Consider the following 71,610-nt stretch of genomic DNA (forward strand, 5'->3'; position numbering starts at 1 on the left):
GTGAATTGAAGTGTTGGAACAGACTTCTTCTCTTTCAGAGAAATGCATGTGAGTTTCTGTTGAATCCTTGAAAGTAGCTTAAGGCACTTTCAAAGGAAAGTGATTTTCTCTGAACAGACAACATTTAGAAAGTGAAGCAACACTCCATTCACTTCGCACAGTGAATTGAAGTGTTGGAACAGACTGCTTCTGTTTCAGAGAAACGCATGTGAGTTTCTGTTGAATGCTTGTAAGTAGCTTAAGGCACTTTCAAAAGAAAGTGATTTTCTGTGAAAGGACAGCATTTAGAAAGTGAAGCAACACTCCATTCACTTCACACAGTGAATTGAAGTGTTGGAACAGACTGCTTCTGTTTCAGAGAAACGCATGTGAGTTTCTGTTGAATGCTTGTAAGTAGCTTAAGGCACTTTCAAAGGAAAGTGATTTTCTCTGAAAGGACAGCATTTAGAATGTGAAGCAACACTCCATTCACTTCACACAGTGAATTGAAGTGTTGGAACAGACTGCTTCTCTTTCAGAGAAACGCATGTGAGCTTCTTCCTAGCAAGTAGCTTAAGGCACTTTCAAAGGAAAGTGATTTTCTCTGAAAGGACAGCATTTAGAAAGTGAAGCAACACTCCATTCACTTCGCACAGTGAATTGAAGTGTTGGAACAGACTGCTTCTTTTTCAGAGAAATGCATGTGAGTTTCTGTTGAATGCTTGTAATTAGCTCAAGGCTCTTTCAAAGGAAAGTGATTTTCTCTGAAAGGACAACATTTAGAAAGTAAAGCAACACTCCATTCCCTTCGTGCAATGAATTGAAGTGTTGGAACAGACTGCTTTTCTTTAAGAGAAACGCATTAGTGTTTCTTGTGAATGCTTGCAAGTAGCTTAAGGCACATTCAAAGGAAAGTGATTTTCTCTGAAAGGACAGCATTTAGAAAGTGAAGCAACACTCCTTTCACTTCGCAAAGAGAATTGAAGTGTTGGAACAGATTGCTTCTCTTTCAGAGAAATGCATGTGAGTTTCTGTTGAATTCTTGTAAGTAGCTTAAGGCACATTCAAAGGAAAGGGATTTTCTCTGAAATGACAGCATTTAGAAAGTGAAGTAACACTCCATTCACTTCGCACAGTGAATTGAAGTGTTGGAACAGACTGCTTCTCTTTCAGAGAAACGCATGTGAGTTTTTTGTTAATGCTTGAAAGTAGTTTAAGGCACTTTCAATGGGAAGTGATTTTCTCTGAAAGGACAGCATTTAGAAAGTGAGGCAACACTCCATTCACTTCACACAGTGAATTGAAGTGTTGGAACAGACTGCTTTTCTTTCAGATAAACGCATGTGAGTTTCTGGTGAATGCTTGTAAGTAGCTTAAGGCACTTTCAAAGGAAAGTGGTTTTCTCTGAAAGGACAGCATTTAGAAAGTGAAGAAACACTCCATTCCCTTCGTGCAGTGAATTGAAGTGTTGGAACAGAGTGCTTCTCTTTCATATAAACGCATTAGTGTTTCTTGTGAATGCTTGCAAGTTGCTTAAGGCACTTTCAATGGAAAGTGATTTTCTCTGAAAGGACAGAATTTAGAAAGTGAAGCAACACTCCATTCACTAAGCACAGTGAATTGAAGTGTTGGAACAGACTGCTTCTCTTTCAGAGAAACGCATGTGAGTTTCTTCCTAATGCTTGCAAGTAGCTTAAGGCACTATCAAAGGAGAGTGATTTTCTCTGAAAGGACAGCATTTAGAAAGTGAAGCAACACTCCATTCACTTCGCACAGTGAATTGATGTGTTGGAAAAGACTGCTTCTCTTTCAGAGAAACGCATGTGAGTTTTTTATGAATGCTTGAAAGTAGTTTAAGGCACTTTCAATGGAAAGTGATTTTCTCTGAAAGGACAGCATTTAGAAAGTGAGGCAACACTCCATTCACTTCGCACAGTGAATTGAAGTGTTGGAACAGACTGCTTCTCTTTCAGAGAAACACATGTGAGTTTCTTCCTAATGCTTGCAAGTAGCTTAAGGCACTTTCAAAGGAAAGTGATTTTCTCTGAAAGGACAGCATTTAGAAAGTGAAGCAACACTCCATTCACTTCGCACAGTGAATTGAAGTGTTGGAACAGACTGCTTCTCTTTCAGAGAAACGCATGTGAGTTTCTTCCTAATGCTTGCAAGTAGCTTAAGGCACTTTCAAAGGAAAGTGATTTTCTCTGAAAGGACAGAATTTGAAAGTGAAGCAACACTCCATTCCCTTCGTGCAGTGAATTGAAGTGTTGGAACAGAGTGCTTCCCTTTCATATAAACGCATAAGTGTTTCTTGTGAATGCTTGCAATTTGCTTAAGGCACTTTCAAAGGAAAGTGATTTTCTCTGAAAGGACAGCATTTAGAAAGTGAAGCAACACTCCATTCACTTTGCACAGTGAATTGAAGTGTTGGAACAGACTGCTTCCCTTTCAGAGATACGCATGTGAGTTTTTTGTGAATGCTTGAAAGTAGTTTAAGGCACTTTCAAAAGAAAGTGATTTTCTCTGAAAGGACAGAATTTAGAAAGTGAAGCAACACTCCATTCACTTCGCACAGTGAATTGAAGTGTTGGAACAGACTTCTTCTCTTTCAGAGAAATGCATGTGAGTTTCTGTTGAATGCTTGTAAGTAGCTTAAGGCACTTTCAAAGGAAAGTGATTTTCTCTGAACGGACAGCATTTAGAAAGTGAAGCAACACTCCATTCACTTCGCACAGTGAATTGAAGTGTTGGAACAGACTGCTTCTCTTTCAGAGAAACGCATGTGAGTTTCTTCCTAATGCTTGCAAGTAGCTTAAGGCACATTCAAAGGAAAGGGATTTTCTCTGAAAGGACAGCATTTAGAAAGTGAAGTAACACTCCATTCACTTCGCACAGAGAATTGAAGTGTTGGAACAGATTGCTTCTCTTTCTGAGAAATGCATGTGAGTTTCTGTTGAATGCTTGCAAGTAGCTTAAGGCACATTCAAAGGAAAGGGATTTTCTCTGAAAGGACAGCATTTAGAAAGTGAAGCAACACTCCATTCACTTCGCACAATGAATTGAAGTGTTGGAACAGACTGCTTCTCTTTCAGAGAAACGCATGTGAGTTTTTTGTTAACGCTTAAAAGTAGTTTAAGGCACTTTCAATGGGAAGTGATTTTCTCTGAAAAAACAGCATTTAGAAAGTGAGGCAACACTCCATTCACTTCGCACAGTGAATTGAAGTGTTGGAACAGACTGCTTCTGTTTCAGAGAAACGCATGTGAGTTTCTGTTGAATGCTTGTAAGTAGCTTAAGGCACTTTCAAAAGAAAGTGATTTTCTGTGAAAGGACAGCATTTAGAAAGTGAAGCAACACTCCATTCACTTCACACAGTGAATTGAAGTGTTGGAACAGACTGCTTCTGTTTCAGAGAAACGCATGTGAGTTTCTGTTGAATGCTTGTAAGTAGCTTAAGGCACTTTCAAAGGAAAGTGATTTTCTCTGAAAGGACAGCATTTAGAATGTGAAGCAACACTCCATTCACTTCACACAGTGAATTGAAGTGTTGGAACAGACTGCTTCTCTTTCAGAGAAACGCATGTGAGCTTCTTCCTAGCAAGTAGCTTAAGGCACTTTCAAAGGAAAGTGATTTTCTCTGAAAGGACAGCATTTAGAAAGTGAAGCAACACTCCATTCACTTCGCACAGTGAATTGAAGTGTTGGAACAGACTGCTTCTTTTTCAGAGAAATGCATGTGAGTTTCTGTTGAATGCTTGTAATTAGCTCAAGGCTCTTTCAAAGGAAAGTGATTTTCTCTGAAAGGACAACATTTAGAAAGTAAAGCAACACTCCATTCCCTTCGTGCAATGAATTGAAGTGTTGGAACAGACTGCTTTTCTTTAAGAGAAACGCATTAGTGTTTCTTGTGAATGCTTGCAAGTAGCTTAAGGCACATTCAAAGGAAAGTGATTTTCTCTGAAAGGACAGCATTTAGAAAGTGAAGCAACACTCCTTTCACTTCGCAAAGAGAATTGAAGTGTTGGAACAGATTGCTTCTCTTTCAGAGAAATGCATGTGAGTTTCTGTTGAATGCTTGTAAGTAGCTTAAGGCACATTCAAAGAAAGGGATTTTCTCTGAAAGGACAGCATTTAGAAAGTGAAGCAACACTCCATTCACTTCGCACAGTGAATTGAAGTGTTGGAACAGACTGCTTCTCTTTCAGAGAAACGCATGTGAGTTTTTTGTTAACGCTTAAAAGTAGTTTAAGGCACTTTCAATTGGAAGTGATTTTCTCTGAAAAAACAGCATTAGAAAGTGAGGCAACACTCCATTCACTTCACACAGTGAATTGAAGTGTTGGAACAGACTGCTTTTCTTTCAGAGAAACGCATGTGAGTTTCTGGTGAATGCTTGTAAGTAGCTTAAGGCACTTTCAAAGGAAAGTGGTTTTCTCTGAAAGGACAGCATTTATAAAGTGAAGAAACACTCCATTCCCTTCGTGCAGTGAATTGAAGTGTTGGAACAGAGTGCTTCTCTTTCATATAAACGCATTAGTGTTTCTTGTGAATGCTTGCAAGTTGCTTAAGGCACTTTCAAAGGTAAGTGATTTTCTCTGAAAGGACAGAATTTAGAAAGTGAAGCAACACTCCATTCCCTAAGCACAGTGAATTGAAGTGTTGAAACTGACTGCTTCTCTTTCAGAGAAACGCATGTGAGTTTCTTCCTAATGCTTGCAAGTAGCTTAAGGCACTATCAAAGGAAAGTGATTTTCTCTGAAAGGACAGCATTTAGAAAGTGAAGCAACACTCCATTCACTTCGCACAGTGAATTGAAGTGTTGGAACAGACTGCTTCTCTTTCAGAGAAACGCATGTGAGTTTTTTATGAATGCTTGAAAGTAGTTTAAGGCACTTTCAATGGAAAGTGATTTTCTCTGAAAGGACAGCATTTAGAAAGTGAGGCAACACTCCATTCACTTCGCACAGTGAATTGAAGTGTTGGAACAGACTGCTTCTCTTTCAGAGAAACACATGTGATTTTCTTCCTAATGCTTGCAAGTAGCTTAAGGCACTTTCAAAGGAAAGTGATTTTCTCTGAAAGGACAGCATTTAGAAAGTGAAGCAACACTCCATTCACTTCGCACAGTGAATTGAAGTGTTGGAACAGACTGCTTCTCTTTCAGAGAAACGCATTAGTGTTTCTTGTGAATGCTTGCAAGTTGCTTAAGGCACTTTCAATGGAAAGTGATTTTCTCTGAAAGGACAGAATTTAGAAAGTGAAGCAACACTCCATTCACTAAGCACAGTGAATTGAAGTGTTGGAACAGACTGCTTCTCTTTCAGAGAAACGCATGTGAGTTTCTTCCTAATGCTTGCAAGTAGCTTAAGGCACTATCAAAGGAAAGTGATTTTCTCTGAAAGGACAGCATTTAGAAAGTGAAGCAACACTCCATTCACTTCGCACAGTGAATTGAAGTGTTGGAACAGACTGCTTCCCTTTCAGAGATACGCATGTGAGTTTTTTATGAATGCTTGAAAGTAGTTTAAGGCACTTTCAATGGAAAGTGATTTTCTCTGAAAGGACAGCATTTAGAAAGTGAGGCAACACTCCATTCACTTCGCACAGTGAATTGAAGTGTTGGAACAGACTGCTTCTTTTTCAGAGAAACACATGTGAGTTTCTTCCTAATGCTTGCAAGTAGCTTAAGGCACTTTCAAAGGAAAGTGATTTTCTCTGAAAGGACAGCATTTAGAAAGTGAAGCAACACTCCATTCACTTCGCACAGTGAATTGAAGTGTTGGAACAGACTGCTTCTCTTTCAGAGAAACGCATGTGAGTTTCTTCCTAATGCTTGCAAGTAGCTTAAGGCACTTTCAAAGGAAAGTGATTTTCTCTGAAAGGACAGAATTTGAAAGTGAAGCAACACTCCATTCCCTTCGTGCAGTGAATTGAAGTGTTGGAAAAGAGTGCTTCTCTTTCATATAAACGCATAAGAGTTTCTTGTGAATGCTTGCAATTTGCTTAAGGCACTTTCAAAGGAAAGTGATTTTCTCTGAAAGGACAGCATTTAGAAAGTGAAGCAACACTCCATTCACTTTGTACAGTGAATTGAAGTGTTGGAACAGACTGCTTCCCTTTCAGAGATACGCATGTGAGTTTTTTGTGAATGCTTGAAAGTAGTTTAAGGCACTTTCAAAAGAAAGTGATTTTCTCTGAAAGGACAGAATTTAGAAAGTGAAGCAACACTCCATTCACTTCGCACAATGAATTGAAGTGTTGGAACAGACTTCTTCTCTTTCAGAGAAATGCATGTGAGTTTCTGTTGAATGCTTGTAAGTAGCTTAAGGCACTTTCAAAGGAAAGTGATTTTCTCTGAACGGACAGCATTTAGAAAGTGAAGTAACACTCCATTCACTTCGCACAGTGAATTGAAGTGTTGGAACAGACTGCTTCTGTTTAAGAGAAACGCAAGTGAGTTTCTGTTGAATGCTTGTAAGTAGCTTAAGGCACTTTCAAAGGAAAGTGATTTTCTCTGAAAGGACAGCATTTAGAAAGTGAAGCAACACTCCATTCACTTCGCACAGTGAATTGAAGTGTTGGAACAGACTGCTTCTCTTTCAGAGAAACGCATGTGAGTTTTTTGTTAACGCTTAAAAGTAGTTTAAGGCACTTTCAATGGGAAGTGATTTTCTCTGAAAAAACAGCATTTAGAAAGTGAGGCAACACTCCATTCACTTCACACAGTGAATTGAAGTGTTGGAACAGACTGCTTTTATTTCAGAGAAACGCATGTGAGTTTCTGGTGAATGCTTGTAAGTAGCTTAAGGCACTTTCAAAGGAAAGTGGTTTTCTCTGAAAGGACAGCATTTAGAAAGTGAAGAAACACTCCATTCCCTTCGTGCAGTGAATTGAAGTGTTGGAACAGAGTGCTTCTCTTTCATATAAACGCATTAGTATTTCTTGTGAATGCTTGCAAGTTGCTTAAGGCACTTTCAAAGGTAAGTGATTTTCTCTGAAAGGACAGAATTTAGAAAGTGAAGCAACACTCCATTCCCTAAGCACAGTGAATTGAAGTGTTGGAACAGACTGCTTCTCTTTCAGAGAAACGCATGTGAGTTTCTTCCTAATGCTTGCAAGTAGCTTAAGGCACTATCAAAGGAAAGTGATTTTCTCTGAAAGGACAGCATTTAGAAAGTGAAGCAACACTCCATTCACTTCGCACAGTGAATTGAAGTGTTGGAACAGACTGCTTCTCTTTCAGAGAAACGCATGTGAGTTTTTTATGAATGCTTGAAAGTAGTTTAAGGCACTTTCAATGGAAAGTGATTTTCTCTGAAAGGACAGCATTTAGAAAGTGAGGCAACACTCCATTCACTTCGCACAGTGAATTGAAGTGTTGGAACAGACTGCTTCTCTTTCAGAGAAACACATGTGATTTTCTTCCTAATGCTTGCAAGTAGCTTAAGGCACTTTCCAAGGAAAGTGATTTTCTCTGAAAGGACAGCATTTAGAAAGTGAAGCAACACTCCATTCACTTCGCACAGTGAATTGAAGTGTTGGAACAGACTGCTTCTCTTTCAGAGAAACGCATGTGAGTTTCTTCCTAATGCTTGCAAGTAGCTTAAGGCACTTTCAAAGGAAAGTGATTTTCTCTGAAAGGACAGAATTTGAAAGTGAAGCAACACTCCATTCCCTTCGTGCAGTGAATTGAAGTGATGGAAAAGAGTGCTTCTCTTTCATATAAATGCATAAGTGTTTCTTGTGAATGCTTGCAATTTGCTTAAGGCACTTTCAAAGGAAAGTGATTTTCTCTGAAAGGACAGCATTTAGAAAGTGAAGCAACACTCCATTCACTTCGCACAGGGAATTGAAGTGTTGGAACAGAATGCTTCTTTTTCAGAGAAATGCATGTGAGTTTCTGATGAATGCTTGTAATTAGCTCAAGACTCTTTCAAAGGAAAGTGATTTTCTCTGAAAGGACAGCATTTAGAAAGTAAAGCAACCCTCCATTCCCTTCGTGCAATGAATTGAAGTGTTGGAACAGACTGCTTCTCTTTCATAGAAACGAATTAGTGTTTCTTGAGAATGCTTGCAAGTAGCTTAAGGCACTTTCAAAGGAAAGTGATTTTCTCTGAAAGGACAGCATTTAGAAAGTGAAGCAACACTCCATTCACTTTGCACAGTGAATTGAAGTGTTGGAACAGACTGCTTCTCTTTTAGAGATACGCATGTGAGTTTTTTGTGAATGCTTGAAAGTAGTTTAAGGCACTTTCAAAAGAAAGTGATTTTCCCTGAAAGGACAGAATTTAGAAAGTGAAGCAACACTCCATTCACTTCGCACAGTGAATTGAAGTGTTGGAACAGACTTCTTATCTTTCAGAGAAATGCATGTGAGTTTCTGTTGAATGCTTGTAATTAGCTTAAGGCACTTTCAAAGGAAAGTGATTTTCTCTGAACGGACAGCAATTAGAAAGTGAAGCAACACTCCATTCACTTCGCACAGTGAATTGAAGTGTTGGAACAGACTGCTTCTCTTTCAGAGAAACGCATGTGAGTTTCTTCCTAATGCTTGCAAGTAGCTTAAGGCACTTTCAAAGGAAAGTGATTTTCTCTGAAAGGACTGCATATAGAAAGTGAAGCAACACTCCATTCACTTCACACAGTGAATTGAAGTGTTGGAACAGACTGCTTCTCTTTCAGAGAAATGCATGTGAGTTTCTGTTCAATGCTTGTAATTAGCTCAAGACTCTTTCAAAGCAAAGTGATTTTCTCTGAAAGGACAGCATTTAGAAAGTAAAGCAACACTCCATTCCCTTCGTGCAATGAATTGAAGTGTTGGAACAGACTGCTTCTCTTTCATAGAAACGAATTAGTGTTTCTTGCGAATGCTTGCAAGTAGCTTAAGGCACTTTCAAAGGAAAGTGATTTTCTCTGAAAGGACAGAATTTGAAAGTGAAGCAACACTCCATTCCCTTCGTGCAGTGAATTGAAGTGTTGGAACAGAGTGCTTCTCTTTCATATAAACGCATTAGTGTTTCTTGTGAATGCTTGCAATTTGCTTAAGGCACTTTCAAAGGAAAATGATTTTCTCTGAAAGGACAGCATTTAGAAAGTGAAGCAACACTCCATTCACTTTGCACAGTGAATTGAAGTGTTGGAACAGACTGCTTCTCTTTCAGAGATACGCATGTGAGTTTTTTGTGAATGCTTGAAAGTAGTTTAAGTCACTTTCAAAAGAAAGTGATTTTCTCTGAAAGGACAGAATTTAGAAAGTGAAGCAACACTCCATTCACTTCGCACAGTGAATTGAAGTGTTGGAACAGACTTCTTCTCTTTCAGAGAAACGCATGTGAGTTTCTTCCTAATGCTTGCAAGTAGCTTAAGGCACTTTCAAAGGAAAGTGATTTTCTCTGAAAGGACAGCATTTAGAAAGTGAAGCAACACTCCATTCACTTCGCACAGTGAATTGAAGTGTTGGAACAGACTGCTTCTCTTTCAGAGAAACGCATGTGAGTTTCTTCCTAATGCTTGCAAGTAGCTGAAGGCACTTTCAACGGAAAGTGATTTTCTCTGAAAGGACAGCATTTAGAAAGTGAAGCAACACTCCATTCACTTCGCACAATGAATTGAAGTGTTGGAACAGACTGCTTCTATTTCAGAGAAACGCATGTGTGTTTCCTGTGAATGCTTCAAAGTAGCTTCAGGCACTTTCAAAGGAAAGTGATTTTCTCTGAAAGGAGAGCATTTAGAAAGTGACGCAACACTCCATTCACTTCGCACAGTGAATTGAAGTGTTGGAACAGACTGCTTCTCTTTCAGAGAAACGCATGTGAGTTTCTTCCTAATGCTTGCAAGTAGCTTAAGGCACTTTCAAACGAAAGTGATTTTCTCTGAAAGGACAGCATTTAGAAAGTGAAGCACCACTCCATTCACTTCGCACAGTGAATTGAAGTGTTGGAACAGACTGCTTCTCTTTCAGAGAAACGCATGTGAGTTTCTTGTGAATGCTTGCATGTAGCTCAAGGCACTTTCAAAGGAAAGTGATTTTCTCTGAAAGGACAGCATTTAGAAAGTGAAGCAACACTCCATTCACTTCGCACAGTGAATCGAAGTGTTGGAACAGACTGCTTCTCTTTCAGAGAAACGCATGTGAGTTTCTGGTGAATGCTTGTGAGTAGCTTAAGGCACTTTCAAAGGAAAGTGATTTTCTCTGAAAGGACAGCATTTAGAAAGTGAAGCAACACTCCATTCACTTCGCACAGTGAATTGATGTATTGGAACAGACTGCTTCTCTTTCAGAGAAACGCATGTGAGTTTCTTGTGAATGCTTGCAAGTTGCTAAAGGCACTTTCAAAGGAAAGTGATTTTCTCTGAAAGGACAGGATTTAGAAAGTGAAGCAACACTCCATTCACTTCGCACAGTGAATTGAAGTATTGGAACAGACTGCTTCTCTTTCAGAGAAACGCATGTGAGTTTCTTGTGAATGCTTGTAAGTAGCTTAAGGCACTTTCAAAGGAAAGTGATTTTCTCTGAAAGGACAGCATTTAGAAAGTGAAGCAACACTCCATTCACTTCGCACAGTGAATTGAAGTATTGGAATAGACTGCTTCTCTTTCAGAGAAACGCGTGTGAGTTTCTTGTGAATGCTTGTAAGTAGCTTAAGGCACTTTCAAAGGAAAGTGATTTTCTCTGAAAGGACAGCATTTAGAAAGTGAAGCAACACTCCATTCACTTCGCACAGTGAATTGAAGTGTTTGAACAGACTGCTTCTCTTTCAGAGAAATGCATGTGAGTTTCTGTTGAATTCTTGTAAGTAGCTTAAGGCACTTTCAAAGGAAAGTGATTTTCTCTGAAAGGACAGCATTTAGAAAGTGAAGCAACACTCCATTCACTTCGCACATTGAATTGAAGTGTTGGAACAGACTGCATCTCTTTCAGAGAAACGCATGTGAGTTTCTGTTGAATGCTTGTAAGTAGCTTAAGGCACTTTAAAGGAAAGTGATTTTCTCTGAAAGGACAGCATTTAGAAAGTGAGGCAATACTCCATTCACTTCACACAGTGAATTGAAGTGTTGGAACAGACTGTTTCTCTTTCAGAGAAACGCATGTGAGTTTCTTCCTAATGCTTGCAAGTAGCTTAAGGCACTTTCAAAGGAAAGTGATTTTCTCTGAAAGGACAGCATTTAGAAAGTGAAGCAACACTCTATTCACTTCGCACAGTGAATTGAAGTGTTGGAACAGACTGCTTCTCTTTCAGAGAAACGCATGTGAGTTTCTTCCAGATGCTTGCAAGTAGCTTAAGGCACTTTCAAAGGAAAGTGATTTTCTCTGAAAGGACAGCATTTAGAAAGTGAAGCAAAACTCCATTCCCTTCGTGCAGTGAATTGAAGTGTTGGAACAGAGTGCTTCTCTTTCATATAAACGCATTAGTGTTTCTTGTGAATGCTTGCAATTTGCTTAAGGCACTTTCAAAGGAAAGTGATTTTCTCTGAAAGGACAGCATTTAGAAAGTGAAGCAACACTCCATTCACTTTGTACAGTGAATTGAAGTGTTGGAACAGACTGCTTCTCTTTCAGAGATACGCATGTGAGTTTTTTGTGAATGCTTGAAAGTAGTTTAAGGCACTTTCAAAAGAAAGTGATTTTCTCTGAAAGGACAGAATTTAGAAAGTGAAGCAACACTCCATTCACTTCGCACAGTGAATTGAAGTGTTGGAACAGACTTCTTCTCTTTCAGAGAAATGCATGTGAGTTTCTGTTGAATGCTTGTAATTAGCTCAAGACTCTTTCAAAGGAAAGTGATTTTCTCTGAAAGGACAGCATTTAGAAAGTAAAGCAACACTCCATTCCCTTCGTGCAATGAATTGAAGTGTTGGAACAGACTGCTTCTCTTTCATAGAAACGAATTAGTGTTTCTTGAGAATGCTTGCAAGTAGCTTAAAGCACTTTCAAAGGAAAGTGATTTTCTCTGAAAGGACAGCATTTAGAAAGTGAAGCAACACTCCATTCACTTCGCACAGAGAATTGAAGCGTTGGAATAGATTGCTTCTCTTTCAGAGAAATGCATGTGAGTTTCTGTTGAATTCTTGTAAGTAGCTTAAGGCACATTCAAAGGAAAGGGATTTTCTCTGAAAGGACAGCATTTAGAAAGTGAAGTAACACTCCATTCACTTCGCACAGAGAATTGAAGTGTTGGAACAGATTGCTTCTCTTTCAGAGAAGTGCATGTGAGTTTCTGTTGAATGCTTGTAAGTAGCTTAAGGCACATTCAAAGGAAAGGGATTTTCTCTGAAAGGACAGCATTTAGAAAGTGAAGCAACACTCCATTCACTTCGCACAGTGAATTGAAGTGTTGGAACAGACTGCTTCTCTTTCAGAGAAACGCATGTGAGTTTTTTGTTAACGATTGAAAGTAGTTTAAGGCACTTTCAATGGAAAGTGATTTTCTCTGAAAGGACAGCATTTAGAAAGTGAGGCAACACTCCATTCACTTCACACAGTGAATTGAAGTGTTGGAACAGACTGCTTTTCTTTCAGAGAAACGCATGTGAGTTTCTTCCTAGTGCTTGCAAGTAGCTTAAGGCACTTTCAAAGGAAAGTGATTTTCTCTGAAAGGACAGCATTTAGAAAGTGAAGCAACACTCCATTCACTTCGCACAGTGAATTGAAGTGTTGGAACAGACTGCTTCTCTTTCAGAGAAACGCATGTGAGTTTCTTCCTAATGCTTGCAAGTAGCTGAAGGCACTTTCAACGGAAAGTGATTTTCTCTGAAAGGACAGCATTTAGAAAGTGAAGCAACACTCCATTCACTTCGCACAATGAATTGAAGTGTTGGAACAGACTGCTTCTATTTCAGAGAAACGCATGTGTGTTTCCTGTGAATGTTTCAAAGTAGCTTCAGGCACTTTCAAAGGAAAGTGATTTTCTCTGAAAGGAGAGCATTTAGAAAGTGAAGCAACACTCCATTCACTTCGCACAGTGAATTGAAGTGTTGGAACAGACTGCTTCTCTTTCAGAGAAACGCATGTGAGTTTCTTCCTAATGCTTGCAAGTAGCTTAAGGCACTTTCAAAGGAAAGTGATTTTCTCTGAAAGGACAGCATTTAGAAAGTGAAGCACCACTCCATTCACTTCGCACAGTGAATTGAAGTGTTGGAACAGACTGCTTCTCTTTCAGAGAAACGCATGTGAGTTTCTTGTGAATGCTTGCAAGTAGCTCAAGGCACTTTCAAAGGAAAGTGATTTTCTCTGAAAGGACAGCATTTAGAAAGTGAAGCAACACTCCATTCACTTCGCACAGTGAATTGAAGTGTTGGAACAGACTGCTTCTCTTTCAGAGAAACGCATGTGAGTTTCTGGTGAATGCTTGTGAGTAGCTTAAGGCACTTTCAAAGGAAAGTGATTTTCTCTGAAAGGACAGCATTTAGAAAGTGAAGCAACACTCCATTCACTTCGCACAGTGAATTAAAGTATTGGAACAGACTGCTTCTCTTTCAGAGAAACGCATGTGAGTTTCTTGTGAATGCTTGCAAGTTGCTAAAGGCACTTTCAAAGGAAAGTGATTTTCTCTGAAAGGACAGGATTTAGAAAGTGAAGCAACACTCCATTCACTTCGCACAGTGAATTGAAGTATTGGAACAGACTGCTTCTCTTTCAGAGAAACGCATGTGAGTTTCTTGTGAATGCTTGTAAGTAGCTTAAGGCACTTTCAAAGGAAAGTGATTTTCTCTGAAAGGACAGCATTTAGAAAGTGAAGCAACACTCCATTCACTTCGCACAGTGAATTGAAGTATTGGAACAGACTGCTTCTCTTTCAGAGAAACGCATGTGAGTTTCTTGTGAATGCTTGTAAGTAGCTTAAGGCACTTTCAAAGGAAAGTGATTTTCTCTGAAAGGACAGCATTTAGAAAGTGAAGCAACACTCCATTCACTTCGCACAGTGAATTGAAGTGTTTGAACAGACTGCTTCTCTTTCAGAGAAATGCATGTGAGTTTCTGTTGAATTCTTGTAAGTAGCTTAAGGCACTTTCAAAGGAAATTGATTTTCTCTGAAAGGACAGAATTTAGAAAGTGAAGCAACACTCCATTCACTTCGCACAGTGAATTGAAGTGTTGGAACAGACTGCATCTCTTTCAGAGAAACGCATGTGAGTTTCTGTTGAATGCTTGTAAGTAGCTTAAGGCACTTTCAAAGGAAAGTGATTTTCACTGAAAGGACAGCATTTAGAAAGTGAGGCAATACTCCATTCACTTCACACAGTGAATTGAAGTGTTGGAACAGACTGTTTCTCTTTCAGAGAAACGCATGTGAGTTTCTTCATAATGCTTGCAAGTAGCTTAAGGCACTTTCAAAGGAAAGTGATTTTCTCTGAAAGGACAGCATTTAGAAAGTGAAGCAACACTCCATTCACTTCGCACAGTGAATTGAAGTGTTGGAACAGACTGCTTCTCTTTCAGAGAAACGCATGTGAGTTTCTTCCTAATGCTTGCAAGTAGCTTAAGGCACTTTCAAAGGAAAGTGATTTTCTCTGAAAGGACAGCATTTAGAAAGTGAAGCACCACTCCATTCACTTCGCACAGTGAATTGAAGTGTTGGAACAGACTGCTTCTCTTTCAGAGAAACGCATGTGAGTTTCTTGTGAATGCTTGCAAGTAGCTCAAGGCACTTTCAAAGGAAAGTGATTTTCTCTGAAAGGACAGCATTTAGAAAGTGAAGCAACACTCCATTCACTTCGCACAGTGAATCGAAGTGTTGGAACAGACTGCTTCTCTTTCAGAGAAACGCATGTGAGTTTCTGGTGAATGCTTGTGAGTAGCTTAAGGCACTTTCAAAGGAAAGTGATTTTCTCTGAAAGGACAGCATTTAGAAAGTGAAGCAACACTCCATTCACTTCGCACAGTGAATTAAAGTATTGGAACAGACTGCTTCTCTTTCAGAGAAATGCATGTGAGTTTCTTGTGAATGCTTGCAAGTTGCTAAAGGCACTTTCAAAGGAAAGTGATTTTCTCTGAAAGGACAGGATTTAGAAAGTGAAGCAACACTCCATTCACTTCGCACAGTGAATTGAAGTATTGGAACAGACTGCTTCTCTTTCAGAGAAACGCATGTGAGTTTCTTGTGAATGCTTGTAAGTAGCTTAAGGCACTTTCAAAGGAAAGTGATTTTCTCTGAAAGGACAGCATTTAGAAAGTTAAGCAACACTCCATTCACTTCGCACAGTGAATTGAAGTATTGGAACAGACTGCTTCTCTTTCAGAGAAACGCATGTGAGTTTCTTGTGAATGCTTGTAAGTAGCTTAAGGCACTTTCAAAGGAAAGTGATTTTCTCTGAAAGGACAGCATTTAGAAAGTGAAGCAACACTCCATTCACTTCGCACAGTGAATTGAAGTGTTTGAACAGACTGCTTCTCTTTCAGAGAAATGCATGTGAGTTTCTGTTGAATTCTTGTAAGTAGCTTAAGGCACTTTCAAAGGAAAGTGATTTTCTCTGAAAGGACAGCATTTAGAAAGTGAAGCAACACTCCATTTACTTCGCACATTGAATTGAAGTGTTGGAACAGACTGCATCTCTTTCAGAGAAACGCATGTGAGTTTCTGTTGAATGCTTGTAAGTAGCTTAAGGCACTTTCAAAGGAAAGTGATTTTCACTGAAAGGACAGCATTTAGAAAGTGAGGCAATACTCCATTCACTTCACACAGTGAATTGAAGTGTTGGAACAGACTATTTCTCTTTCAGAGAAACGCATGTGAGTTTCTTCATAATGCTTGCAAGTAGCTTAAGGCACTTTCAAAGGAAAGTGATTTTCTCTGAAAGGACAGCATTTAGAAAGTGAAGCAACACTCCATTCACTTCGCACAGTGAATTGAAGTGTTGGAACAGACTGCTTCTCTTTCAGAGAAACGCATGTGAGTTTCTTCCTAATGCTTGCAAGTAGCTTAAGGCACTTTCAAAGGAAAGTGATTTTCTCTGAAAGGACAGCATTTAGAAAGTGAAGCACCACTCCATTCACTTCGCACAGTGAATTGAAGTGTTGGAACAGACTGCTTCTCTTTCAGAGAAACGCATGTGAGTTTCTTGTGAATGCTTGCAAGTAGCTCAAGGCACTTTCAAAGGAAAGTGATTTTCTCTGAAAGGACAGCATTTAGAAAGTGAAGCAACACTCCATTCACTTCGCACAGTGAATCGAAGTGTTGGAACAGACTGCTTCTCTTTCAGAGAAACGCATGTGAGTTTCTGGTGAATGCTTGTGAGTAGCTTAAGGCACTTTCAAAGGAAAGTGATTTTCTCTGAAAGGACAGCATTTAGAAAGTGAAGCAACACTCCATTCACTTCGCACAGTGAATTAAAGTATTGGAACAGACTGCTTCTCTTTCAGAGAAATGCATGTGAGTTTCTTGTGAATGCTTGCAAGTTGCTAAAGGCACTTTCAAAGGAAAGTGATTTTCTCTGAAAGGACAGGATTTAGAAAGTGAAGCAACACTCCATTCACTTCGCACAGTGAATTGAAGTATTGGAACAGACTGCTTCTCTTTCAGAGAAACGCATGTGAGTTTCTTGTGAATGCTTGTAAGTAGCTTAAGGCACTTTCAAAGGAAAGTGATTTTCTCTGAAAGGACAGCATTTAGAAAGTTAAGCAACACTCCATTCACTTCGCACAGTGAATTGAAGTATTGGAACAGACTGCTTCTCTTTCAGAGAAACGCATGTGAGTTTCTTGTGAATGCTTGTAAGTAGCTTAAGGCACTTTCAAAGGAAAGTGATTTTCTCTGAAAGGACAGCATTTAGAAAGTGAAGCAACACTCCATTCACTTCGCACAGTGAATTGAAGTGTTTGAACAGACTGCTTCTCTTTCAGAGAAATGCATGTGAGTTTCTGTTGAATTCTTGTAAGTAGCTTAAGGCACTTTCAAAGGAAAGTGATTTTCTCTGAAAGGACAGCATTTAGAAAGTGAAGCAACTCTCCATTCACTTCGCACAGTGAATTGAAGTGTTGGAACAGACTGCTTCTCTTTCAGAGAAACGCATGTGAGTTTCTTCCAGATGCTTGCAAGTAGCTTAAGGCACTTTCAAAGGAAAGTGATTTTCTCTGAAAGGACAGCATTTAGAAAGTGAAGCAACACTCCATTCACTTCGCACAGTGAATTGAAGTGTTGGAACAGACTGCTTCTCTTTCAGAGAAACGCATGTGAGTTTTTTATGAATGCTTGAAAGTAGTTTAAGGCACTTTCAAAGGAAAGTGATTTTCTCTGAAAGGACAGTATTTAGAAAGTGAAGCAACACTCCATTCACTTCGCACAGTGAATTGAAGTTTTGGAACAGACCGCTTCTCTTTCAGAGAAACGCATGTGAGTTTCTGGTGAATGCTTGTAAGTAGCTTAAGGCACTTTCAAAGGAAAGTGATTTTCTCTGAAAGGACAGCATTTAGAAAGTGAAGCAACACTCCATTCACTTCGCACAGTGAATTGAAGTGTTGGAACAGACTGCTTCTCTTTCAGAGAAACGCATGTGAGTTTTTTATGAATGCTTGAAAGTAGTTTAAGTCACTTTCAAAGGAAAGTGATTTTCTCTGAAAGGACAGAATTTAGAAAGTGAAGCAACACTCCATTCACTTCGCACAGTGAATTAAAGTGTTTGAGCAGACTGCTTCTCTTTCAGAGAAATGCATGTGAGTTTCTGTTGAATGCTTGTAAGTAGCTTAAAGCACTTTCAAAGGAAAGTGATTTTCTCTGAAAGGACAGCATTTAGAAAGTGAAGCAACACTCCATTCACTTCGCACATTGAATTGAAGTGTTGGAACAGACTGCATCTCTTTCAGAGAAACGCATGTGAGTTTCTGTTGAATGCTTGTAAGTAGCTTAAGGCACTTTCAAAGGAAAGTGATTTTCTCTGAAAGGACAGCATTTAGAAAGTGAGGCAATACTCCATTCACTTCACACAGTGAATTGAAGTGTTGGAACAGACTGTTTCTCTTTCAGAGAAGCGCATGTGAGTTTCTTCCTAATGCTTGCAAGTAGCTTAAGGCACTTTCAAAGGAAAGTGATTTTCTCTGAAAGGACAGCATTTAGAAAGTGAAGCAACACTCTATTCACTTCGCACAGTGAATTGAAGTGTTGGAACAGACTGCTTCTCTTTCAGAGAAACGCATGTGAGTTTCTTCCTAATGCTTGCAAGTAGCTTAAGGCACTTTCAAAGGAAAGTGATTTTCTCTGAAAGGACAGCATTTAGAAAGTGAAGCAACACTCCATTCACTTCGCACAGTGAATTGAAGTGTTGGAACAGACTGCTTCTCTTTCAGAGAAACGCATGTGAGTTTCTTCCTGATGCTTGCAAGTAGCTTAAGGCACTTTCAAAGGAAAGTGATTTTCTCTGAAAGGACAGCATTTAGAAAGTGAAGCAACACTCCATTCACTTCGCACAGTGAATTGAAGTGTTGGAACAGAACGCTTCTCTTTCAGAGAAACGCATGTGAGTTTCTGGTGAATGCTTGTAAGTAGCTTAAGGCAATTTCAAAGGAAAGTGATTTTCTCTGAAAGGACAGCATTTAGAAAGTGAAGCAACACTCCATTCACTTCGCACAGTGATTGAAGTATTGGAACAGACTGCTTCTCTTTCAGAGAAACGCATGTGAGTTTCTTGTGAATGCTTGCAAGTTGCTTAAGGCACTTTCAAAGGAAAGTGATTTTCTCTGAAAGGACAGCATTTCGAAAGTGAGGCAACACTCCATTCACTTTGCACAGTGAATTGAAGTGTTGGAACAGATTGCTTCTCTTTCAGAGAAACACATGTGAGTTTCTTCCTAATGCTTGCAAGTAGCTTAAGGCACTATCAAAGGAAAGTGATTTTCTCTGAAAGGACAGAATTTAGAAAGTGAAGCAACACTCCATTCACTTCGCACAATGAATTGAAGTGTTGGAACAGACTGCTTCTCTTTCAGAGAAACGCATGTGAGTTTTTTATGAATGCTTAAAAGTAGTTTAAGGAACTTTCAAAGGAAAGTGATTTTCTCTGAAAGGACAGCATTTAGAAAGTGAAGTAACGTTCCATTCACTTCGCACAGTGAATTGAAGTGTTGGAACAGACTGCTTCTCTTTCAGAGAAAAGCATGTGAGTTTCTGTTGAATGCTTGTAAGTAGCTCAGGGCTCTTTCAAAGGAAAGTTATTTTCTCTGAAAGGAAAACATTTAGAAAGTAAAGCAACACTTCATTCCCTTCGCGCAATGAATTGAAGTGTTGGAACACACTGCTTCTCTTTCATAGAAACGCATTAGTGTTTCTTGTGAATGCTTGCAAGTAGCTTAAGGAACTTTCAAAGGAAAGTGATTTTCTCTGAAAGGACAGCATTTAGAAAGTGAAGCAACACTCCATTCACTTCGCGCAGAGAATTGAAGTGTTGGAACAGATTGCTTCTCTTTCAGAGAAACACATGTGATTTTCTGGTGAATGCTTTAAGTAGCTTAAGGCATTTTCAAGGGAACGTGATTTTCTCGGAAAAGACAGCATTTAGAAAGTGAAGTAACATTCCATTCACTTCGCACAGTGAATTGAAGTGTTGGAACAGACTGCTTCTCTTTCAGAGAAACGCATGTGAGTTTCTGTTTAATGCTTGTAAGTAGCTTAAGGCACTTTCAAAGGAAAGTTATTTTCTCTGAAAGGACAGCATTTAGAAAGTGAAGCAACACTCCATTCACTTCGCACAGTGAATTGAAGTGTTGGAACAGATTGCTTCTCTTTCAGAGAAACGCATGTGAGTTTCTTCCTAATGCTTGCAAGTAGCTTAAGGCACTATCAAAGGAAAGTGATTTTCTCTGAAAGGACAGCATTTAGAAAGTGAAGCACCACTCCATTCACTTCGCAAAGTGAATTGAAGTGTTGGAACAGACTGCTTGTCTTTCAGAGAAACGCATGTGAGTTTCTTGTGAATGCTTGCAAGTTGCTAAAGGCACTTTCAAAGGAAAGTGATTTTCTCTGAAAGGACAGGATTTAGAAAGTGAAGCAACACTCCATTCACTTCGCACAGTGAATTGAAGTGTTGGAACAGACTGCTTCTCTTTCAGAGAAACGCATGTGAGTTTCTGGTGAATGCTTGAAAGTAGTTTAAGGCACTTTCAATGGAAAGTGATTTTCTCTGAAAGGACAGAATTTAGAAAGTGAAGCAACACTCCATTCACTTCGCACAGTGAATTGAAGTGTTGGAACAGACTGCTTCTCTTTCAGAGAAATGCATGTGAGTTTCTGTTGAATGCTTGTAAGTAGCTTAAGGCACTTTCAAAGGAAAGTGATTTTCTCTGAAAGGACAGCATTTAGAAAGTGAGGCAACACTCCATTTACTTGCACAGTGAATTGAAGTGTTGGAACAGATTGCTTCTCTTTCAGAGAAACACATGTGAGTTTCTGGTGAATGCTTGTAAGTAGCTTAAGGCATTTTCAAACGAACGTGATTTTCTCGGAAAAGACAGCATTTAGAAAGTGAAGTAACATTCCACTCACTTCGCACAGTGAATTGAAGTGTTGGAACAGACTGCTTCTCTTTCAGAGAAACGCATGTGAGTTTCTTCCTAATGCTTGCAAGTAGCTTAAGGCACTTTCAAAGGAAAGTGATTTTCTCTGAAAGGACAGCATTTAGAAAGTGAAGCAACACTCCATTCACTTCGCACAGTGAATTGAAGTGTTGGAACAGACTGCTTCTCTTTCAAAGAAACGCATGTGATTTTCTTCCTAATGCTTGCAAGTAGCTTAAGGCACTTTCAAAGGAAAGTGATTTTCTCTGAAAGGACAGCATTTAGAAAGTGAAGCAACACTCCATTCACTTCGCACAGTGAATTGAAGTGTTGGAACAGACTGCTTCTCTTTCAGAGAAACGCATGTGAGTTTCTTCCTGATGCTTGCAAGTAGCTTAAGGCACTTTCAAAGGAAATTGATTTTCTCTGAAAGGACAGCATTTAGAAAGTGAAGCAACACTCCATTCACTTCGCACAGTGAACTGAAGTGTTGGAACAGACCGCTTCTCTTTCAGAGAAACACATGTGAGTTTCTGGTGAATGCTTGTAAGTAGCTTAAGGCACTTTCAAAGGAAAGTGATTTTCTCTGAAAGGACAGCATTTAGAAAGTGAAGCAACACTCCATTCACTTCGCACAGTGAATTGAAGTATTGGAACAGACTGCTTCTCTTTCAGAGAAACGCATGTGAGTTTCTTGTGAATGCTTGCAAGTTGCTTAAGGCACTTTCAAAGGAAAGTGATTTTCTCTGAAAGGACAGCATTTAGAAAGTGAGGCAGCACTCTATTCACTTCAAACAGTGAATTGAAGTGTTGGAACAGACTGCTTCTCTTTAAGAGAAACGCATGTGAGTTTTTTGTGAATGCTTGAAAGTAGTTTAAGGCACTTTCAAAGGAAAGTGATATTCTCTGAAAGGACAGAATTTAGAAAGTGAAGCAACACTCCATTCACTTCGCACAGTGAATTGAAGTGTTGGAACAGACTGCTTCTCTTTCAGAGAAATGCATGTGAGTTTCTTCCTAATGCTTGCAAGTAGCTTAAGGCACTTTCAAAGGAAAGTGATTTTCTCTGAAAGGACAGCATTTCGAAAGTGAGGCAACACTCCATTCACTTTGCAGTGAATTGAAGTGTTGGAACAGATTGCTTCTCTTTCAGAGAAACACATGTGAGTTTCTTCCTAATGCTTGCAAGTAGCTTAAGGCACTATCAAAGGAAAGTGATTTTCTCTGAAAGGACAGAATTTAGAAAGTGAAGCAACACTCCATTCACTTCGCACAGTGAATTGAAGTGTTGGAACAGACTGCTTCTCTTTCAGAGAAACGCATGTGAGTTTTTTATGAATGCTTGAAAGTAGTTTAAGGCACTTTCAAAGGAAAGTGATTTTCTCTGAAAGGACAGTATTTAGAAAGTGAAGCAACACTCCATTCACTTCGCACAGTGAATTGAAGTGTTGGAACAGACCGCTTCTCTTTCAGAGAAACTCATGTGAGTTTCTGGTGAATGCTTGTAAGTAGCTTAAGGCACGTTCAAAGGAAAGTGATTTTCTCTGAGAGGACAGCATTTAGAAAGTGAAGCAACACTTCATTCACTTCGCACAGTGAATTGAAGTATTGGAACAGACTGCTTCTCTTTCAGAGAAACGCATGTGAGTTTCTTGTGAATGATTGCAAGTTGCTTAAGGCACTTTCAAAGGAAAGTGATTTTCTCTGAAAGGACAGCATTTAGAAAGTGAGTCAACACTCTATTCACTTCACACAGTGAATTGAAGTGTTGGAACAGACTGCTTCTCTTTAAGAGAAACGCATGTGAGTTTTTTGTGAATGCTTGAAAGTAGTTTAAGGCACTTTCAAAGGAAAGTGATTTTCTCTGAAAGGACAGAATTTAGAAAGTGAAGCAACACTCCATTCACTTCGCACAGTGAATTGAAGTGTTGGAACAGACTGCTTCTCTTTCAGAGAAACGCATGTGAGTTTCTTCCTAATGCTTGCAAGTAGCTTAAGGCACTTTCAAAGGAAAGTGATTTTCTCTGAAAGGACAGCATTTCGAACGTGAGGCAACACTCCATTCACTTTTCACAGTGAATTGAAGTGTTGTAACAGATTGCTTCTCTTTCAGAGAAACACAAGTGAGTTTCTTCCTAATGCTTGCAAGTAGCTTAAGGCACTATCAAAGGAAAGTGATTTTCTCTGAAAGGACAGCATTTCGAAAGTGAGGCAACACTCCATTCACTTTGCACAGTGAAATGAAGTGTTGGAACAGACTGCTTCTCTTTCAGAGAAACACATGTGAGTTTCTTCCTAATGCTTGCAAGTAGCTTAAGGCACTATCAAAGGAAAGTGATTTTCTCTGAAAGGACAGCCTTTAGAAAGTGAGGCAACACTCCATTCACTTTGCACAGTGAATTGAAGTGTTGGAACAGACTGCTTCTCTTTCAGAGAAACACATGTGAGTTTCTTCCTAATGCTTGCAAGTAGCTTAAGGCACTATCAAAGGAAAGTGATTTTCTATGAAAGGACAGAATTTAGAAAGTGAAGCAACACTCCATTCACTTCGCACAGTGAATTGAAGTGTTGGAACAGACTGCTTCTCTTTCAGAGAAACGCATGTGAGTTTTTTATGAATGCTTGAAAGTAGTTTAAGGCACTTTCAAAGGAAAGTGATTTTCTCTGAAAGGACAGTATTTAGAAAGTGAAGCAACACTCCATTCACTTCGCACAGTGAATTGAAGTGTTGGAACAGACCGCTTCTCTTTCAGAGAAACGCATGTGAGTTTCTGTTGAATGCTTGTAAGTAGCTTAAGGCACGTTCAAAGGAAAGTGATTTTCTCTTAAAGGACAGCATTTAAAAAGTGAAGCAACACACCATTCACTTCGCACAGTGAATTGAAGTATTGGAACAGACTGCTTCTCTTTCAGAGAAACGCATGTGAGTTTCTTGTTAATGCTTGCAAGTTGCTTAAGGCACTTTCAAAGGAAAGTGATTTTCTCTGAAAGGACAACATTTAGAAAGTGAGGCAACACTCTATTCACTTCACACAGTGAATTGAAGTGTTGGAACAGACTGCTTCTCTTTAAGAGAAACGCATGTGAGTTTTTTGTGAATGCTTGAAAGTAGTTTAAGGCACTTTCAAAGGAAAGTGATTTTCTCTGAAAGGACAGAATTTAGAAAGTGAAGCAACACTCCATTCACTTCGCACAGTGAATTGAAGTGTTGGAACAGACTGCTTCTCTTTCAGAGAAACGCATGTGAGTTTCTGTTGAATGCTTATAAGTAGGTTAAGACACTTTCAAAGGAAAGTGATTTTCTCTGAAAGGACAGCATTTCGAAAGTGAGGCAACACTCCATTCACTTTGCACAGTGAATTGAAGTGTTGGAACAGACTGCTTCTCTTTCAGAGAAACACATGTGAGTTTCTTCCTAATGCTTGCAAGTAGCTTAAGGCACTATCAAAGGAAAGTGATTTTCTCTGAAAGGACAGCCTTTAGAAAGTGAAGCAACACTCCATTCACTTCGCACAGTGAATTGAAGTGTTGGAACAGACTGCTTCTCTTTCAGAGAAATGCATGTGAGTTTTTTATGAATGCTTGAAAGTAGTTTAAGGCACTTTCAAAGGAAAGTGATTTTCTCTGAAACGACAGTATTTAGAAAGTGAAGCAACACTCCATTCACATCGCACAGTGAATTGAACTGTTGGAACAGACTGCTTCTCTTTCAGAGAAATGCATGTGAGTTTCTGTTGAATGCTTGTAAGTAGCTCAGGGCTTTTTCAAAGGAAAGTGATTTTCTCTGAAAGGACAGCATTTAGAAAGTAAAGCAACACTCCATTCCCTTCGCGCAATGAATTGAAGTGTTGGAACAGATTGCTTCTCTTTCATAGAAACGCATTAGTGTTTCCTGTGAATGCTTGCAAGTAGAATAAGGAACTTTCAAAGGAAAGTGATTTTCTCTGAAAGGACAGCATTTAGAAAGTGAAGCAACACTCTATTCACTTCGCACAGAGAATTGAAGTGTTGGAACAGATTGCTTCTCTTTCAGAGAAACACATGTGATTTTCTGGTGAATGATTGTAAGTAGCTTAAGGCATTTTCAAAGGAACGTGATTTTCTCGGAAAAGACAGCATTTAGAAGGTGAAGTAACATTCCATTCACTTCGCACAGTGAATTGAAGTGTTGGAACAGACTGCTTCTCTTTCAGAGAAACGCATGTGAGTTTCTGTTGAATGCTTGTAAGTAGCTTAAGGCACTTTCTTAGGAAAGTGATTTTCTCTGAAATGACAGCATTTAGAAAGTGAAGCAACACTCATTCACTTCGCACAGTGAATTGAAGTGTTGGAACAGATTGCTTCTCTTTCAGAGAAACGCATGTGAGTTTCTTCCTAATGCTTGCAAGTAGCTTAAGGCACTTTCAAAGGAAAGTGATTTTCTCTGTAAGGACAGCATTTAGAAAGTGTAGCAACACTCCATTCACTTCGCACAGTGAATTGAAGTGTTGGAACAGACTGCTTCTCTTTCAGAGAAACGCATGTGATTTTCTGGTGAATGCTTGTAAGTAGCTTAAGGCACTTTCAAAGGAAAGTTATTTTCTCTGAAAGGACAGCATTTAGAAAGTGAAGCAACACTCCATTCCCTTCGTGCAGTGAATTGAAGTGTTGGAACAGAGTGCTTCTCTTTCATATAAACGCATTAGTGTTTCTTGTGAATGCTTGCAAGTTGCTTAAGTCACTTTCAAAGGAAAGTAATTTTCTCTGAAAGGACATAATTAGGAAGTTAAGCAACACTCCATTCACTTCGCACAGTGAAATGAAGTGTTGGAACAGACTGCTTCTCTTTCAGAGAAACGCATGTGAGTTTCTTGTGAATGCTTGCAAGTAGCTTAAGGCACTTTCAAAGGAAAGTGATTTTCTCTGAAAGAACAGCATTTAGAAAGTGAAGCAACACTCCATTCACTTCGCACAGTGAATTGAAGTGTTGGAACAGACTGCTTCTCTTTCATAGAAACGGATTAGTGTTTCTTGTGAATGCTTGCAAGTAGCTTAAGGCACTTTCAAAGGAAAGTGATTTTCTCTGAAAGGACAGCATTTAGAAAGTGAGGCAACACTCCATTCACTTCGCACAGTGAATTGAAGTGTTGTAACAGACTGCTTCTATTTCAGAGAAACGCATGTGAGTTTCTTCCTAATGCTTGCAAGAGGCTTAAGGCACTATCAAAGGAAAGTGATTTTCTCTGAAAGGACAGAATTTAGAAAGTGAAGCAACACTCCATTCACTTCGCCCACTGAATTGAAGTGTTGGAACAGACTGCTTCTCTTTCAGAGAAAGGCATGTGAGTTTTTTATGAATGCTTGAAAGTAGTTTAAGGCACTTTCAAAGAAAGTGATTTTCTCTGAAAGGACAGCATTTAGAAAGTGAAGCAACACTCCATTCACTTCGTGCAGTGAATTGAAGTGTTGGAACAGAGTGCTTCTCTTTCATATAAACGCATTAGTGTTTCTTGTGAATGCTTGCAAGTTGCTTAAGGCACTTTCAAAGGAAAGTAACTTTCTCTGAAAGGACATAATTAGGAAGTGAAGCAACACTCCATTCACTTCGCACAGTGAAATGAAGTGTTGGAACAGACCGCTTCTCTTTCAGAGAAATGCATGTGAGTTTCTTCCTAATGCTTCCAAGTAGCTTAAGGGACTTTCAAAGGAAAGTGATTTTCTCTGAAAGGACAGCATTTAGAAAGTGAAGCAACAATCCATTCACTTCGCACATTGAATTGAAGTGTTCAAACAGACTGCATCTCTTTCAGAGAAACGCATGTGAGTTTCTGTTGAATGCTTGCAAGTAGCTTAAGGCACTTTCAAAGGAAAGTGATTTTCTTTGAAAGGACAGCATTTAGAAAGTGAAGCAACACTCCATTCACTTCGCACATTGAATTGAAGTGTTGGAACAGACTGCATCTCTTTCAGAGAAACGCATGTGAGTTTCTGTTGAATGCTTGTAAGTAGCTTAAGGCACTTTCAAAGGAAAGTGATTTTCTCTGAAAGGACAGCATTTAGAAAGTGAGTCAACACTCCATTCACTTCACACTGTGAATTGAAGTGTTGGAACAGACTGCTTCTCTTTCATACAAACGGATTAGTGTTTCTTGTGAATGCTTGCAAGTAGCTTAAAGCACTTTCAAAGGAAAGTGATTTTCTCTGAAAGGACAGCATTTAGAAAGTGAGGCAACACTCCATTCACTTCGCACAGTGAATTGAAGTGTTGTAACAGACTGCTTATCGTTCAGAGAAACGCATGTGAGTTTCTTCCTAATGCTTGCAAGTAGCTTAAGGCACTATCAAAGGAAAGTGATTTTCTCTGAAAGGACAGCCTTTAGAAAGTGAAGCAACACTCCATACACTTCGCACAGTGAATTGAAGTGTTGGAACAGACTGCTTCTCTTTCAGAGAAACGCATGTGAGTTTTTTGTTAATGCTTGAAAGTAGTTTAAGGCACTTTCAAAGGAAAGTGGTTTTCTCTGAAAGCACAGTATTTAGAAAGTGAAGCAACACTCCATTCACTTCGCACAGTGAATTGAAGTGTTGGAACAGACTGCTTCTCTTTCAGAGAAATGCATGTGAGTTTCTGTTGAATGCTTGTAAATAGCTCAGGGCTCTTTCAAAGGAAAGTGATTTTCTCTGAAAGGACAGCATTTAGAAAGTAAAGCAACACTCCATTCCCTTCGCGCAATGAATTGAAGTGTTGGAACAGACTGCTTCTCTTTCATAGAAACGCATTAGTGTTTCTTGTGAATGCTTGCAAGTAGCTTAAGGAACTTTCAAAGGAAAGTGATTTTCTCTGAAAGGACAGCATTTAGAAAGTGAAGCAACACTCCATTCACTTCGCACAGAGAATTGAAGTGTTGGAACAGATTGCTTCTCTTTCAGAGAAATGCATGTGAGTTTCTGTTGAATGCTTGTAAGTAGCTTAAGGCACATTCAAAGGAAAGGGATTTTCTCTGAAAGGACAGCATTTAGAAAGTGAAGCAACACTCCATTCACTTCGAACAGTGAATTGAAGTGTTGGAACAGACTGCTTCTCTTTCAGAGAAACGCATGTGAGTTTTTTGTGAATGCTTGAAATTAGTTTAAGGCACTTTCAAAGGAAAGTGATTTTCTCTGAAAGGACAGAATTTAGAAAGTGAAGCAACACTCCATTCACTTCGCACAGTGAATTGAAGTGTTGGAGCAGAGTGCTTCTCTTTCAGAGAAACGCATGTGAGTTTCTGTTGAATGCTTGTAATTAGCTTAAGGCACATTCAAAGGAAAGTGATTTTCTCTGAAAGGACAGCATTTCCAAAGTGAGGCAACACTCCATTCACTTTGCACAGTGAATTGAAGTGTTGGAACAGACTGCTTCTCTTTCAGAGAAACGCATGTGAGTTTCTGGTGAATGCTTGTAAGTAGCTTAAGGCACTTTCAAAGGAAAGTGATTTTCTCTGAAAGGACAGCATTTAGAAAGTGAAGTAACATTCCATTCACTTCGCACAGTGAATTGAAGTGTTGGAACAGACTGCTTCTCTTTCAGAGAAACGCATGTGAGTTTCTTCCTAATGCTTGCAAGTAGCTTAAGGCACTTTCAAAGGAAAGTGATTTTCTCTGAAAGGACAGCATTTCGAACGTGAGGCAACACTCCATTCACTTTTCACAGTGAATTGAAGTGTTGGAACAGATTGCTTCTCTTTCAGAGAAACACATGTGAGTTTCTTCCTAATGCTTGCAAGTAGCTTAAGGCACTATCAAAGGAAAGTGATTTTCTCTGAAAGGACAGAATTTAGAAAGTGAAGCAACACTCCATTCACTTCGCCCAGTGAATTGAAGTGTTGGAACAGACTGCTTCTCTTTCAGAGAAAGGCATGTGAGTTTTTTATGAATGCTTGAAAGTAGTTTAAGGCACTTTCAAAGGAAAGTGATTTTCTCTGAAAGGACAGTATTTAGAAAGTGAAGCAACACTCCATTCACTTCGCACAGTGAATTGAAGTGTTGGAACAGACCGCTTCTCTTTCAGAGAAACGCATGTGAGTTTCTGTTGAATGCTTTTAAGTAGCTTAAGGCACGTTCAAAGGAAAGTGATTTTCTCTGAAAGGACAGCATTTAGAAAGTGAAGCAACACTCCATTCACTTCGCACAGTGAATTGAAGTATTGGAACAGACTGCTTCTCTTTCAGAGAAACGCATGTGAGTTTCTTGTGAATGCTTGCAAGTTGCTTAAGGCACTTTCAAAGGAAAGTGATTTTCTCTGAAAGGACAGCATTTAGAAAGTGAGGCAACACTCTATTCACTTCACACAGTGAATTGAAGTGTTGGAACAGACTGCTTCTCTTTAAGAGAAACGCATGTGAGTTTTTTGTGAATGCTTGAAAGTAGTTTAAGGCACTTTCAAAGGAAAGTGATTTTCTCTGAAAGGACAGAATTTAGAAAGTGAAGCAACACTCCATTCACTTCGCACAGTGAATTGAAGTGTTGGAACAGACTGCTTCTCTTTCAGAGAAACGCATGTGAGTTTCTGTTGAATGCTTGTAAGTAGCTTAAGACACTTTCAAAGGAAAGGGATTTTCTCTGAAAGGACAGCATTTAGAAAGTGAGGCAACACTCCATTCACTTCACACAGTGAATTGAAGTGTTGGAACAGACTGCTTCTCTTTCAGAGAAACGCATGTGAGTTTCTTCCTAATGCTTGCAAGTAGCTTAAAGCACTTTCTAAGGAAAGTGATTTTCTCTGAAAGGACAGAATTTAGAAAGTGAAGCAACACTCCATTCACTTCGCGCAGTGAATTGAAGTATTGGAACAGACTGCTTCTCTTTCTTAGAAACACATGTGAGTTTCTTCCTAATGCTTGCAAGTAGCTTAAGGCACTTTCAAAGGAAAGTGATTTTCTCTGAAAGGACAGCATTTAGAATGTGAAGCAACACTCCATTCACTACGCACAGTGAATTGAAGTGTTGGAACAGACTGCTTCTCTTTCAGAGAAACGCATGTGAGTTTCTGTTGAATGCTTGTAAGTAGCTTAAGGCACTTCCAAAGGAAAGTGATTTTCTCTGAAAGGACAGCATTTAGAAAGTGAAGCCACACTCCATTCACTTCGCACAGTGAATTGAAGTGTTGGAACAGATTGCTTCTCTTTCAGAGAAACGCATGTGAGTTTCTTCCTAATGCTTGCAAGTAGCTTAAGGCACTTTCAAAGGAAAGTGATTTTCTCTGAAAGGACAGCATTTATAAAGTGTAGCAACACTCCATTCACTTCGCACAGTGAATTGAAGTGTTGGAACAGACTGCTTCTCTTTCAGAGAAACGCATGTGAGTTTCTGGTGAATGCTTGAAAGTAGCTTAAGGCACTTTCAAAGGAAAGTGATTTTCTCTGAAAGGACAGCATTTAGAAAGTGAAGCAACACTCCATTCCCTTCGTGCAGTGAATTGAAGTGTTGGAACAGAGTGCTTCTCTTTCATATAAACGCATTAGTGTTTCTTGTGAATGCTTGCAAGTTGCTTAAGGCACTTTCAAAGGAAAGTGATTTTCTCTGAAAGGATATAATTAGGAAGTGAAGCAACACTCCATTCACTTCGCACAGTGAAATGAAGTGTTGGAACAGACTGCTTCCCTTTCAGAGAAATTCATGTGAGTTTCTTCCTAATGCTTGCAAGTAGATTAAGGGAATTTCAAAGGAAAGTGATTTTCTCTGAAAGGACAGCATTTAGAAAGTGAAGCAACACTCCATTCACTGAGCACATTGAATTGAAGTGTTGGAACAGACTGCTTCTCTTTCAGAGAAACGCATGTGAGTTTCTTGTGAATGCTTGCAAGTAGCTTAAGGCACTTTCAAAGGAAAGTGATTTTCTCTGAAAGGACAGCATTTAGAAAGTGAAGCAACACTCCATTCACTTCGCACAGTGAATTGAAGTGTTGGAACAGACTGCTTCTCTTTCAGAGAAACGCATGTGAGTTTCTTGTGAATGCTTGCAAGTTCCTTAAGGCACTATCAAAGGAAAGTGATTTTCTCCGAAAGGACAGCATTTAGAAACTGAAGCAACACTCCATTCACTTCTCACAGTGAATTGAAGTGTTGGAACAGACTGCTTCTCTTTAAGAGAAACGCATGTGAATTTTTGTGAATGCTGGAAAGAAGTTTAAGGCACTTTCAAAGGAAAGTGATTTTCTCTGAAAGGACAGAATTTAGAAAGTGAAGGAACACTCCATTCACTTCGCACAGTGAATTGAAGTGTTGGTACAGACTGCTTCTCATTCAGAGAAACGCATATGAGTTTCTGGTGAATGCTTGAAAGTAGTTTAAGGCACTTTCAATGGAAAGTGATTTTCTCTGAAAGGACAGAATTTAGAAAGTGAAGCAACACTCCATTCACTTCGCACAGTGAATTGAAGTGTTGGAACAGACTGCTCCTCTTTCAGAGAAATGCATGTGAGTTTCTGTTGAATGCTTGTAAGTAGCTTAAGGCACTTTCAAAGGAAAGGGATTTTCTCTGAAAGGACAGCATTTAGAAAGTGAGGCAACACTCCATTCACTTCACACAGTGAATTGAAGTGTTGGAACAGACTGCTTCTCTTTCAGAGAAACGCATGTGAGTTTCTTCCTAATGCTTGCAAGTAGCTTAAAGCACTTTCTAAGGAAAGTGATTTTCTCTGAAAGGACAGAATTTAGAAAGTCAAGCAACACTCCATTCACTTCGCACAGTGAATTGAAGTATTGGAACAGACTGCTTCTCTTTCTTTGAAACACATGTGAGTTTCTTCCTAATGCTTGCAAGTAGCTTAAGGCACTTTCAAAGGAAAGTGATTTTCTCTGAAAGGACAGCATTTAGAAAGTGAAGCAACACTCCATTCACTACGCACAGTGAATTGAAGTGTTGGAACAGACTGCTTCTCTTTCAGAGAAACGCATGTGAGTTTCTGTTGAATGCTTGTAAGTAGCTTAAGGCACTTCCAAAGGAAAGTGATTTTCTCTGAAAGGACAGCATTTAGAAAGTGAAGCAACACTCCATTCACTTCGCACAGTGAATTGAAGTGTTGGAACAGATTGCTTGTCTTTCGGAGAAACGCATGTGAGTTTCTTCCTAATGCTTGCAAGTAGCTTAAGGCACTTTCAAAGGAAAGTGATTTTCTCTGAAAGGACAGCATTTATAAAGTGTAGCAACACTCCATTCACTTCGCACAGTGAATTGAAGTGTTGGAACAGACTGCTTCTCTTTCAGAGAAACGCATGTGAGTTTCTGGTGAATGCTTGTAAGTACCTTAAGGCACTTTCAAAGGAAAGTGATTTTCTCTGAAAGGACAGCATTTAGAAAGTGAGGCAACACTCCATTCCCTTCGTGCAGTGAATTGAAGTGTTGGAACAGAGTGCTTCTCTTTCATATAAATGCATTAGTGTTTCTTGTGAATGCTTGCAAGTTGCTTAAGGCACTTTCAAAGGAAAGTGATTTTCTCTGAAAGGATATAATTAGGAAGTGAAGCAACACTCCATTCACTTCGCACAGTGAAATGAAGTGTTGGAACAGACTGCTTCTCTTTCAGAGAAATGCATGTGAGTTTCTTCCTAATGCTTGCAAGTAGATTAAGGGACTTTCAAAGGAAAGTGATTTTCTCTGAAAGGACAGCATTTAGAAAGTGAAGCAACACTCCATTCACTGAGCACATTGAATTGAAGTGTTCGAACAGACTGCATCTCTTTCAGAGAAACGCATGTGAGTTTCTGTTGAATGCTTGTAAGTAGCTTAAGGCACTTTCAAAGGAAAGTGATTTTCTCTGAAAGGACAGCATTTAGAAAGTGAGGCAACACTCCATTCACATCACACAGTGAATTGAAGTGTTGGAACAGACTGCTTCTCTTTCAGAGAAACGCATGTGAGTTTCTTGTGAATGCTTGCAAGTAGCTTAAGGCACTTTCAAAGGAAAGTGATTTTCTCTGAAAGGACAGCATTTAGAAAGTGAAGCAACACTCCATTCACTTCGCACAGTGAATTGAAGTGTTGGAACAGACTGCTTCTCTTTCAGAGAAACGCATGTGAGTTTCTTGTGAATGCTTGCAAGTTCCTTAAGGCACTATCAAAGGAAAGTGATTTTCTCTGAAAGGACAGCATTTAGAAACTGAAGCAACACTCCATTCACTTCTCACAGTGAATTGAAGTGTTGGAACAGACTGCTTCTCTTTAAGAGAAACGCATGTGAGTTTTTTGTGAATGCTGGAAAGAAGTTTAAGGCACTTTCAAAGGAAAGTGATTTTCTCTGAAAGGTCAGAATTTAGAAAGAGAGGCAACACTCCATTCACTTCACACAGTGAATTGAAGTGTTGGAACAGACTGCTTCTCTTGCAGAGAAACGCATGTGAGTTTCTTCCTAATGCTTGCAAGTAGCTTAAGGCACTTTCAAAGGAAAGTGATTTTCTCTGAAAGGACAGAATTTAGAAAGTGAAACAACACTCCATTAACTTCGCACAGTGAATTGAAGTTGGAACAGACTGCTTCTCTTTCTTAGAAACGCATGTGAGTTTCTTCCTAATGCTTGCAAGTAGCTTAAGGCACTTTCAAAGGAAAGTGATTTTCTCTGAAAGGACAGCATTTATAAAGTGTAGCAACACTCCATTCACTTCGCACAGTGAATTGAAGTGTTGGAACAGACTGCTTCTCTTTCAGAGAAACGCATGTGAGTTTCTGGTGAATGCTTGAAAGTAGCTTAAGGCACTTTCAAAGGAAAGTGATTTTCTCTGAAAGGACAGCATTTAGAAAGTGAAGCAACACTCCATTCCCTTCGTGCAGTGAATTGAAGTGTTGGAACAGAGTGCTTCTCTTTCATATAAACGCATTAGTGTTTCTTGTGAATGCTTGCAAGTTGCTTAAGGCACTTTCAAAGGAAAGTGATTTTCTCTGAAAGGATATAATTAGGAAGTGAAGCAACACTCCATTCACTTCGCACAGTGAAATGAAGTGTTGGAACAGACTGCTTCCCTTTCAGAGAAATTCATGTGAGTTTCTTCCTAATGCTTGCAAGTAGATTAAGGGACTTTCAAAGGAAAGTGATTTTCTCTGAAAGGACAGCATTTAGAAAGTGAAGCAACACTCCATTCACTGAGCACATTGAATTGAAGTGTTCGAACAGACTGCATCTCTTTCAGAGAAACGCATGTGAGTTTCTGTTGAATGCTTGTAAGTAGCTTAAGGCACTTTCAAAGGAAAGTGATTTTCTCTGAAAGGACAGCATTTAGAAAGTGAGGCAACACTCCATTCACTTCACACAGTGAATTGAAGTGTTGGAACAGACTGCTTCTCTTTCAGAGAAACGCATGTGAGTTTCTTGTGAATGCTTGCAAGTAGCTTAAGGCACTTTCAAAGGAAAGTGATTTTCTCTGAAAGGACAGCATTTAGAAAGTGAAGCAACACTCCATTCACTTCGCACAGTGAATTGAAGTGTTGGAACAGACTGCTTCTCTTTCAGAGAAACGCATGTGAGTTTCTTGTGAATGCTTGCAAGTTCCTTAAGGCACTATCAAAGGAAAGTGATTTTCTCCGAAAGGACAGCATTTAGAAACTGAAGCAACACTCCATTCACTTCTCACAGTGAATTGAAGTGTTGGAACAGACTGCTTCTCTTTAAGAGAAACGCATGTGAATTTTTGTGAATGCTGGAAAGAATTTTAAGGCACTTTCAAAGGAAAGTGATTTTCTCTGAAAGGACAGAATTTAGAAAGTGAAGGAACACTCCATTCACTTCGCACAGTGAATTGAAGTGTTGGTACAGACTGCTTCTCATTCAGAGAAACGCATATGAGTTTCTGGTGAATGCTTGAAAGTAGTTTAAGGCACTTTCAATGGAAAGTGATTTTCTCTGAAAGGACAGAATTTAGAAAGTGAAGCAACACTCCATTCACTTCGCACAGTGAATTGAAGTGTTGGAACAGACTGCTCCTCTTTCAGAGAAATGCATGTGAGTTTCTGTTGAATGCTTGTAAGTAGCTTAAGGCACTTTCAAAGGAAAGGGATTTTCTCTGAAAGGACAGCATTTAGAAAGTGAGGCAACACTCCATTCACTTCACACAGTGAATTGAAGTGTTGGAACAGACTGCTTCTCTTTCAGAGAAACGCATGTGAGTTTCTTCCTAATGCTTGCAAGTAGCTTAAAGCACTTTCTAAGGAAAGTGATTTTCTCTGAAAGGACAGAATTTAGAAAGTGAAGCAACACTCCATTCACTTCGCACAGTGAATTGAAGTATTGGAACAGACTGCTTCTCTTTCTTTGAAACACATGTGAGTTTCTTCCTAATGCTTGCAAGTAGCTTAAGGCACTTTCAAAGGAAAGTGATTTTCTCTGAAAGGACAGCATTTAGAAAGTGAAGCAACACTCCATTCACTACGCACAGTGAATTGAAGTGTTGGAACAGACTGCTTCTCTTTCAGAGAAACGCATGTGAGTTTCTGTTGAATGCTTGTAAGTAGCTTAAGGCACTTCCAAAGGAAAGTGATTTTCTCTGAAAGGACAGCATTTAGAAAGTGAAGCAACACTCCATTCACTTCGCACAGTGAATTGAAGTGTTGGAACAGATTGCTTGTCTTTCGGAGAAACGCATGTGAGTTTCTTCCTAATGCTTGCAAGTAGCTTAAGGCACTTTCAAAGGAAAGTGATTTTCTCTGAAAGGACAGCATTTATAAAGTGTAGCAACACTCCATTCACTTCGCACAGTGAATTGAAGTGTTGGAACAGACTGCTTCTCTTTCAGAGAAACGCATGTGAGTTTCTGGTGAATGCTTGTAAGTACCTTAAGGCACTTTCAAAGGAAAGTGATTTTCTCTGAAAGGACAGCATTTAGAAAGTGAAGCAACACTCCATTCCCTTCGTGCAGTGAATTGAAGTGTTGGAACAGAGTGCTTCTCTTTCATATAAACGCATTAGTGTTTCTTGTGAATGCTTGCAAGTTGCTTAAGGCACTTTCAAAGGAAAGTGATTTTCTCTGAAAGGATATAATTAGGAAGTGAAGCAACACTCCATTCACTTCGCACAGTGAAATGATGTGTTGGAACAGACTGCTTCTCTTTCAGAGAAATGCATGTGAGTTTCTTCCTAATGCTTGCAAGTAGATTAAGAGACTTTCAAAGGAAAGTGATTTTCTCTGAAAGGACAGCATTTAGAAAGTGAAGCAACACTCCATTCACTGAGCACATTGAATTGAAGTGTTCGAACAGACTGCATCTCTTTCAGAGAAACGCATGTGAGTTTCTGTTGAATGCTTGTAAGTAGCTTAAGGCACTTTCAAAGGAAAGTGATTTTCTCTGAAAGGACAGCATTTAGAAAGTGAGGCAACACTCCATTCACATCACACAGTGAATTGAAGTGTTGGAACAGACTGCTTCTCTTTCAGAGAAACGCATGTGAGTTTCTTGTGAATGCTTGCAAGTAGCTTAAGGCACTTTCAAAGGAAAGTGATTTTCTCTGAAAGGACAGCATTTAGAAAGTGAAGCAACACTCCATTCACTTCGCACAGTGAATTGAAGTGTTGGAACAGACTGCTTCTCTTTCAGAGAAACGCATGTGAGTTTCTTGTGAATGCTTGCAAGTTCCTTAAGGCACTATCAAAGGAAAGTGATTTTCTCTGAAAGGACAGCATTTAGAAACTGAAGCAACACTCCATTCACTTCTCACAGTGAATTGAAGTGTTGGAACAGACTGCTTCTCTTTAAGAGAAACGCATGTGAGTTTTTTGTGAATGCTGGAAAGAAGTTTAAGGCACTTTCAAAGGAAAGTGATTTTCTCTGAAAGGTCAGAATTTAGAAAGAGAGGCAACACTCCATTCACTTCACACAGTGAATTGAAGGGTTGGAACAGACTGCTTCTCTTGCAGAGAAACGCATGTGAGTTTCTTCCTAATGCTTGCAAGTAGCTTAAGGCACTTTCAAAGGAAAGTGATTTTCTCTAAAAGGACAGAATTTAGAAAGTGAAACAACACTCCATTAACTTCGCACAGTGAATTGAAGTTGGAACAGACTGCTTCTCTTTCTTAGAAACGCATGTGAGTTTCTTCCTAATGCTTGCAAGTAGCTTAAGGCACTTTCAAAGGAAAGTGATTTTCTCTGAAAGGACAGCATTTAGAAAGTGAAGCAACACTCCATTCACTTCGCACAGTGAATTGAAGTGTTGGAACAGACCGCTTCTCTTTCAGAGAAACGCATGTGAGTTTCTGGTGAATGCTTGTAAGTAGCTTAAGGCACTTTCAAAGGAAAGTGATTTTCTCTGAAAGGACAGCATTTAGAAAGTGAAGCAACACTCCATTCACTTCGCACAGTGAATTGAAGTGTTGGAACAGACTACTTCTCTTTCAGAGAAACGCATGTGAGTTTTTTATGAATGCATGAAAGTAGTTTAAGTCACTTTCAAAGGAAAGTGATTTTCTCTGAAAGGACAGTATTTAGAAAGTGAATCAACACTCCATTCACTTCGCACAGTGAATTGAAGTGTTGGAACAGACCGCTTCTTTTTCAGAGAAACGCATGTGAGTTTCTGGTGAATGCTTGTAAGTAGCTTAAGGCACGTTCAAAGGAAAGTGATTTTCTCTGAAAGGACAGCATTTCGAAAGTGAGGCAACACTCCATTCACTTTGCACAGTGAATTGAAGTGTTGGAACAGATTGCTTCTCTTTCAGAGAAACACATGTGAGTTTCTGGTGAATGCTTGTAAGTAGCTTAAGGCATTTTCAAAGGAACATGATTTTCTCGGAAAAGACAGCATTTAGAAAGTGAAGCAACACTCCATTCACTTCGCACAGTGAATTGACGTGTTGGAACAGACTGCTTCTCTTTCAGAGAAACGCATGTGAGTTTCTGTTGAATGCTTGTAAGTAGCTTAAGGCACTTCCAAAGGAAAGTGATTTTCTCTGAAAGGACAGCATTTAGAAAGTGAAGCAACACTCCATTCACTTCGCACAGTGAATTGAAGTGTTGGAACAGACTGCTTCTCTTTAAGAGAAACGCATGTGAGTTTCTTCCTAATGCTTGCAAGTAGCTTAAGGCACTTTCAAAGGAAAGTGATTTTCTCTGAAAGGACAGCATTTAGAAAGTGTAGCAACACTCCATTCACTTCGCACAGTGAATTGAAGTGTTGGAACAGACTGCTTCTCTTTCAGAGAAATTCATGTGAGTTTCTGGTGAATGCTTGTAAGTAGCTTAAGGCACTTTCAAAGGAAAGTGATTTTCTCTGAAAGGACAGCATTTAGAAAGTGAAGCAACACTCCATTCCCTTCGTGCAGTGAATTGAAGTGTTGGAACAGATTGCTTCTCTTTCATATAAACGCATTAGTGTTTCTTGTGAATGCTTGCAAGTTGCTTAAGGCACTTTCAAAGGAAAGTGATTTTCTCTGAAAGGATATAATTAGGAAGTGAAGCAACACTCCATTCACTTCGCACAGTGAAATGAAGTGTTGGAACAGACTGCTTCTCTTTCAGAGAAATGCATGTGAGTTTCTTCCTAATGCTTGCAAGTAGATTAAGGGACTTTCAAAGGAAAGTGATTTTCTCTGAAAGGACAGCATTTAGAAAGTGAAGCAACACTCCATTCACTGAGCACATTGAATTGAAGTGTTCGAACAGACTGCATCTCTTTCAGAGAAACGCATGTGAGTTTCTGTTGAATGCTTGTAAGTAGCTTAAGGCACTTTCAAAGGAAAGTGATTTTCTCTGAAAGGACAGCATTTAGAAAGTGAGGCAACACTCCATTCACATCACACAGTGAATTGAAGTGTTGGAACAGACTGCTTCTCTTTCAGAGAAACGCATGTGAGTTTCTTGTGAATGCTTGCAAGTAGCTTAAGGCACTTTCAAAGGAAAGTGATTTTCTCTGAAAGGACAGCATTTAGAAAGTGAAGCAACACTCCATTCACTTCGCACAGTGAATTGAAGTGTTGGAACAGACTGCTTCTCTTTCAGAGAAACGCATGTGAGTTTTTTATGAATGCTTGAAAGTAGTTTAAGGCACTTTCAAAGGAAAGTGATTTTCTCTGAAAGGATATAATTAGGAAGTGAAGCAACACTCAATTCACTTCGCACAGTGAAATGAAGTGTTGGAACAGACTGCTTCTCTTTCAGAGAAATGCATGTGAGTTTCTTCCTAATGCTTGCAAGTAGATTAAGGCACTTTCAAAGGAAAGTGATTTTCTCTGAAAGGATATAATTAGAAAGTAAAGCAACACTCCATTCCCTTCTCGCAATGAATTGAAGTGTTGGAACAGACTGCTTCTCTTTCATAGAAACACATTAGTGTTTCTTGTGAATGCTTGCAAGTAGCTTAAGGCACTTTCAAAGGAAAGTGATTTTCTCTGTAAGGACAGCATTTAGAAAGTGAAGCAACACTCCATTCACTTCGCACAGAGAATTGAAGTGTTCGAACAGATTGCTTCTCTTTCAGAGAAACACATGTGAGTTTTTTATGAATGCTTGAAAGTAGTTTAAGGCACTTTCAAAGGAAAGTGATTTTCTCTGAAAGGACAGTATTTAGAAAGTGAAGCAACACTCCATTCACTTCGCACAGTGAATTGAAGTGTTGGAACAGACTGCTTCTCTTTCAGAGAAATGCACGTGAGTTTCTGTTGAATGCTTGTAAGTAGCTTAAGGCACTTTCAAAGGAAAGTGATTTTCTCTGAAAGGACAGCATTTAGAAAGTGAAGCAACACTCCATTCACTTCGCACATTGAATTGAAGTGTTGGAACAGACTGCATCTCTTTCATAGAAACGCATGTGAGTTTCTGTTGAATGCTTGTAAGTAGCTTAAGGCACTTTCAAAGGAAAGTGATTTTCTCTGAAAGGACAGCATTTAGAAAGTGAGGCAATACTCCATTCACTTCACACAGTGAATTGAAGTGTTGGAACAGACAGCTTCTCTTTCAGAGAAACACATGTGAGTTTCTTCCTAATGCTTGCAAGTAGCTTAAGGCACTTTCAAAGGAAAGTGATTTTCTCTGAAAGGACAGCATTTAGAAAGTGAAGCAACACTCCATTCACTTCGCACAGTGAATTGAAGTGTTGGAACAGACTGCTTCTCTTTCATAGAAACGCATTAGTGTTTCTTGTGAATGCTTGCAAGTAGCTTAAGGCACTTTCAAAGGAAAGTGATTTTCTCTGAAAGGACAGCATTTAGAAAGTGAAGCAACACTCCATTCACTTCGCACAGAGAATTGAAGTGTTGGAACAGATTGCTTCTCTTTCAGAGAAACGCATGTGAGTTTCTTCCTAATGCTTGCAAGTAGCTTAAGGCACTTTCAAAGGAAAGTGATTTTCTCTGAAAGGACAGCATTTAGAAAGTGAAGCAACACTCCATTCACTTCGCACAGTGAATTGAAGTGTTGGACAGACTGCTACTCTTTAAGAGAAACGCATGTGAGTTTTTCGTGAATGCTTGAAAGAAGTTTAAGGCACTTTCAAAGGAAAGTGATTTTCTCTGAAAGGACAGAATTTAGAAAGTGAAGCAACACTCCATTCACTTCGCACAGTGAATTGAAGTGTTGGAACAGACTGCTTCTCTTTCAGAGAAATGCATGTGAGTTTCTGTTGAATGCTTGTAAGTAGCTTAAGGCACTTTCAAAGGAAAGTGATTTTCTCTGAAAGGACAGCATTTAGAAAGTGAAGTAACATTCCATTCACTTCGCACAGTGAATTGAAGTGTTGGAACAGACTGCTTCTCTTTCAGAGAAATGCATGTGAGTTTCTTTTGAATGCTTGTAAGTAGCTCATGGCTCCTTCAAAGGAAAGTGATTTTCTCTGAAAGGATAGCATTTAGAAAGTAAAGCAACACTCCATTCCCTTCTCGCAATGAATTGAAGTGTTGGAACAGACTGCTTCTCTTTCATAGAAACACATTAGTGTTTCTTGTGAATGCTTGCAAGTAGCTTAAGACACTTTCAATGGAAAGTGATTTTCTCTGAAAGGACAGCATTTAGAAAGTGAAGCAACACTCCATTCACTTCGCACAGAGAATTGAAGTGTTGGAACAGATTGCTTCTCTTTCAGAGAAATGCATGTGAGTTTCTGTTGAATGCTTGTAAGTAGCTTAAGGCACTTTCAAAGGAAAGGGATTTTCTCTGATAGGACAGCATTTAGAAAGTGAAGCAACACTCCATTCACTTCGCACAGTGAATTGAAGGTTTGGAACAGACTGCTTCTCTTTCAGAGAAACGCATGTGAGTTTTTTGTGAATGCTTGAAAGTAGTTTAATGCACTTTCAATGGAAAATGATTTTCTCTGAAAGGACAGCATTTAGAAAGTGAGGCAACACTCCATTCACTTCGCACAGTGAATTGAAGTGTTGGAACAGACTGCTTCTCTTTCAGAGAAACGCATGTGAGTTTCTTCATAATGCTTGTATTTAGCTTAAGGCACTTTCAAAGGAAATTGATTTTCTCTGAAAGGACAGCATTTAGAAAGTGAAGCAACACACCATTCACTTCGCACAGTGAATTGAAGTGTTGGAACAGACTGCTTCTCTTTCAGAGAAACGCATGTGAGTTTTTTATGAATGCTTGAAAGTAGTTTAAGTCACTTTCAAAGGAAAGTGATTTTCTCTGAAAGGACAGCATTTAGAAAGTGAAGCCACACTCCATTCACTACGCACAGTGAATTGAAGTGTTGGAACAGACTGCTCCTCTTTCAGAGAAATGCATGTGAGTTTCTGTTGAATGCTTGTAAGTAGCTTAAGGCACTTTCAAAGGGAAGGGATTTTCTCTGAAAGGACAGCATTTAGAAAGAGAGGCAACACTCCATTCACTTCACACAGTGAATTGAAGTGTTGGAACAGACTGCTTCTCTTGCAGAGAAACGCATGTGAGTTTCTTCCTAATGCTTGCAAGTAGCTTAAGGCACTTTCAAAGGAAAGTGATTTTCTCTGAAAGGACAGAATTTAGAAAGTGAAACAACACTCCATTCACTTCGCACAGTGAATTGAAGTTGGAACAGACTGCTTCTCTTTCTTAGAAACGCATGTGAGTTTCTTCCTAATGCTTGCAAGTAGCTTAAGGCACTTTCAAAGGAAAGTGATTTTCTCTGAAAGGACAGCATTTAGAAAGTGAAGCAACACTCCATTCACTTCGCACAGTGAATTGAAGTGTTGGAACAGACCGCTTCTCTTTCAGAGAAACGCATGTGAGTTTCTGGTGAATGCTTGTAAGTAGCTTAAGGCACTTTCAAAGGAAAGTGATTTTCTCTGAAAGGACAGCATTTAGAAAGTGAAGCAACACTCCATTCACTTCGCACAGTGAATTGAAGTGTTGGAACAGACTACTTCTCTTTCAGAGAAACGCATGTGAGTTTTTTATGAATGCATGAAAGTAGTTTAAGTCACTTTCAAAGGAAAGTGATTTTCTCTGAAAGGACAGTATTTAGAAAGTGAATCAACACTCCATTCACTTCGCACAGTGAATTGAAGTGTTGGAACAGACCGCTTCTTTTTCAGAGAAACGCATGTGAGTTTCTGGTGAATGCTTGTAAGTAGCTTAAGGCACGTTCAAAGGAAAGTGATTTTCTCTGAAAGGACAGCATTTCGAAAGTGAGGCAACACTCCATTCACTTTGCACAGTGAATTGAAGTGTTGGAACAGATTGCTTCTCTTTCAGAGAAACACATGTGAGTTTCTGGTGAATGCTTGTAAGTAGCTTAAGGCATTTTCAAAGGAACATGATTTTCTCGGAAAAGACAGCATTTAGAAAGTGAAGCAACACTCCATTCACTTCGCACAGTGAATTGAAGTGTTGGAACAGACTGCTTCTCTTTCAGAGAAACGCATGTGAGTTTCTGTTGAATGCTTGTAAGTAGCTTAAGGCACTTCCAAAGGAAAGTGATTTTCTCTGAAAGGACAGCATTTAGAAAGTGAAGCAACACTCCATTCACTTCGCACAGTGAATTGAAGTGTTGGAACAGACTGCTTCTCTTTAAGAGAAACGCATGTGAGTTTCTTCCTAATGCTTGCAAGTAGCTTAAGGCACTTTCAAAGGAAATTGATTTTCTCTGAAAGGACAGCATTTAGAAAGTGTAGCAACACTCCATTCACTTCGCACAGTGAATTGAAGTGTTGGAACAGACTGCTTCTCTTTCAGAGAAATTCATGTGAGTTTCTGGTGAATGCTTGTAAGTAGCTTAAGGCACTTTCAAAGGAAAGTGATTTTCTCTGAAAGGACAGCATTTAGAAAGTGAAGCAACACTCCATTCCCTTCGTGCAGTGAATTGAAGTGTTGGAACAGAGTGCTTCTCTTTCATATAAACGCATTAGTGTTTCTTGTGAATGCTTGCAAGTTGCTTAAGGCACTTTCAAAGGAAAGTGATTTTCTCTGAAAGGATATAATTAGGAAGTGAAGCAACACTCAATTCACTTCGCACAGTGAAATGAAGTGTTGGAACAGACTGCTTCTCTTTCAGAGAAATGCATGTGAGTTTCTTCCTAATGCTTGCAAGTAGATTAAGGCACTTTCAAAGGAAAGTGATTTTCTCTGAAAGGATATAATTAGAAAGTAAAGCAACACTCCATTCCCTTCTCGCAATGAATTGAAGTGTTGGAACAGACTGCTTCTCTTTCATAGAAACACATTAGTGTTTCTTGTGAATGCTTGCAAGTAGCTTAAGGCACTTTCAAAGGAAAGTGATTTTCTCTGTAAGGACAGCATTTAGAAAGTGAAGCAACACTCCATTCACTTCGCACAGAGAATTGAAGTGTTCGAACAGATTGCTTCTCTTTCAGAGAAACACATGTGAGTTTTTTATGAATGCTTGAAAGTAGTTTAAGGCACTTTCAAAGGAAAGTGATTTTCTCTGAAAGGACAGTATTTAGAAAGTGAAGCAACACTCCATTCACTTCGCACAGTGAATTGAAGTGTTGGAACAGACTGCTTCTCTTTCAGAGAAATGCACGTGAGTTTCTGTTGAATGCTTGTAAGTAGCTTAAGGCACTTTCAAAGGAAAGTGATTTTCTCTGAAAGGACAGCATTTAGAAAGTGAAGCAACACTCCATTCACTTCGCACATTGAATTGAAGTGTTGGAACAGACTGCATCTCTTTCAGAGAAACGCATGTTAGTTTCTGTTGAATGCTTGTAAGTAGCTTAAGGCACTTTCAAAGGAAAGTGATTTTCTCTGAAAGGACAGCATTTAGAAAGTGAGGCAATACTCCATTCACTTCACACAGTGAATTGAAGTGTTGGAACAGACAGCTTCTCTTTCAGAGAAACACATGTGAGTTTCTTCCTAATGCTTGCAAGTAGCTTAAGGCACTTTCAAAGGAAAGTGATTTTCTCTGAAAGGACAGCATTTAGAAAGTGAAGCAACACTCCATTCACTTCGCACAGTGAATTGAAGTGTTGGAACAGACTGCTTCTCTTTCATAGAAACGCATTAGTGTTTCTTGTGAATGCTTGCAAGTAGCTTAAGGCACTTTCAAAGGAAAGTGATTTTCTCTGAAAGGACAGCATTTAGAAAGTGAAGCAACACTCCATTCACTTCGCACAGAGAATTGAAGTGTTGGAACAGATTGCTTCTCTTTCAGAGAAACGCATGTGAGTTTCTTCCTAATGCTTGCAAGTAGCTTAAGGCACTTTCAAAGGAAAGTGATTTTCTCTGAAAGGACAGCATTTAGAAAGTGAAGCAACACTCCATTCACTTCGCACAGTGAATTGAAGTGTTGGACAGACTGCTACTCTTTAAGAGAAACGCATGTGAGTTTTTCGTGAATGCTTGAAAGAAGTTTAAGGCACTTTCAAAGGAAAGTGATTTTCTCTGAAAGGACAGAATTTAGAAAGTGAAGGAACACTCCATTCACTTCGCACAGTGAATTGAAGTGTTGGAGCAGAGTGCTTCTCTTTCAGAGAAACGCATGTGAGTTTCTGTTGAATGCTTGCAAGTAGCTTAAGGCACTTTCAAAGGAAAGTGATTTTCTCTGAAAGGACAGCATTTAGAAAGTGAAGCAACACTCCATTCACTTCGCACAGTGAATTGAAGTGTTGCAACAGACTGCTTCTCTTTCATAGAAACGCATTAGTGTTTCTTGTGAATGCTTGCAAGTAGCTTAAGGCACTTTCAAAGGAAAGTGAGTTTCTCTGAAAGGACAGCATTTAGAAAGTGAAGCAACACTCCATTCACTTCGCACAGTGAACTGAAGTGTTGGAACAGATTGCTTCTCTTTCAGAGAAACGCATGTGAGTTTCTGTTGAATGCTTGTAAGTAGCTTAAGGCACTTTCAAAGGAAAGTGATTTTCTCTGAAAGAACAGAATTTAGAAAGTGAAGCAACACTCCATTCACTTCGCACAGTGAATTGAAGTGTTGGAATAGACTGCTTATCTCTCAGAGAAATGCATGTGAGTTTCTTCCTAATGCTTGCAAGTAGCTTAAGGCACTTTCAAAGGAAAGTGATTTTCTCTGAAAGGACAGAATTTAGAAAGTGTAGCAACACTCCATTCATTAGCACAGTGAATTGAAGTGTTGGAACAGACTGCTTCTCTTTCAGAGAAACGCATGTGAGTTTCTGGTGAATGCTTGTAAGTTCCTTAAGGCACTTTCAAAGGAAAGTGATTTTCTCTGAAAGGACAGCATTTAGAAAGTGAAGCAACACTCCATTCCCTTCGTGCAGTGAATTGAAGTGTTGGAACAGAGTGCTTCTCTTTCATATAAACGCATTAGTGTTTCTTGTGAATGCTTGCAAGTTGCTTAAGGCACTTTCAAAGGAAAGTGATTTTCTCTGAAAGGATATAATTAGGAAGTGAAGCAACACTCCATTCACTTCGCACAGTGAAATGAAGTGTTGGAAGAGACTGCTTCTCTTTCAGAGAAATGCATGTGAGTTTCTTCCTAATGCTTGCAAGTAGACTAAGGGACTTTCAAAGGAAAGTTATTTTCTCTGAAAGGACAGCTTTTAGAAAGTGAAGCAACACTCCATTCACTGAGCACATTGAATTGAAGTGTTCGAACATACTGCATCTCTTTCAGAGAAACGCATGTGAGTTTCTGTTGAATGCTTGTAAGTAGCTTAAGGCACTTTCAAAGGAAAGTGATTTTCTCTGAAAGGACAGCATTTAGAAAGTGAGGCAACACTCCATTCACTTCACACAGTGAATTGAAGTGTTGGAACAGACTGCTTCTCTTTCAGAAAAACGCATGTGAGTTTCTTGTGAATGCTTGCAAGTAGCTTAAGGCACTTTCAAAGGAAAGTGATTTTCTCTGAAAGGACAGCATTTAGAAAGTGAAGCAACACTCCATTCACTTCGCACAGTGAACTGAAGTGTTGGAACAGACTGCTTCTCTTTCAGAGAAACGCATGTGAGTTTCTTGTGAATGCTTGCAAGTTCCTTAAGGCACTATCAAAGGAAAGTGATTTTCTCTGAAAGGACAGCATTTAGAAACTGAAGCAACACTTCATTCACTTCGCACAGTGAATTGAAGTGTTGGAACAGACTGCTCCTCTTTCAGAGAAATGCATGTGAGTTTCTGTTGAATGCTTGTAAGTAGCTTAAGGCACTTTCAAAGGAAAGTGATTTTCTCTGAAAGGACAGCTTTTAGAAAGTGAAGCAACACTCCATTCACTTCGCACAGAGAATTGAAGTGTTCGAACAGATTGCTTCTCTTTCAGAGAAACACATGTGAGTTTTTTATGAATGCTTGAAAGTAGTTTAAGGCACTTTCAAAGGAAAGTGATTTTCTCTGAAAGGACAGTATTTAGAAAGTGAAGCAACACTCCATTCACTTCGCACAGTGAATTGAAGTGTTGGAACAGACTGCTTCTCTTTCAGAGAAATGCACGTGAGTTTCTGTTGAATGCTTGTAAGTAGCTTAAGGCACTTTCAAAGGAAAGTGATTTTCTCTGAAAGGACAGCATTTAGAAAGTGAAGCAACACTCCATTCACTTCGCACATTGAATTGAAGTGTTGGAACAGACTGCATCTCTTTCAGAGAAACGCATGTGAGTTTCTGTTGAATGCTTGTAAGTAGCTTAAGGCACTTTCAAAGGAAAGTGATTTTCTCTGAAAGGACAGCATTTAGAAAGTGAGGCAATACTCCATTCACTTCACACAGTGAATTGAAGTGTTGGAACAGACAGCTTCTCTTTCAGAGAAACACATGTGAGTTTCTTCCTAATGCTTGCAAGTAGCTTAAGGCACTTTCAAAGGAAAGTGATTTTCTCTGAAAGGACAGCATTTAGAAAGTGAAGCAACACTCCATTCACTTCGCACAGTGAATTGAAGTGTTGGAACAGACTGCTTCTCTTTCATAGAAACGCATTAGTGTTTCTTGTGAATGCTTGCAAGTAGCTTAAGGCACTTTCAAAGGAAAGTGATTTTCTCTGAAAGGACAGCATTTAGAAAGTGAAGCAACACTCCATTCACTTCGCACAGAGAATTGAAGTGTTGGAACAGATTGCTTCTCTTTCAGAGAAACGCATGTGAGTTTCTTCCTAATGCTTGCAAGTAGCTTAAGGCACTTTCAAAGGAAAGTGATTTTCTCTGAAAGGACAGCATTTAGAAAGTGAAGCAACACTCCATTCACTTCGCACAGTGAATTGAAGTGTTGGACAGACTGCTACTCTTTAAGAGAAACGCATGTGAGTTTTTCGTGAATGCTTGAAAGAAGTTTAAGGCACTTTCAAAGGAAAGTGATTTTCTCTGAAAGGACAGAATTTAGAAAGTGAAGCAACACTCCATTCACTTCGCACAGTGAATTGAAGTGTTGGAACAGACTGCTTCTCTTTCAGAGAAATGCATGTGAGTTTCTGTTTAATGCTTGTAAGTAGCTTAAGGCACTTTCAAAGGAAAGTGATTTTCTCTGAAAGGACAGCATTTAGAAAGTGAAGTAACATTCCATTCACTTCGCACAGTGAATTGAAGTGTTGGAACAGACTGCTTCTCTTTCAGAGAAATGCATGTGAGTTTCTTTTGAATGCTTGTAAGTAGCTCATGGCTCCTTCAAAGGAAAGTGATTTTCTCTGAAAGGATAGCATTTAGAAAGTAAAGCAACACTCCATTCCCTTCTCGCAATGAATTGAAGTGTTGGAACAGACTGCTTCTCTTTCATAGAAACACATTAGTGTTTCTTGTGAATGCTTGCAAGTAGCTTAAGACACTTTCAATGGAAAGTGATTTTCTCTGAAAGGACAGCATTTAGAAAGTGAAGCAACACTCCATTCACTTCGCACAGAGAATTGAAGTGTTGGAACAGATTGCTTCTCTTTCAGAGAAATGCATGTGAGTTTCTGTTGAATGCTTGTAAGTAGCTTAAGGCACTTTCAAAGGAAAGGGATTTTCTCTGATAGGACAGCATTTAGAAAGTGAAGCAACACTCCATTCACTTCGCACAGTGAATTGTAGGTTTGGAACAGACTGCTTCTCTTTCAGAGAAACGCATGTGAGTTTTTTGTGAATGCTTGAAAGTAGTTTAATGCACTTTCAATGGAAAATGATTTTCTCTGAAAGGACAGCATTTAGAAAGTGAGGCAACACTCCATTCACTTCGCACAGTGAATTGAAGTGTTGGAACAGACTGCTTCTCTTTCAGAGAAACGCATGTGAGTTTCTTCATAATGCTTGTATTTAGCTTAAGGCACTTTCAAAGGAAATTGATTTTCTCTGAAAGGACAGCATTTAGAAAGTGAAGCAACACACCATTCACTTCGCACAGTGAATTGAAGTGTTGGAACAGACTGCTTCTCTTTCAGAGAAACGCATGTGAGTTTTTTATGAATGCTTGAAAGTAGTTTAAGTCACTTTCAAAGGAAAGTGATTTTCTCTGAAAGGACAGCATTTAGAAAGTGAAGCCACACTCCATTCACTACGCACAGTGAATTGAAGTGTTGGAACAGACTGCTCCTCTTTCAGAGAAATGCATGTGAGTTTCTGTTGAATGCTTGTAAGTAGCTTAAGGCACTTTCAAAGGGAAGGGATTTTCTCTGAAAGGACAGCATTTAGAAAGAGAGGCAACACTCCATTCACTTCACACAGTGAATTGAAGTGTTGGAACAGACTGCTTCTCTTGCAGAGAAACGCATGTGAGTTTCTTCCTAATGCTTGCAAGTAGCTTAAGGCACTTTCAAAGGAAAGTGATTTTCTCTGAAAGGACAGAATTTAGAAAGTGAAACAACACTCCATTCACTTCGCACAGTGAATTGAAGTTGGAACAGACTGCTTCTCTTTCTTAGAAACGCATGTGAGTTTCTTCCTAATGCTTGCAAGTAGCTTAAGGCACTTTCAAAGGAAAGTGATTTTCTCTGAAAGGACAGCATTTAGAAAGTGAAGCAACACTCCATTCACTTCGCACAGTGAATTGAAGTGTTGGAACAGACCGCTTCTCTTTCAGAGAAACGCATGTGAGTTTCTGGTGAATGCTTGTAAGTAGCTTAAGGCACTTTCAAAGGAAAGTGATTTTCTCTGAAAGGACAGCATTTAGAAAGTGAAGCAACACTCCATTCACTTCGCACAGTGAATTGAAGTGTTGGAACAGACTACTTCTCTTTCAGAGAAACGCATGTGAGTTTTTTATGAATGCATGAAAGTAGTTTAAGTCACTTTCAAAGGAAAGTGATTTTCTCTGAAAGGACAGTATTTAGAAAGTGAATCAACACTCCATTCACTTCGCACAGTGAATTGAAGTGTTGGAACAGACCGCTTCTTTTTCAGAGAAACGCATGTGAGTTTCTGGTGAATGCTTGTAAGTAGCTTAAGGCATTTTCAAAGGAACATGATTTTCTCGGAAAAGACAGCATTTAGAAAGTGAAGCAACACTCCATTCACTTCGCACAGTGAATTGAAGTGTTGGAACAGACTGCTTCTCTTTCAGAGAAACGCATGTGAGTTTCTGTTGAATGCTTGTAAGTAGCTTAAGGCACTTCCAAAGGAAAGTGATTTTCTCTGAAAGGACAGCATTTAGAAAGTGAAGCAACACTCCATTCACTTCGCACAGTGAATTGAAGTGTTGGAACAGACTGCTTCTCTTTAAGAGAAACGCATGTGAGTTTCTTCCTAATGCTTGCAAGTAGCTTAAGGCACTTTCAAAGGAAAGTGATTTTCTCTGAAAGGACAGCATTTAGAAAGTGTAGCAACACTCCATTCACTTCGCACAGTGAATTGAAGTGTTGGAACAGACTGCTTCTCTTTCAGAGAAATTCATGTGAGTTTCTGGTGAATGCTTGTAAGTAGCTTAAGGCACTTTCAAAGGAAAGTGATTTTCTCTGAAAGGACAGCATTTAGAAAGTGAAGCAACACTCCATTCCCTTCGTGCAGTGAATTGAAGTGTTGGAACAGAGTGCTTCTCTTTCATATAAACGCATTAGTGTTTCTTGTGAATGCTTGCAAGTTGCTTAAGGCACTTTCAAAGGAAAGTGATTTTCTCTGAAAGGATATAATTAGGAAGTGAAGCAACACTCAATTCACTTCGCACAGTGAAATGAAGTGTTGGAACAGACTGCTTCTCTTTCAGAGAAATGCATGTGAGTTTCTTCCTAATGCTTGCAAGTAGATTAAGGCACTTTCAAAGGAAAGTGATTTTCTCTGAAAGGATATAATTAGAAAGTAAAGCAACACTCCATTCCCTTCTCGCAATGAATTGAAGTGTTGGAACAGACTGCTTCTCTTTCATAGAAACACATTAGTGTTTCTTGTGAATGCTTGCAAGTAGCTTAAGGCACTTTCAAAGGAAAGTGATTTTCTCTGTAAGGACAGCATTTAGAAAGTGAAGCAACACTCCATTCACTTCGCACAGAGAATTGAAGTGTTCGAACAGATTGCTTCTCTTTCAGAGAAACACATGTGAGTTTTTTATGAATGCTTGAAAGTAGTTTAAGGCACTTTCAAAGGAAAGTGATTTTCTCTGAAAGGACAGTATTTAGAAAGTGAAGCAACACTCCATTCACTTCGCACAGTGAATTGAAGTGTTGGAACAGACTGCTTCTCTTTCAGAGAAATGCACGTGAGTTTCTGTTGAATGCTTGTAAGTAGCTTAAGGCACTTTCAAAGGAAAGTGATTTTCTCTGAAAGGACAGCATTTAGAAAGTGAAGCAACACTCCATTCACTTCGCACATTGAATTGAAGTGTTGGAACACACTGCATCTCTTTCAGAGAAACGCATGTTAGTTTCTGTTGAATGCTTGTAAGTAGCTTAAGGCACTTTCAAAGGAAAGTGATTTTCTCTGAAAGGACAGCATTTAGAAAGTGAGGCAATACTCCATTCACTTCACACAGTGAATTGAAGTGTTGGAACAGACAGCTTCTCTTTCAGAGAAACACATGTGAGTTTCTTCCTAATGCTTGCAAGTAGCTTAAGGCACTTTCAAAGGAAAGTGATTTTCTCTGAAAGGACAGCATTTAGAAAGTGAAGCAACACTACATTCACTTCGCACAGTGAATTGAAGTGTTGGAACAGACTGCTTCTCTTTCATAGAAACGCATTAGTGTTTCTTGTGAATGCTTGCAAGTAGCTTAAGGCACTTTCAAAGGAAAGTGATTTTCTCTGAAAGGACAGCATTTAGAAAGTGAAGCAACACTCCATTCACTTCGCACAGAGAATTGAAGTGTTGGAACAGATTGCTTCTCTTTCAGAGAAACGCATGTGAGTTTCTTCCTAATGCTTGCAAGTAGCTTAAGGCACTTTCAAAGGAAAGTGATTTTCTCTGAAAGGACAGCATTTAGAAAGTGAAGCAACACTCCATTCACTTCGCACAGTGAATTGAAGTGTGGGACAGACTGCTACTCTTTAAGAGAAACGCATGTGAGTTTTTCGTGAATGCTTGAAAGAAGTTTAAGGCACTTTCAAAGGAAAGTGATTTTCTCTGAAAGGACAGAATTTAGAAAGTGAAGGAACACTCCATTCACTTCGCACAGTGAATTGAAGTGTTGGAGCAGACTGCTTCTCTTTCAGAGAAACGCATGTGAGTTTCTGTTGAATGCTTGCAAGTAGCTTAAGGCACTTTCAAAGGAAAGTGATTTTCTCTGAAAGGACAGCATTTAGAAAGTGAAGCAACACTCCATTCACTTCGCACAGTGAATTGAAGTGTTGCAACAGACTGCTTCTCTTTCATAGAAACGCATTAGTGTTTCTTGTGAATGCTTGCAAGTAGCTTAAGGCACTTTCAAAGGAAAGTGATTTTCTCTGAAAGGACAGCATTTAGAAAGTGAAGCAACACTCCATTCACTTCGCACAGTGAATTGAAGTGTTGGAACAGATTGCTTCTCTTTCAGAGAAACGCATGTGAGTTTCTGTTGAATGCTTGTAAGTAGCTTAAGGCACTTTCAAAGGAAAGTGATTTTCTCTGAAAGAACAGAATTTAGAAAGTGAAGCAACACTCCATTCACTTCGCACAGTGAATTGAAGTGTTGGAATAGACTGCTTATCTCTCAGAGAAATGCATGTGAGTTTCTTCCTAATGCTTGCAAGTAGCTTAAGGCACTTTCAAAGGAAAGTGATTTTCTCTGAAAGGACAGAATTTAGAAAGTGTAGCAACACTCCATTCATTTGGCACAGTGAATTGAAGTGTTGGAACAGACTGCTTCTCTTTCTTAGAAACGCATGTGAGTTTCTTCCTAATGCTTGCAAGTAGCTTAAGGCACTTTCAAAGGAAAGTGATTTTCTCTGAAAGGACAGCATTTAGAAAGTGAAGCAACACTCCATTCCCTTCGTGCAGTGAATTGAAGTGTTGGAACAGAGTGCTTCTCTTTCATATAAACGCATTAGTGTTTCTTGTGAATGCTTGCAAGTTGCTTAAGGCACTTTCAAAGGAAAGTGATTTTCTCTGAAAGGATATAATTAGGAAGTGAAGCAACACTCCATTCACTTCGCTCAGTGAAATGAAGTGTTGGAAGAGACTGCTTCTCTTTCAGAGAAATGCATGTGAGTTTCTTCCTAATGCTTGCAAGTAGACTAAGGGACTTTCAAAGGAAAGTTATTTTCTCTGAAAGGACAGCTTTTAGAAAGTGAAGCAACACTCCATTCACTGAGCACATTGAATTGAAGTGTTCGAACAGACTGCATCTCTTTCAGAGAAACGCATGTGAGTTTCTGTTGAATGCTTGTAAGTAGCTTAAGGCACTTTCAAAGGAAAGTGATTTTCTCTGAAAGGACAGCATTTAGAAAGTGAGGCAACACTCCATTCACTTCACACAGTGAATTGAAGTGTTGGAACAGACTGCTTCTCTTTCAGAAAAACGCATGTGAGTTTCTTGTGAATGCTTGCAAGTAGCTTAAGGCACTTTCAAAGGAAAGTGATTTTCTCTGAAAGGACAGCATTTAGAAAGTGAAGCAACACTCCATTCACTTCGCACAGTGAACTGAAGTGTTGGAACAGACTACTTCTCTTTCAGAGAAACGCATGTGAGTTTCTTGTGAATGCTTGCAAGTTCCTTAAGGCACTATCAAAGGAAAGTGATTTTCTCTGAAAGGACAGCATTTAGAAACTGAAGCAACACTTCATTCACTTCGCACAGTGAATTGAAGTGTTGGAACAGACTGCTCCTCTTTCAGAGAAATGCATGTGAGTTTCTGTTGAATGCTTGTAAGTAGCTTAAGGCACTTTCAAATGAAAGTGATTTTCTCTGAAAGGACAGCTTTTAGAAAGTGAAGCAACACTCCATTCACTTCGCACAGTGAATTGAAGTGTTGGAACAGACCGCTTCTCTTTCAGAGAAACGCATGTGAGTTTCTGGTGAATGCTTGTAAGTAGCTTAAGGCACTTTCAAAGGAAAGTGATTTTCTCTGAAAGGACAGCATTTAGAAAGTGAAGCAACACTCCATTCACTTCGCACAGTGAATTGAAGTGTTGGAACAGACTGCTTCTCTTTCAGAGAAACGCATGTGAGTTTTTTATGAATGCATGAAAGTAGTTTAAGTCACTTTCAAAGAAAGTGATTTTCTCTGAAAGGACAGTATTTAGAAAGTGAATCAACACTCCATTCACTTCGCACAGTGAATTGAAGTGTTGGAACAGACCGCTTCTTTTTCAGAGAAACGCATGTGAGTTTCTGGTGAATGCTTGTAAGTAGCTTAAGGCACGTTCAAAGGAAAGTGATTTTCTCTGAAAGGACAGCATTTAGAAAGTGAAGCAACACTCCATTCACTTCGCACAGTGAATTGAAGTATTGGAACAGACTGCTTCTCTTTCAGAGAAACGCATGTGAGTTTCTTGTGAATGCTTGCAAGTTGCTTAAAGCACTTTCAAAGGAAAGTGATTTTTTCTGAAAGGACAGCATTTAGAAAGTGAGGCAACACTCTATTCACTTCACACACAGTGAATTGAAGTGTTGGAACAGACTGCTTCTCTTTACGAGAAACACATGTGAGTCTTTTGTGAATGCTTGAAAGTAGTTTAAGGCACTTTCAAAGGAAAGTGATTTTCTCTGAAAGGACAGAATTTAGAAAGTGAAGCAACACTCCATTCACTTCGCACAGTGAATTGAAGTGTTGAAACAGACTGCTTCTCTTTCAGAGAAACACATGTGAGTTTCTGTTGAATGCTTCTAAGTAGCTTAAGGCACTTTCAAAGGAAAGTGATTTTCTCTGAAAGGACAGCATTTCGAAAGTGAGGCAACACTCCATTCACTTTGCACAGTGAATGGAAGTGTTGGAACAGACTGCTTCTCTTTCAGAGAAACACTTGTGAGTTTCTTCCTAATGCTTGCAAGTAGCTTAAGGCACTATCAAAGGAAAGTAATTTTCTCTGAAAGGACAGCATTTAGAAAGTGAAGCAACACTCCATTCACTTCGCACAGTGAATTGAAGTGTTGGAACAGACTGCTTCTCTTTCAGAGAAACACATGTGAGTTTTTTATGAATGCTTGAAAGTAGTTTAAGGCACTTTCAAAGGAAAGCGATTTTCTCTGAAAGGACAGTATTTAGAAAGTGAAGCAACACTCCATTCACTTCGCACAGTGAATTGAAGTGTTGGAACAGACTGCTTCTCTTTCAGAGAAATGAATTTGAGTTTCTGTTGAATGCTTGTAAGTAGCTTAAGGCACTTTCAAAGGAAAGTGATTTTCTCTGAAAGGACAGCATTTAGAAAGTGAAGCAACACTCCATTCACTTCGCACATTGAATTGAAGTGTTGGAACAGACTGCATCTCTTTCAGAGAAACGCATGTGAGTTTCTGTTGAATGCTTGTAAGTAGCTTAAGGCACTTTCAAAGGAAAGTGATTTCCTCTGAAAGGACAGCATTTAGAAAGTGAGGCAATACTCCATTCACTTCACACAGTGAATTGAAGTGTTGGAACAGACTGCTTCTCTTTCAGAGAAACACATGTGAGTTTCTTCCTAATGCTTGCAAGTAGCTTAAGGCACTTTCAAAGGAAAGTGATTTTCTCTGAAAGGACAGCATTTAGAAAGTGAAGCAACACTCCATTCACTTCGCACAGTGATTGAAGTGTTGGAACAGACTGCTTCTCTTTCATAGAAACGCATTAGTGTTTCTTGTGAATGCTTGCAAGTAGCTTAAGGCACTTTCAATGGAAAGTGATTTTCTCTGAAAGGACAGCATTTAGAAAATGAAGCAACACTCCATTCACTTCGCACAGTGAATTGAAGTGTTGGAACAGACTGCTTCTCTTTCAGAGAAACGCATGTGAGTTTCTTCCTAATGCTTGCAAGTAGCTTAAGGCTCTTTCAAAGGAAAGTGATTTTCTCTGAAAGGACAGCATTTAGAAAGTGAAGCAACACTCCATTCACTTCGCACAGTGAATTGAAGTGTTGGAACAGATTGCTTCTCTTTCAGAGAAACGCATGTGAGTTTCTGTTGAATGCTTGTAAGTAGCTTAAGGCACTTTCAAAGGAAAGTGATTTTCTCTGAAAGGACAGAATTTAGAAAGTGAAGCAACACTCCATTCACTTCGCACAGTGAATTGAAGTGTTGGAACAGACTGCTTCTCTCTCAGAGGAATGCATGTGAGTTTCTTCCTAATGCTTGCAAATAGCTTAAGGCACTTTCAAAGGAAAGTGATTTTCTCTGAAAGGACAGCATTTAGAAAGTGAAGCAACACTCCATTCACTTCGCACATTGAATTGAAGTGTTGGAACAGACTACTTCTCTTTCAGAGAAACGCATGTGAGTTTCTGTTGAATGCTTGTAAGTAGCTTAAGGCACTTTCAAAGGAAAGTGATTTTCTCTGAAAGGACAGCATTTAGAAAGTGAAGCAACACTCCATTCACTTCGCACAGTGAATTGAAGTGTTGGAACAGACAGCTTCTCTTTCAGAGAAACACATGTGAGTTTCTTCCTAATGCTTGCAAGTAGCTTAAGGCACTTTCAAAGGAAAGTGATTTTCTCTGAAAGGACAGCATTTAGAAAGTGAAGCAACACTCCATTCACTTCGCACAGTGAATTGAAGTGTTGGAACAGACTGCTACTCTTTAAGAGAAACGCATGTGAGTTTTTCGTGAATGCTTGAAAGAAGTTTAAGGCACTTTCAAAGGAAAGTGATTTTCTCTGAAAGGACAGAATTGAGAAAGTGAAGGAACACTCCATTCACTTCTCACAGTGAATTGAAGTGTTGGAGCAGAGTGCTTCTCTTTCAGAGAAACGCATGTGAGTTTCTGTTGTATGCTTGCAAGTAGCTTAAGGCACTTTCAAAGGAAAGTGATTTTCTCTGAAAGGACAGCATTTAGAAAGTGAAGCAACACTCCATTCACTTCGCACAGTGAATTGAAGTGTTGCAACAGACTGCTTCTCTTTCATAGAAACGCATTAGTGTTTCTTGTGAATGATTGCAAGTAGCTTAAGGCACTTTCAAAGGAAAGTGATTTTCTCTGAAAGTACAGCATTTAGAAAGTGAAGCAACACTCCATTCACTGAGCACATTGAATTGAAGTGTTCGAACAGACTGCATCTCTTTCAGAGAATCGCATGTGAGTTTCTTCCTAATGCTTGCAAGTAGCTTAAGGCACTTTCAAAGGAAAGTGATTTTCTCTGAAAGGACAGCATTTAGAAAGTGAAGCAACACTCCATTCACTTCGCACAGTGAATTGAAGTGTTGGAACAGACTGCTTCTCTTTCAGAGAAACGCATGTCAGTTTCTGTTGAATGCTTGTAAGTAGCTTAAGTCACTTTCAAAGGAAAGTGATTTTCTCTGAAAGGACAGCATTTAGAAAGTGAGGCAATACTCCATTCACTTCACACAGTGAATTGAAGTGTTGGAACAGACTGCTTATCTTTCAGAGAAACGCATGTGAGTTTCTTCCTAATGCTTGCAAGTAGCTTAAGGCACGTTCAAAGGAAAGTGATTTTCTCTGAAAGGACAGCATTTAGAAAGTGAAGCAACACTCCATTCACTTCGCACAGTGAATTGAAGTGTTGCAACAGAATGCTTCTCTTTCATAGAAACGCATTAGTATTTCTTGTGAATGCTTGCAAGTAGCTTAAGGCACTTTCAAAGTAAAGTGATTTTCTCTGAAAGGACAGAATTTAGAAAGTGAAGCAACACTCCATTCACTTCGCACAGTGAATTGAAGTGTTGGAACAGACTGCTTTTCTTTCAGAGAAAGGCATGTGAGTTTCTGTTGAATGCTTGTAAGTAGCTTAAGGCACTTTCAAAGGAAAGTGATTTTCTCTGAAAGGACAGCATTTCAGAAGTGAGGCAACACTCCATTCACTTTGCACAGTGAATTGAAGTGTTGGAACAGACTGCTTCTCTTTCAGAGAAATGCATGTGAGTTTCTTCCTAATGCTTGCAAGTAGCTTAAGGCTCTTTCAAAGGAAAGTGATTTTCTCTGAAAGGACAGAATTTAGAAAGTGAGCCAACACTCCATTCACTTCGCACAGTGAATTGAAGTGTTGGACCAGATTGCTTCTCTTTCAGAGAAACGCATGTGAGTTTCTGGTGAATGCTTGAAAGTAGTTTAAGGCACTTTCAATAGAAAGTGATTTTCTCTGAAAGGACAGAATTTAGAAAGTGAAGCAACACTCCATTCACTTCGCACAGTGAATTGAAGTGATGGAACAGACTGCTTCTCTTTCAGAGTAATGAATGTGAGTTTCTGTTCAATGCTTGTAAGTAGCTTAAGGCACTTTCAAAGGAAAGCGATTTTCTCTGAAATGACAGCATTTCGAAAGTGAGGCAACACTCCATTCAATTTGCACAGTGAATTGAAGTGTTGGAACAGATTGCTTCTCTTTCAGAGAAACGCATGTGAGTTTCTGGTGAATGCTTGTAAGTAGCTTAAGGCATTTTCAAAGGAACGTGATTTTCTCGGAAAGGACAGCATTTAGAATGTGAAGTAACATTCCATTCACTTCGCACAGTGAATTGAAGTGTTGGAACAGACTGCTTCTCTTTCAGAGAAACGCATGTGTGTTTCCTGTGAATGCTAGAAAGTAGCTTAAGGCACTTTCAAAGGAAAGTGATTTTCTCTGAAAGGACAGCATTTAGAAAGTGAGGCAATACTCCATTCACTTCACACAGTGAATTGAAGTGTTGGAATAGACTGCTTCTCTTTCAGAGAAACGCATGTGAGTTTCTTCCTAATGCTTGCAAGTAGCTTAAAGCACTTTCAAAGGAAAGTGATTTTCTCTGAAAGGACAGCATTTAGAAAGTGAAGCAACACTCCATTCACTTCGCACAGTGAATTGAAGTGTTGGAACAGACTGCTTCTCTTTCAGAGAAACGCATGTGAGTTTCTTCCTAATGCTTGCAAGTAGCTTAAGGCTCTTTCAAAGGAAAGTGATTTTCTCTGAAAGGACAGCATTTAGAAAGTGAAGCAACACTCCATTCACTTCTCACAGTGAATTGAAGTGTTGGAACAGATTGTTTCTCTTTCAGAGAAACGCATGTGAGATTCTGGTGAATGCTTGTAAGTAGCTTAAGGCATTTTCAAAGGAAAGTGATTTTCTCTGAAAGGACAGAATTTAGAAAGTGAAGCAACACTCCATTCACTTCGCACAGTGAAGTGAAGTGTTGGAACAGACTGATTCTCTTTCAGAGAAATGCATGTGAGTTTCTGGTGAATGCTTGTAAGTAGCTTAAGGCACTTTCAAAGGAAAGTGATTTTCTCTGAAAGGACAGCATTTAGAAAGTGAAGCAACACTCCATTCACTTCGCACATTGAATTGAAGTGTTGGAACAGACTGCATCTCTTTCAGAGAAACGCATGTGTGTTTCTGTTGAATGCTTGTAAGAAGCTTAAGAAACTTTCAAAGTAGAGTGATTTTCTCTGAAAGGACAGCATTTAGAAAGTGAGGCAATACTCCATTCACTTCACACAGTGAATTGAAGTGTTGTAACAGACTGCATCTCTTTCAGAGAATCGCATGAGAGTTTCTTCCTAATGCTTGCAAGTAGCTTAAGGCACTTTCAAAGGAAAGTGATTTTCTCTGAAAGGACAGCATTTAGAAAGTGAAGCAACACTCCATTCACTTCGCACAGAGAATTGAAGTGTTGGAACAGATTGCTACTCTTTCAGAGAAACGCATGTGATTTTCTTCCTAATGCTTGCAAGTAGCTTAAGGCACTTTCAAAGGAAAGTGATTTTCTCTGAAAGGACAGCATTTAGAAAGTGAGGCAATACTCCATTCACTTCACACAGTGAATTGAAGTGTTGGAATAGACTGCTTCTCTTTCAGAGAAACGCATGTGAGTTTCTTCCTAATGCTTGCAAGTAGCTTAAAGCACTTTCAAAGGAAAGTGATTTTCTCTGAAAGGACAGCATTTAGAAAGCGAAGCAACACTCCATTCACTTCGCACAGTGAATTGAAGTGTTGGAACAGACTGCTTCTCTTTCAGAGAAACGCATGTGAGTTTCTTCCTAATGCTTGCAAGTAGCTTAAGGCTCTTTCAAAGGAAAGTGATTTTCTCTGAAAGGACAGCATTTAGAAAGTGAAGCAACACTCCATTCACTTCTCACAGTGAATTGAAGTGTTGGAACAGATTGTTTCTCTTCCAGAGAAACGCATGTGAGATTCTGGTGAATGCTTGTAAGTAGCTTAAGGCATTTTCAAAGGAAAGTGATTTTCTCTGAAAGGACAGAATTTAGAAAGTGAAGCAACACTCCATTCACTTCGCACAGTGAAGTGAAGTGTTGGAACAGACTGATTCTCTTTCAGAGAAATGCATGTGAGTTTCTGTTGAATGCTTGTAAGTAGCTTAAGGCACTTTCAAAGGAAAGTGATTTTCTCTGAAAGGACAGCATTTAGAAAGTGAAGCAACACTCCATTCACTTCGCACATTGAATTGAAGTGTTGGAACAGACTGCATCTCTTTCAGAGAAACGCATGTGTGTTTCTGTTGAATGCTTGTAAGAAGCTTAAGAAACTTTCAAAGGAGAGTGATTTTCTCTGAAAGGACAGCATTTAGAAAGTGAGGCAATACTCCATTCACTTCACACAGTGAATTGAAGTGTTGTAACAGACTGCATCTCTTTCAGAGAATCGCATGAGAGTTTCTTCCTAATGCTTGCAAGTAGCTTAAGGCACTTTCAAAGGAAAGTGATTTTCTCTGAAAGGACAGCATTTAGAAAGTGAAGCAACACTCCATTCACTTCGCACAGAGAATTGAAGTGTTGGAACAGATTGCTACTCTTTCAGAGAAACGCATGTGATTTTCTTCCTAATGCTTGCAAGTAGCTTAAGGCACTTTCAAAGGAAAGTGATTTTCTCTGAAAGGACAGCATTTAGAAAGTGAAGCAACACTCCATTCACTTCGCACAGTGAATTGAAGTGTTGGAACAGACTGCTTCTCTTTCAGAGAAACGCATATGAGTTTCTGGTGAATGCTTGAAAGTAGTTTAAGGCACTTTCAATGGAAAGTGATTTTCTCTGAAAGGACAGCATTTAGAAAGTGAAGCAACACTCCATTCACTTCGCACAGTGAATTGAAGTGTTGGAACAGACTGCTTCTCTTTCAGAGAAACGCGTGTGAGTTTCTTCCTAATGCTTGCAAGTAGCTTAAGGCTCTTTCAAAGGAAAGTGATTTTCTCTGAAAGGACAGCATTTAGAAAGTGAAGCAACACTCCATTCACTTCGCACAGAGAATTGAAGTGTTGGAACAGATTGCTTCTCTTTCAGAGAAACGCATGTGAGTTTCTGGTGAATGCTTGTAAGTAGCTTAAGGCACTTTCAAAGGAAAGTGATTTTCTCTGAAAGGACAGCATTTAGAAAGTGAAGCAACACTCCCTTCACTTCGCACAGTGAATTGAAGTGTTGGAACAGACTGCTTCTCTTTCAGAGAAATGCATGTGAGTTTCTGTTGAATGCTTGTAAGTAGCTTAAGGCACTTTCAAAGGAAAGTGATTTTCTCTGAAAGGACAGCATTTAGAAAGTGAGGCAATACTCCATTCACTTCACACAGTGAATTGAAGTGTTGGAAAAGACTACTTATCTTTCAGAGAAACGCATGTGAGTTTCTTCCTAATGCTAGCAAGTAGCTTAAGGCACGTTCAAAGGAAAGTGATTTTCTCTGAAAGGACAGCATTTAGAAAGTGAATCAACACTCCATTCAATTCGCACAGTGAATTGAAGTGTTGCAACAGAATGCTTCTCTTTCATAGAAATGCATTAGTGTTTCTTTTGAATGCTTGCAAGTAGCTTAAGGCACTTTCAAAGGAAAGTGATTTTCTCTGAAAGGACAGAATTTAGAAAGTGAAGCAACAGTCCATTCACTTCGCACAGTGAATTGAAGTGTTGGAACAGACTGCTTTTCTTTCAGAGAAAAGCATGTGAGTTTCTGTTGAATGCTTGTAAGTAGCTTAAGGCACTTTCAAAGGAAAGTGATTTTCTCTGAAAGGACAGCATTTCAGAAGTGAGGCAACACTCCATTCACTTTGCACAGTGAATTGAAGTGTTGGAACAGACTGCTTCTCTTTCAGAGAAACGCATGTGAGTTTCTTCCTAATGCTTGCAAGTAGCTTAAGGCTCTTTCAAAGGAAAGTGATTTTCTCTGAAAGGACAGAATTTAGAAAGTGAGTCAACACTCCATTCACTTCGCACAGTGAATTGAAGTGTTGGACCAGTTTGCTTCTCTTTCAGAGAAACGCATGTGAGTTTCTGGTGAATGCTTGAAAGTAGTTTAAGGCACTTTCAATGGAAAGTGATTTTCTCTGAAAGGACAGAATTTAGAAAGTGAAGCAACACTCCATTCACTTCGCACAGTGAATTGAAGTGATGGAACAGACTGCTTCTCTTTCAGAGTAATGAATGTGAGTTTCGGTTGAATGCTTGTAAGTAGCTTAAGGCACTTTCAAAGGAAAGCGATTTTCTCTGAAATGACAGCATTTCGAAAGTGAGGCAACACTCCATTCAATTTGCACAGTGAATTGAAGTGTTGGAACAGATTGCTTCTCTTTCAGAGAAACGCATTTGAGTTTCTGGTGAATGCTTGTAAGTAGCTTAAGGCATTTTCAAAGGAAAGTGATTTTCTCGGAAAGGACAGCATTTAGAATGTGAAGTAACATTCCATTCACTTCGCACACTGAATTGAAGTGTTGGAACAGACGGCTTCTCTTTCAGAGAAACGCATGTGTGTTTCCTGTGAATGCTAGAAAGTAGCTTAAGGCACTTTCAAAGGAAAGTGATTTTCTCTGAATGGACAGCATTTAGAAAGTGAAGTAACATTCCATTCACTTCGCACAGTGAATTGAAGTGTTGGAACAGACTGCTTCTCTTTCAGAGAAATGCATGTGAGTTTCTGTTGAATGCTTGTAAGTAGCTCAAGCCTCTTTCAAAGGAAAGTGATTTTCTCTGAAAGGACAGCATTTAGAAAGTAAAGCAACACTCCATTCCCTTCGCGCAATGAATTGAAGTGTTGGAACAAACTGCTTCTCTTTCACAGAAACGCATTATTGTTTCTTGTGAATGCTTGCAAGTAGCTTAAGGAACTTTCAAAGGAAAGTGATTTTCTCTGAAAGGACAGCATTTAGAAAGTGAAGCAACACTCCATTCACTTCGCACAGAGAATTGAAGTGTTGGAACCGATTGCTTCTCTTTCAGAGAAATGCATGTGAGTTTCTGTTGAATGCTTGTAAGTAGCTTAAGGCACATTCAAAGGAAAGGGATTTTCTCTGAAAGGACAGCATTTAGAAAGTGAAGCAACACTCCATTCACTTCGCACAGATAATTGAAGTGTTGGAACAGATTGCTTCTCTTTCAGAGAAACGCATGTGAGTTTCTTCCTAATGCTTGCAAGTAGCTTAAGGCACTTTCAAAGGAAAGTGATTTTCTCTGAAAGGACAGCATTTAGAAAGTGAGGCAATACTCCATTCACTTCACACAGTGAATTGAAGTGTTGGAATAGACTGCTTCTCTTTCAGAGAAATGCATGTGAGTTTCTTCCTAATGCTTGCAAGTAGCTTAAGGCACTTTCAAAGGAAAGTGATTTTCTCTGAAAGGACAGCATTTAGAAAGTGAAGCAACACTCCATTCACTTCGCACAGTGAATTGAAGTGTTGCAACAGACTGCTTCTCTTTCATAGAAACGCATTAGTGTTTCTTGTGAATGCTTGCAAGTAGCTTAAGGCACTTTCAAAGGAAAGTGATTTTCTCTGAAAGGACAGCATTTAGAAAGTGAAGCAACACTCCATTCACTTCGCACAGTGAATTGAAGTGTTGGAACAGACTGCTTCTCTTTCAGAGAAACGCATGTGAGTTTCTTCCTAATGCTTGCAAGTAGCTTAAGGCTCTTTCAAAGGAAAGTGATTTTCTCTGAAAGGACAGCATTTAGAAAGTGAAGCAACACTCCATTCACTTCGCACAGTGAATTGAAGTGATGGAACAGACTGCTTCTCTTTCAGAGTAATGAATGTGAGTTTCGGTTGAATGCTTGTAAGTAGCTTAAGGCACTTTCAAAGGAAAGCGATTTTCTCTGAAATGACAGCATTTCGAAAGTGAGGCAACACTCCATTCAATTTGCACAGTGAATTGAAGTGTTGGAACAGATTGCTTCTCTTTCAGAGAAACGCATTTGAGTTTCTGGTGAATGCTTGTAAGTAGCTTAAGGCATTTTCAAAGGAAAGTGATTTTCTCGGAAAGGACAGCATTTAGAATGTGAAGTAACATTCCATTCACTTCGCACACTGAATTGAAGTGTTGGAACAGACTGCTTCTCTTTCAGAGAAACGCATGTGTGTTTCCTGTGAATGCTAGAAAGTAGCTTAAGGCACTTTCAAAGGAAAGTGATTTTCTCTGAATGGACAGCATTTAGAAAGTGAAGTAACATTCCATTCACTTCGCACAGTGAATTGAAGTGTTGGAACAGACTGCTTCTCTTTCAGAGAAATGCATGTGAGTTTCTGTTGAATGCTTGTAAGTAGCTTAAGGCACTTTCAAAGGAAAGTGATTTTCTCTGAAAGGACAGCATTTAGAAAGTAAAGCAACACTCCATTCCCTTCGCGCAATGAATTGAAGTGTTGGAACAAACTGCTTCTCTTTCACAGAAACGCATTATTGTTTCTTGTGAATGCTTGCAAGTAGCTTAAGGAACTTTCAAAGGAAAGTGATTTTCTCTGAAAGGACAGCATTTAGAAAGTGAAGCAACACTCCATTCACTTCGCACAGAGAATTGAAGTGTTGGAACCGATTGCTTCTCTTTCAGAGAAATGCATGTGAGTTTCTGTTGAATGCTTGTAAGTAGCTTAAGGCACATTCAAAGGAAAGGGATTTTCTCTGAAAGGACAGCATTTAGAAAGTGAAGCAACACTCCATTCACTTCGCACAGATAATTGAAGTGTTGGAACAGATTGCTTCTCTTTCAGAGAAACGCATGTGAGTTTCTTCCTAATGCTTGCAAGTAGCTTAAGGCACTTTCAAAGGAAAGTGATTTTCTCTGAAAGGACAGCATTTAGAAAGTGAGGCAATACTCCATTCACTTCACACAGTGAATTGAAGTGTTGGAATAGACTGCTTCTCTTTCAGAGAAATGCATGTGAGTTTCTTCCTAATGCTTGCAAGTAGCTTAAGGCACTTTCAAAGGAAAGTGATTTTCTCTGAAAGGACAGCATTTAGAAAGTGAAGCAACACTCCATTCACTTTGCACAGTGAATTGAAGTGTTGCAACAGACTGCTTCTCTTTCATAGAAACGCATTAGTGTTTCTTGTGAATGCTTGCAAGTAGCTTAAGGCACTTTCAAAGGAAAGTGATTTTCTCTGAAAGGACAGCATTTACAAAGTGAAGCAACACTCCATTCACTTCGCACAGTGAATTGAAGTGTTGGAACAGACTGCTTCTCTTTCAGAGAAACGCATGTGAGTTTCTTCCTAATGCTTGCAAGTAGCTTAAGGCTCTTTCAAAGGAAAGTGATTTTCTCTGAAAGGACAGCATTTAGAAAGTGAAGCAACACTCCATTCACTTCGCACAGTGAATTGAAGTGATGGAACAGACTGCTTCTCTTTCAGAGTAATGAATGTGAGTTTCGGTTGAATGCTTGTAAGTAGCTTAAGGCACTTTCAAAGGAAAGCGATTTTCTCTGAAATGACAGCATTTCGAAAGTGAGGCAACACTCCATTCAATTTGCACAGTGAATTGAAGTGTTGGAACAGATTGCTTCTCTTTCAGAGAAACGCATTTGAGTTTCTGGTGAATGCTTGTAAGTAGCTTAAGGCATTTTCAAAGGAAAGTGATTTTCTCGGAAAGGACAGCATTTAGAATGTGAAGTAACATTCCATTCACTTCGCACACTGAATTGAAGTGTTGGAACAGACTGCTTCTCTTTCAGAGAAACGCATGTGTGTTTCCTGTGAATGCTAGAAAGTAGCTTAAGGCACTTTCAAAGGAAAGTGATTTTCTCTGAATGGACAGCATTTAGAAAGTGAAGTAACATTCCATGCACTTCGCACAGTGAATTGAAGTGTTGGAACAGACTGCTTCTCTTTCAGAGAAATGCATGTGAGTTTCTGTTGAATGCTTGTAAGTAGCTCAAGCCTCTTTCAAAGGAAAGTGATTTTCTCTGAAAGGACAGCATTTAGAAAGTAAAGCAACACTCCATTCCCTTCGCGCAATGAATTGAAGTGTTGGAACAAACTGCTTCTCTTTCACAGAAACGCATTATTCTTTCTTGTGAATGCTTGCAAGTAGCTTAAGGAACTTTCAAAGGAAAGTGATTTTCTCTGAAAGGACAGCATTTAGAAAGTGAAGCAACACTCCATTCACTTCGCACAGAGAATTGAAGTGTTGGAACCGATTGCTTCTCTTTCAGAGAAATGCATGTGAGTTTCTGTTGAATGCTTGTAAGTAGCTTAAGGCACATTCAAAGGAAAGGGATTTTCTCTGAAAGGACAGCATTTAGAAAGTGAAGCAACACTCCATTCACTTCGCACAGATAATTGAAGTGTTGGAACAGATTGCTTCTCTTTCAGAGAAACGCATGTGAGTTTCTTCCTAATGCTTGCAAGTAGCTTAAGGCACTTTCAAAGGAAAGTGATTTTCTCTGAAAGGACAGCATTTAGAAAGTGAGGCAATACTCCATTCACTTCACACAGTGAATTGAAGTGTTGGAATAGACTGCTTCTCTTTCAGAGAAATGCATGTGAGTTTCTTCCTAATGCTTGCAAGTAGCTTAAGGCACTTTCAAAGGAAAGTGATTTTCTCTGAAAGGACAGCATTTAGAAAGTGAAGCAACACTCCATTCACTTCGCACAGTGAATTGAAGTGTTGCAACAGACTGCTTCTCTTTCATAGAAACGCATTAATGTTTCTTGTGAATGCTTGCAAGTAGCTTAAGGCACTTTCAAAGGAAAGTGATTTTCTCTGAAAGGACAGCATTTAGAAAGTGAAGCAACACTCCATTCACTTCGCACAGTGAATTGAAGTGTTGGAACAGACTGCTTCTCTTTCAGAGAAACGCATGTGAGTTTCTTCCTAATGCTTGCAAGTAGCTTAAGGCTCTTTCAAAGGAAAGTGATTTTCTCTGAAAGGACAGCATTTAGAAAGTGAAGCAACACTCCATTCACTTCGCACAGTGAATTGAAGTGTTGGAACAGATTGTTTCTCTTTCAGAGAAACGCATGTGAGATTCTGGTGAATGCTTGTAAGTAGCTTAAGGCATTTTCAAAGGAAAGTGATTTTCTCTGAAAGGACAGAATTTAGAAAGTGAAGCAACACTCCATTCACTTCGCACAGTGAATTGAAGTGTTGGAACAGACTGCTTCTCTTTCAGAGAAATGCATGTGAGTTTCTGTTGAATGCTTGTAAGTAGCTTAAGGCACTTTCAAAGGAAAGTGATTTTCTCTGAAAGGACAGCATTTAGAAAGTGAAGCAACACTCCATTCACTTCGTACATTGAATTGAAGTGTTGGAACAGACTGCATCTCTTTCAGAGAAACGCATGTGTGTTTCTGTTGAATGCTTGTAAGAAGCTTAAGAAATTTTCAAAGGAGAGTGATTTTCTCTGAAAGGACAGCATTTAGAAAGTGAAGCAATACTCCATTCACTTCACACAGTGAATTGAAGTGTTGTAACAGACTGCATCTCTTTCAGAGAATCGCATGTGAGTTTCTTCCTAATGCTTGAAATAGCTTAAGGCACTTTCAAAGGAAAGTGATTTTCTCTGAAAGGACAGCATTTAGAAAGTGAAGCAACACTCCATTCACTTCGCACAGTGAATTGAAGTGTTGGAACAGACTGCTTCTCTTTCAGAGAAACGCATGTGAGTTTCTTCCTAATGCTTGCAAGTAGCTTAAGGCTCTTTCAAAGGAAAGTGATTTTCTCTGAAAGGACAGCATTTAGAAAGTGAAGCAACACTCCATTCACTTCGCACAGTGAATTGAAGTGTTGGAACAGACTGCTTCTCTTTCAGAGAAACGCATGTGAGTTTCTTCCTAATGCTTGCAAGTAGCTTAAGGCTCTTTCAAAGGAAAGTTATTTTCTCTAAAAGGACAGCATTTAGAAAGTGAAGCAACACTCCATTCACTTCGCACAGTGAATTGAAGTGTTGCAACAGACTGCTTCTCTTTCAGAGAAATGCATGTGAGTTTCTGTTGAATGCTTGTAATTAGCTTAAGGCACTTTCAAAGGAAAGTGATTTTCTCTGAAAGGACAGCATTTAGAAAGTGAAGCAACACTCCATTCACTTCGCACAGAGAATTGAAGTGTTGGAACAGATTGCTTCTCTTTCAGAGAAACGCATGTGATTTTCTTCCTAATGCTTGCAAGTAGCTTAAGGCACTTTCAAAGGAAAGTGATTTTCTCTGAAAGGACAGCATTTAGAAAGTGAAGCAACACTCCATTCACTTCGCACAGTGAATTGAAGTGTTGGAACAGACTGCTTCTCTTTCAGAGAAACGCATGTGAGTTTCTGGTGAATGCTTGAAAGTAGTTTAAGGCACTTTCAATGGAAAGTGATTTTCTCTGAAAGGACAGCATTTAGAAAGTGAAGCAACACTCCATTCACTTCGCACAGTGAATTGAAGTGTTGGAACAGACTGCTTCTCTTTCAGAGAAACGCGTGTGAGTTTCTTCCTAATGCTTGCAAGTAGCTTAAGGCTCTTTCAAAGCAAAGTGATTTTCTCTGAAAGGACAGCATTTAGAAAGTGAAGCAACACTCCATTCACTTCGCACAGAGAATTGAAGTGTTGGAACAGATTGCTTCTCTTTCAGAGAAACGCATGTGAGTTTCTGGTGAATGCTTGTAAGTAGCTTAAGGCACTTTCAAAGGAAAGTGATTTTCTCTGAAAGGACAGCATTTAGAAAGTGAAGCAACACTCCCTTCACTTCGCACAGTGAATTGAAGTGTTGGAACAGACTGCTTCTCTTTCAGAGAAATGCATGTGAGTTTCTGTTGAATGCTTGTAAGTAGCTTAAGGCACTTTCAAAGGAAAGTGATTTTCTCTGAAAGGACAGCATTTAGAAAGTGAAGCAACCCTCCATTCACTTCGCACATTGAATTGAAGTGTTGGAACAGACTGCTTCTCTTTCAGAGAAACGCATGTGAGTTTCTTCCTAATGCTTGCAAGTAGCTTAAGGCTCTTTCAAAGGAAAGTGATTTTCTCTGAAAGGACAGCATTTAGAAAGTGAAGCAACACTCCATTCACTTCGCACAGTGAATTGAAGTGTTGGAACAGACTGCTCCTCTTTCAGAGAAACGCATGTGAGTTTCTTCCTAATGCTTGCAAGTAGCTTAAGGCTCTTTCAAAGGAAAGTGATTTTCTCTGAAAGGACAGCATTTAGAAAGTGAAGCAACACTCCATTCACTTCGCACAGTGAGTTGAAGTGTTGGAACAGATTACTTCTCTTTCAGAGAAATGCATGTGAGTTTCTGTTGAATGCTTGTAAGTAGCTTAAGGCACTTTCAAAGGAAAGTGATTTTCTCTGAAAGGACAGCATTTAGAAAGTGAAGCAACACTCCGTTCACTTCGCACAGAGAATTGAAGAGTTGGAACAGATTGCTTCTCTTTCAGAGAAACGCATGTGAGTTTCTTCCTAATGCTTGCAAGTAGCTTAAGGCACTTTCAAAGGAAAGTGATTTTCTCTGAAAGGACAGCATTTAGAAAGTGAAGCAACACTCTATTCACTTCGCACAGTGAATTGAAGTGTTGGAACAGACTGCTTCTCTTTCAGAGAAACGCATGTGAGTTTCTGGTGAATGCTTGAAAGTAGTTTAAGGCACTTTCAAAGGAAAGTGGTTTTCTCTGAAAGGACAGCATTTAGAAAGTGAAGCAACACTCCCTTCACTTCGCACAGAGAATTGAAGTGTTGGAACAGACTGCTTCTCTTTCAGAGAAACGCATGTGAGTTTCTGGTGAATGCTTGAAAGTAGTTTAAGGCACTTTCAATGGAAAGTGATTTTCTCTGAAAGGACAGCATTTAGAAAGTGAAGCAACACTCCATTCACTTCGCACAGTGAATTGAAGTGTTGGAACAAACTGCTTCTCTTTCAGAGAAACGCATGTGAGTTTCTTCCTAATGCTTGCAAGTAGCTTAAGGCTCTTTCAAAGGAAAGTGATTTTCTCTGAAAGGACAGCATTTAGAAAGTGAAGCAACACTCCATTCACTTCGCACAGAGAATTGAAGTGTTGGAACAGATTGCTTCTCTTTCAGAGAAACGCATGTGAGTTTCTGGTGAATGCTTGTAAGTAGCTTAAGGCACTTTCAAAGGAAAGTGATTTTCTCTGAAGGGACAGCATTTAGAAAGTGAAGCAACACTCCCTTCACTTTGCACAGTGAATTGAAGTGTTGGAACAGACTGCTTCTCTTTCAGAGAAATGCATGTGAGTTTCTGTTGAATGCTTGTAAGTAGCTTAAGGCACTTTCAAAGGAGAGTGATTTTCTCGGAAAGGACAGCATTTAGAATGTGAAGTAACATTCCATTCACTTCGCACAGTGAATTGAAGTGTTGGAACAGACTGCTTCTCTTTCAGAGAAACGCATGTGTGTTTCCTGTGAATGCTAGAAAGTAGCTTAAGGCACTTTCAAAGGAAAGTGATTTTCTCTGAAAGGACAGCATTTAGAAAGTGAGGCAATACTCCATTCACTTCACACAGTGAATTGAAGTGTTGGAATAGACTGCTTCTCTTTCAGAGAAACGCATGTGAGTTTCTTCCTAATGCTTGCAAGTAGCTTAAGGCACTTTCAAAGGAAAGTGATTTTCTCTGAAAGGACAGCATTTAGAAAGTGAAGCAACACTCCATTCACTTCGCACAGTGAATTGAAGTGTTGGAACAGACTGCTTCTCTTTCAGAGAAACGCATGTGAGTTTCTTCCTAATGCTTGCAAGTAGCTTAAGGCTCTTTCAAAGGAAAGTGATTTTCTCTGAAAGGACAGCATTTAGAAAGTGAAGCAACACTCCATTCACTTCTCACAGTGAATTGAAGTGTTGGAACAGATTGTTTCTCTTTCAGAGAAACGCATGTGAGATTCTGGTGAATGCTTGTAAGTAGCTTAAGGCATTTTCAAAGGAAAGTGATTTTCTCTGAAAGGACAGAATTTAGAAAGTGAAGCAACACTCCATTCACTTCGCACAGTGAAGTGAAGTGTTGGAACAGACTGATTCTCTTTCAGAGAAATGCATGTGAGTTTCTGTTGAATGCTTGTAAGTAGCTTAAGGCACTTTCAAAGGAAAGTGATTTTCTCTGAAAGGACAGCATTTAGAAAGTGAAGCAACACTCCATTCACTTCGCACATTGAATTGAAGTGTTGGAACAGACTGCATCTCTTTCAGAGAAACGCATGTGTGTTTCTGTTGAATGCTTGTAAGAAGCTTAAGAAACTTTCAAAGTAGAGTGATTTTCTCTGAAAGGACAGCATTTAGAAAGTGAGGCAATACTCCATTCACTTCACACAGTGAATTGAAGTGTTGTAACAGACTGCATCTCTTTCAGAGAATCGCATGAGAGTTTCTTCCTAATGCTTGCAAGTAGCTTAAGGCACTTTCAAAGGAAAGTGATTTTCTCTGAAAGGACAGCATTTAGAAAGTGAAGCAACACTCCATTCACTTCGCACAGAGAATTGAAGTGTTGGAACAGATTGCTACTCTTTCAGAGAAACGCATGTGATTTTCTTCCTAATGCTTGCAAGTAGCTTAAGGCACTTTCAAAGGAAAGTGATTTTCTCTGAAAGGACAGCATTTAGAAAGTGAAGCAACACTCCATTCACTTCGCACAGTGAATTGAAGTGTTGGAACAGACTGCTTCTCTTTCAGAGAAACGCATATGAGTTTCTGGTGAATGCTTGAAAGTAGTTTAAGGCACTTTCAATGGAAAGTGATTTTCTCTGAAAGGACAGCATTTAGAAAGTGAAGCAACACTCCATTCACTTCGCACAGTGAATTGAAGTGTTGGAACAGACTGCTTCTCTTTCAGAGAAACGCGTGTGAGTTTCTTCCTAATGCTTGCAAGTAGCTTAAGGCTCTTTCAAAGGAAAGTGATTTTCTCTGAAAGGACAGCATTTAGAAAGTGAAGCAACACTCCATTCACTTCGCACAGAGAATTGAAGTGTTGGAACAGATTGCTTCTCTTTCAGAGAAACGCATGTGAGTTTCTGGTGAATGCTTGTAAGTAGCTTAAGGCACTTTCAAAGGAAAGTGATTTTCTCTGAAAGGACAGCATTTAGAAAGTGAAGCAACACTCCCTTCACTTCGCACAGTGAATTGAAGTGTTGGAACAGACTGCTTCTCTTTCAGAGAAATGCATGTGAGTTTCTGTTGAATGCTTGTAAGTAGCTTAAGGCACTTTCAAAGGAAAGTGATTTTCTCTGAAAGGACAGCATTTAGAAAGTGAGGCAATACTCCA

Source organism: Myodes glareolus, chromosome 21 (genome assembly GCF_982192425.1).
Source record: "Myodes glareolus chromosome 21, mMyoGla1.1, whole genome shotgun sequence".
NCBI classification, from domain to species: domain Eukaryota; kingdom Metazoa; phylum Chordata; class Mammalia; order Rodentia; family Cricetidae; genus Myodes; species Myodes glareolus.